The sequence below is a fragment of the Lacerta agilis genome, chromosome 5 (genome assembly GCF_009819535.1).
Source record: "Lacerta agilis isolate rLacAgi1 chromosome 5, rLacAgi1.pri, whole genome shotgun sequence".
Lineage (NCBI taxonomy): Eukaryota > Metazoa > Chordata > Lepidosauria > Squamata > Lacertidae > Lacerta > Lacerta agilis.
In genome coordinates this window covers 77,124,863-77,182,415 of record NC_046316.1, presented here as the reverse complement: position 1 = coordinate 77,182,415, position 57,553 = coordinate 77,124,863, and the positions used below count along the sequence as shown (strand labels likewise).

Below are 57,553 nucleotides of genomic sequence, written 5' to 3'. Positions count from 1 at the left end.
TTCACTTCAGTGCTTTCTCAGATGTTCCACAGCTGTTGTCGCTTAATACTTTGGTTCTTAAACATGGTGGTATTTTCTGTCAGTTACACACCCCTTAGACAACCCTACTCCTGAGGTACTCAAAGTAACAGACCCAAGGTTCCACTGGTTTGGGAGTCTTCTCTTTTTGTAGCAGAATCTCTCCCCTCCTGACTGGAATGAGACCTTAGTAGACTGTCTCTTTACAGCTTCTACTTCTCCTGGCTCAGCCTCAGCCTCCTAGTTAATTCCTGGCCTAATTACTCTTACAGGACACCAAATACTGTCCTTCACACAAACTCAGAGACTCCTTTCTGTAGCTTGTGATATTTTCCTCAGAGTGGATGTTTCTACCCAGAACCAACACTCTCTCCTTCCACTCCCTATCTCCTATTCTCCCAACCTCAGTCCCAACCTTCTCCAAAACTTACCCCCCAAACCGCCTCTCCAAATCCTCTCCTTTTCAACCCCCCTCCTCTGGAACCTCAGCCAGGCTGCTGTACATTAACCATTTGCTGGCAGGGAAAAAGAAAACACTTGGGGACTCAACCTGCCCAGCAAAACCAAACTTATTCGTCACACCCCATGTGTAGAACACATTGCAATAATCCAATCTGTAAGTTACCAGTGAATGGAATACAGCAGCCAAGTTATCTCTGCCCAAAAGAGAGAATTTTTGGTCTCTGGGCCTGAGGTTCATCATCCCTGGTTTAAGTGGCATGAGCCAAGCCTAAGGTTACATTGTTAGTGGTTGAGTAAGAGCATGCACTACAAAACTACACCCACCTAAACAGTAAGAGAGACGAATACCTCAGAACACAAGAACATGGTCATTATGTGCACCTGAGTTGTGACACTGGTCAACCTTTGGCTTATGTGACTGTTCAATTAAACTCCACCCTCCAGCTAGGCAGTTAAGGTTATATTTTAATCACATTCTGTTTGCACAGTGCAACAGCGATAAAGTCAGAGAACAAATGCACAAATGCTCTTATTCTTTTCACATAGCACAAGCCTGGCCTTCTGTTTCTTCTTCCTTTGCTCACTGGAGAAACAAGGAGAGGCAGACGTGGCAAAAATGATAATCGTCAACTGAACGAAACAACTTTCGAGAAAGAAGAAGTGGCAAAATATTGTAGAGAGAATGGGCCTTGCAAACTCTAAGCAGTTTAAACAAGCCCAGATTCTAATGCTTGGCCTTGATTCAGCAGGGAAATCCACCCTCTTGTATAAGCTGAAATTTAATGATGTCTTCCAAACTTTGCCAACCATCGGTTTCAACGTGGAGATGCTTGAAACAGGGAAAGATATTGCCTTAACCATCTGGGATGTTGGGGGCCAACACCAAATGAGGACTGCTTGGAGCAACTACTTGGAGAACGTGGATAGCCTGGTCTATGTTGTGGACAGCACAGACAACCAGCGGTTGGAAGAGTCAAAGAAAGAATTGGAGCTTCTTTTGAGGAATGACAGGATTAAGAACGTGCCTGTGGTTGTGCTAGCAAACAAACAGGATCTTCCTGGAGCTCTAAGCGCCGAGGAAATAACCAGGAGGCTGAACATGAAAAAGCACTGCCATGACCGAAACTGGTATGTGCAACCCTGTTGTGCAATTACAGGTGAGGGTTTATCAGAAGGGTTTCGGAAAGTGACGTCCTTTGCAAAATCCTGCATGAAATCTAAACAAGAAGCTTTTGCACTTTTCAAGCAAGATTAACATACTCTATTCAGATGCAAGGGAGAACAGCCATGCAAAGCTGACTGGGACAGAAAGTCATTCATTTAATGGAATATCTGATGCTGCTTTTTGGACTTTTCTAAGACAGAACATATTTATCCCAAGCCAGTTTACTGTTTTCAGAGATACTATTTTGCTGCATTTTAATGAATTAATGCAATTGTAGCTGTCTTAAATTCACAACTTCATTGCTTATGAAACTGCATAAAACTGGACTGGAATGTTCTTGAAATTTTAAATATTTGGTACCCATAATAAGAGTGGTATAACTGCCAAAGAAAACTATGCAACAGTTGACTGGAGAAAGTTTGAATGCAATCCGAGTTCTCCGGAAAATATTCTCCACCAACTGTAAATTCTAATGTAAGAACCACATTTTAAAAAATCTAGTAAATAATAAGTCAAGCTGTGATATTGCCAGTGTAAGTAATGAATAATGATTTTTTTAAAAAAATCCAGTTACATTACTGGGCATTGCGTCATTCACCATTGGCAGTTCTGAAATGTGAGCTACAGAAAACATTTTAATTTTTTAGTTTTAAAAACGCCATTCATTTAATTTGATGAACATTTGAATTTGTATCTATTTTAACTATATGTAATAGCTTTTTTTCTATTTTAGTGTGACCTTATTCTTAGCAATTTTATACCCTTGGCCATACAGTGTGATTTTGTTATACAGAAAGTAGCTTTAAAGCTTTATACACTTAAAGTACCTAGGCCTATACAATTATGTGTAACAGCATGTGAGGTGGCCTTGATTTAAACCGTTGACGTTTCTATATTTTTATTTAGTGCCAGTAACTGTTTTTTTGCAGTGCCATTAAATGGTACAAGGGGCCATTTTCCAGAGATTGACAGATGATCAGTGTGGAACAGATAGCTCTGTTACCAATGGAGAGGAAGATGGTGACTTATCTTCTTAAGATGTTTGAGGAGTCAATATAAATTATAATTTAAATATGTTGTGTGTTGCCTTACTTGTCTAAGCAGATAGTGATTTTCATTTCTGATGTTATGTAACTTGTCATTACTGATTATTTGTGTTTTATTTTCTGGAAATAGCATTTGTTTTAAACTTTATATTGATTTTATTAGTGTTGCACTGAAAATACTGTACCATGTAGATATGCTTATTAAAGAGCGTACTCATGTAGCAGGCCTAAGGCTTTTTTATATTCCTTTTACTTTAAAAGCTACATTTCATACATGCACAACATCATTAGACTTCAAAGTTGATGGTAAATATACGGTTAGTGGCAGGCTTAGTGATTAACGTGAGTCATTCACGTTGAATTTTCAATTTCAAGTTTGGTGTAAAAAATCAAAGATTGTGAATTCACTGCATATCCCCATTGAATAAAAGTATCTGTACAGTTTTTGGTTGCCATCTGAACAGGTTTACCCATGAATAAACATGTATATTAACTAATTATATAATTTTCAATGCATTAAAATTATATCATTTTCAATGCATTAAAATGAATATTCTCCTATTTTAAATGAAAATTCTCTAATATTCTCATTATTCTCGAGAATTTAACATCAGTAATGAATAGTACTATACATTATTTGCCTACTAGACCTATCACTCCCAGTCACGGTGAACTGGGAGTGAAGGACAACAGATTTGGGTCTCTAGCAGCCTCCTCCTTGCCCATCCCACCTCATATATGAATCTAGATAATGTTCAAAAAGGCAGGCTTTCAAAAATGTTGCCTCATTGACAGTTGTAAGAATGCCCCATTCACCTGTTATTAGAGATGGAGAGAAATATTGAAGTATATTACGGTAATCACTCATACTCCTTGATATGTATCGCTGGAAAAGAGCCTGCTCTGTCATGAAATTATATTTATGAAACATATGTATGGCTTCAGTGCATCTTATTAACAATCTGCATTTCAAGTTTCCCACTGATGTAAATGGTTCTAGGCTGTGCTTTTAAGGTTGAAATCTTAACTCGCTGCTTCATATTTCCCCCTCTAAGATTATGGAATACAGCCACGCTTAAGGCATTATGGATGATTATAACAAAAGCAAGGATGCTGGGTGGGTGAAGGTAAATCACAACAGATTTTTTTTAATGTTAGAGGCAGGTTGAGAAAGCAATACGCACTTGCCTAGAACTATAGAATCCCCCCATTTATTTAATTTTAAATTGGATTCTAGATTACCTACATATTTATAGACATATTCTGTACATGTAAGCCTATTGATATCATCATTTGTTGATTGCCATCCTTTGAGACAACATGCACATAATAAACATTTAAAAAAAAAAAACCCACTGAGGCCTAAATCCCCAAATGAACAAAGCAATTAAGCAAGACTTAACTTTAGTCATTTTCTGATTTGAAGCACAATTAAGAGTAATTGAAGCCTTCCTGAAGCTATAAAATAAACGGCTTCTGATGAAAACAATTTAATTCATTTTATAGCTTGCTCTTCGAAAACATACAAACGTGCATGGGCTTTTTATCACGAGCACATAAAAACTATTATTGCTGTGAATTTGGCTGTGGGTAGGTCTTTCACTATGAGTTTACCTTTTCTGGCATCCGATTGGAAACAAAAGATTTGACAAGGGAAGTGGGCAAAAGGCTGGATTATATTTCTAGCTGAATTATATTTATATAACGGTTTGGGTTTAGACTAAATTATTTGAGGGAGTGGGTCCCCTTCAACCCTGTGATTTTATAATTGTACGACAATATTCTGCAGAAAAAGGGGGCAGCAGGCAGCTAACATGGTCAAACCAGTTTATTACGGTAGGTAAATAGACAGGCCTGAAACAGTAACATCTAACAGCTTGTTCCACTTTCAGTTTGATGCATGCAACATGCCGGTAATACCGGTAAGTGGCTCTTTAAAGAGCTCATTTTTCTCCTCGGGCACTTCCAGACTGTTGCAAGCAGGGCTGTCTTAAGTATATGAGGCGCCCTGGCGCAGCCGGCGAACTCGCGCTCCGCCGGGCAGCCGGAGGACGCGGCGCGGCCGGCCAGCTTGTGCTCCGCCAGGCAGCCGGAGGGCGCAGCTGGCCAACTCGCACTCCCGCGCTCCGCCGGGCAGCCGGAGAGCGCATCACGGCCAGCCAACTCGCGCTCCGCTCAATGGTTAAGACGGCCCTGGTTGCAAGCTTGTGGGTGGGATTCAGGAGTGCACAATTAAAGCAATTTTAGCACCGTTGTGAAACAAACCCATTTCCCTGCCCTCTTGCCCCCAAATTAGACTTGTGTTAAGAAACCAATCTGAAATGATGCCGAGTAAAAAGCCAACATCTTATAATCTCCACACAAACTTTGTGCAAACAAATGAGGGTGAATAAACAGGTCATTTCACGGATTATCAGTTCCCTTGGCTGCGATAAATCCTGCTTGTTTGCAACAGAACCCTCTTCCAAACTGGCGAATCTGCTGCATCCATATTTAGAAGAAAGGATCCATTCCAAGTAGCAGACTTTCGAAGACTGGGGGGGAAACAACACTTCTTGCTTAAGAAAGCAGTCCATAGAAACTAGATTTTTGAAAGAGTCGATTTTCGAACTCTTGTGTAATTTGTATCATGTATATATACTCCCAATTTGTTCTCTTAAATGGATTGGGAATATTTGCACATCCTGTTAGAACAGTTTTATTACTTGGAGAATCATGAAATAGTTTGTTGGAAGCTTTTGTTTCAGGTCCTTGAGTTAATCACATTGGGCTCAATCCAGCCCGCTGTAGATTTGGTATTCTTACACAGAAGGTTCCCCACAGGACATAAAGAGGCCCACGTTTCTCCCACTACAGTGCAGTTCAACCTGGCTGGCTGCCCCACACTCCCGCCAAGAGAATAAATCTGGGAAGTACACAGAAGGTCGGGCCCAGAGAGAGGCAGAGTTGGAATTCCTCATTCAAGGGGGCCAATCCCTCTCTTCTCATACTGGACAGGGAAGGCTGCCAGCAGATGCTAGGAGGAAAGAATTAACTGAGAGCTCAGGAATTTTAATTCTTGGTGGGAAGCCAAGGCAGAGGGGTGAAAGGAATGCTGATATGACACAGCACCTCCCCAACCCCTGTAAAAGAAAAATCCCAGGTGTGGAACTGCCCAGCCACCTGGCCCTTAGGGATAAGCCCACTGGTTTCTGCGGAGTTAAATAAAAGAAGTCCAGCCACTGGAGCAAGGACAAGACAGGGTTTATTGCGCAATAGGTTACAGTCAAAACTGCACACCCAGAGCAGCGTTGCAAGAACTTTTAAAAACTCCTATCATATCCCAGAATACAGTTTGGAAACATCATTACTACATCATCACTACATCACTAAAGGGAAGGGTTATACATGATTGACATACAGTATAGGAAAGACAAGATTAGCATATGGGGGAAACAGAGCAATATCAGGGAGATAGCCCTGGGCCAATGTGAATTGGTGTTAAGTATTGGCAAGGATACCTTGAGCACTTATCTGGGAGAGAACAATGGGATTCCAGCTGAGGGATATTAGCCCAGTGGCTTCCTGAAGCACCCAGAGATTACCTGCTGAGGCATTTCCCTGTGCACGTGGTCTCTCGCCTACTGGATCATGGCAAGAGAGATGGGTCCCCTTAAGGGCATCACTCCATACCCCAAATGAGTGTACTCAGGAGGAGACTTTGCTTAGGTGACCCCCCCCCATAATTTCCGTAACACCCCGAAACAAAAACCCTGCCCAGAGAGAGGGCAATGGCAGAGTTACGTTGGAGCAAGGAGGGCCTCGCATTTCAGCATAAAACTTCATTTTGTTTCATCGAAACAGAACAAAACCAACTTCCTTTGATGCATTCATTTTGCCCATAGCTTGTTAAAGACAACAACTCTATACTGTTGATGAGGTTGGAAGGCCATTGTTCCTTGATTCCTAGGTACCCCGCCCTGCCCCGTCGCTCCAACCAGTGCACAGTGACTCAGTGGCTCGCTTGGAAACATCTTTGTGGAATGAGTCACATCTGTCCTGTAGCAGCAAGCTCCTGAATACAATGTCAATGTTTGCTGAGCAGTTCCTGCACATCCTACTAAAAGGAGCACATAAAAGGGTACTGAACACTCCCATCTCCAGCGCCACTGCCTAGGGATGGTCAATATGGTGTCCTTCATTCGACATTAAGACTGCAGCTCCCATCATCCCCCAACCATAACCGATGGTAGAGCTTCATACGCAGGCAGGTCTCTGGGTGATACACAGTAAATCAGCAAAAGTTTCTAACTCTTCGTTGTTTAATCGTGACAGCTAAAATACTTTTTACACCCTACATTGTTGTTGTTCAGTCGTTCAGTCGTGTCCGACTCTTCGTGACCCCATGGACCAGAGCACGCCAGGCACGCCTATCCTTCACTGCCTCTCGCAGTTTGGCCAAACTCATGTTAGTAGCTTCGAGAACACTGTCCAACCATCTCATCCTCTGTCGTCCCCTTCTCCTTGTGCCCTCCATCTTTCCCAACATCAGGGTCTTTTCTAGGGATTCTTCTCTTCTCATGAGGTGGCCAAAGTACTGGAGCCTCAACTTCAGGATCTGTCCTTCTAGTGAGTACTCAGGGCTGATTTCTTTGAGAATGGATAGGTTTGATCTTCTTGCAGTCCACGGGACTCTCAAGAGTCTCCTCCAGCACCATAATTCAAAAGCATCAATTCTACGGCGATCAGCCTTCTTTATGGTCCAGCTCTCACTTCCGTACATTACTACTGGGAAAACCATAGCTTTAACTATACGGACTTTTGTCGGCAAGGTGATGTCTTTGCTTTTTAAGATGCTGTCTAGGTTTGTCATTGCTTTTCTCCCAAGAAGCAGGCGTCTTCTGATTTCGTGACTGCTGTCACCATCTGCAGTGATCATGGAACCCAAGAAAGTGAAATCTCTCACTGCCTCCATTTCTTCCCCTTCTATTTGCCAGGAGGTGATGGGACCAGTGGCCATGATCTTAGTTTTTTTGATGTTGAGCTTCAGACCATATTTTGCGCTCTCTTCTTTCACCCTCATTAAAAGGTTCTTCAATTCTTCCTCACTTTCTGCCATCAAGGTAGTATCATCAGCATATCTGAGGTTGTTGATATTTTTTCCGGCAATCTTAATTCCGGTTGGGGATTCATCCAGTCCAGCCTTTCGCATGATGTATTCTGCATATAAGTTAAATAAGCAGGGAGACAATATACAGCCTTGTCGTACTCCTTTCCCAATTTTGAACCAATCAGTTGTTCCATATCCAGTTCTAACTGTAGCTTCTTGTCCCACATAGAGATTTCTCAGGAGGCAAATGAGGTGATCCGGCACTCCCATTTCTTTAAGAACTTGCCATAGTTTGCTGTGGTCGACACAGTCAAATGCTTTTGCATAATCAATGAAGCAGAAGTAGATGTTTTTCTGGAACTCTCTGGCTTTCTCCATAATCCAGCGCATGTTTGCAATTTGGTCTCTGGTTCCTCTGCCCCTTCGAAATCCAGCTTGCACTTCTGGGAGTTCTCGGTCCACATACTGCTTAAGCCTGCCTTGTAGAATTTTAAGCATAACCTTGCTAGCGTGTGAAATGAGTGCAATTGTGCGGTAGTTGGAGCATTCTTTGGCACTGCCCTTCTTTGGGATTGGGATGTAGAGTGATCTTCTCCAATCCTCTGGCCACTGCTGAGTTTTCCAAACTTGCTGGCATATTGAGTGCAGCACCTTAACAGCATCCTCTTTTAAAATTTTAAATAGTTCAGCTGGAATATCATCACTTCCACTGGCCTTGTTGTTAGCAAGGCTTTCTAAGGCCCATTTGACTTCACTCTCCAGGATGTCTGGCTCAAGGTCAGCAACCACATTTCCTGGGGTGTATGAGACCTCCATATCTTTCTGGTATAATTCCTCTGTGTATTCTTGCCACCTCTTCTTGATGTCTTCTGCTTCTGTTAGGTCCTTTCCACTTTTGTCCTTAATTGTGGTAATCTTTGTACGAAATGTTCCTTTCATATCTCCAATTTTCTTGAATAAATCTCTGGTTTTTCCCATTCTGTTGTTTTCCTCTATTTCTTTGCATTGCTCGTTTAGAAAGGCCCTCTTGTCTCTCCTTGCTATTCTTTGGAAATCTGCATTCAATTTCCTGTATCTTTCACGATCTCCTTCGCATTTTGCTTGTCTTCTCTCCCCCGCTATTTGTAAGGCCTCATTGGTCAGCCACTTTGCTTTCTTGCATTTCTTTTTCATTGGGATGGTTTTCGTTGCTGTCTCCTGTATAATGTTACGAGCCTCCATCCACAGTTCTTCAGGTACTCTATCCACCAAATCTAAATCCTTGAACCTGTTCTTCACTTCAACTGTGTATTCATAAGGAATTTGATTTAGATTGAATCTTACTGGCCCAGTGGTTTTTCCTACTTTCTTCAGTTTAAGCTGGAATTTTGCTATAAGAAGCTGATGATCTGAGCCACAGTCAGCTCCAGGTCTTGTTTTTGCTGAGTGTATAGAGCTTCTCCATCTTTGGCTGCAGAGAATATAATCAATCTGATTTCGATGTTGCCCATCTGGTGATGTCCATGTGTAGAGTCGTCTCTTGTGTTGTTGGAAAAGAGTGTTTGTGATGACCAGCTTGTTCTCTTGACAAAACTCTATTAGCCTTTGCCCTGCTTCATTTTGATCTCCAAGGCCAAACTTGCCAGTTGTTCCTTTTATCTCTTGACTTCCTACTTTAGCATTCCAATCCCCTATAATGAGAAGAACATCCTTCTTTGGTGTCATTTCTATAAGGTGTTGTAAGTCTTCATAGAATTGATCAATTTCGGTTTCTTCAGCACTGGTAGTTGGTGCATAAACTTGGATTACTGTGATGTTAAAAGGACTGCCTTGGATTCGTATCGAGATCATTCTATCATTTTTGAAGTTGCATCCCAGTACAGCTTTCGCCACTCTTTTGTTGACTATGAGGGCCACTCCATTTCTTTTACGGGATTCCTGCCCACAGTAGTAGATATGATAGTCATCCGAACTGAATTCGCCCATTCCTGTCCATTTTAGTTCACTGATGCCTAGGATGTCAATGTTTATTCTTGCCATCTCATTTTTGACCACATCCAGCTTACCAAGGTTCATGGTTCTTACATTCCAGGTTCCTATGCAATACTTTTCTTTACAGCATTGGACTTTCCTTTTGCTTCCAGGCATATCCGCAACTGAGCGTCCTTTCGGCTTTGGCCCAGCCGCTTCATCAGCTCTGGATCTACTTGTACTTGTCCTCCGCTCTTCCCCAGTAGCAAGTTGGACGCCTTCCGACCTGAGGGGCTCATCTTCCAGCGTCATATCTTTTATATGCCTGTTGTCTTTGTCCATGGAGTTTTCTTGGCAGGGATACTGGAGCGGCTTGCCAGTTCCTTCTCCAGGTGGATCACGTTTGGTCCAAACTCTCCGCTATGACCTGTCCATCTTGACCTGTCCATAGCTTGCCTGAGTAATTCAAGCCCCTTCGCCACGACAAGGCAGTGATCCATGAAGGGGACACCCTACATTACACTGCTGAAACAAAGGTAGTTGTGAGGAAAACCTGGAGTAGACCTTCCTGTGAAAGGGAATACGAGCAAAAGTCCAGTACTAAAAAGTACTGAAATGAAAATCAAGGGCTGCACATGCCTCATAGATACCTGGTTCCTTAATCCTACATATGTTATCTCCTTTAAAAAAAAAAAAAAAAGCCTGGGCATTTTTGTATTTTAAGAGAATTGCCTATCATCTAGCTTCCGGATATTTTTTTATTAAAAAATGTCTGAAAATGTACAGTAAAAGTTTAAGATACCCACATAGGGTTCAAGGGTTTCCTGCATGTAGCAGGCACCGTGTAATTGTCTCTGGGAGCACACAGAGCTATTATCACCAGCCTCACAACCTGGCCAGGACTTCATGGAAGCAGGTTGTATGAATCGGCACCTCTGCGGGGGCAATCTTTATGCAGGACCTTTAAAAAAACGTCATGGCCAAAATGGGAACTGGGGCAGTTGCTGATAAAACTCTGTGTGGAAGCGCCTGATCAGATGAATGACGCCTTCAGGTAATGTCAGTCTGTTATCCTTGTGAATAGGAATAAGCGCTCCTGAGACTTAGACAGAAGTAGCACAGTCAGGAATTGGAACACATGTACTTTAGAACCTCCCTCTCTTGCTATTATCAATGCTCCTACATCTCTAGATCCTATCGTTAAAGGTAAAGGGAACCCTGTCCATCAGGTCCAGTCGTGTCCGACTCTGGGGTTGCGGCGCTCATCTCGCTCTATAGGCCGAGGGAGCCGGCGTTTGTCCACAGACAGCTTCTGGGTCATGTGGCCAGCATGACAAAGCCTCTTCTGGCGAACCAGAGCACCGCACGGAAATGCTGTTTACCTTCCCGCTGGAGCAGTACCTATTTATCTACTTGCACTTTGACGTGCTTTGTAACTGCTAGGTGGGCAGCAGCTGGGACCGAGTAACGGGAGCTCACCCCGTGGCAAGGATTTGAACCACCGACCTTCTGATCAGCAAGCCCTAGACTCTGTGGTTTAACCCACAGCGCCACCTGGGTCCTATCGTTAACATGTCTCTAATTGTCCTTGCTTTCTAATCAGCCTAATGTATCAGATCAAATTATTCAAATGAGCTATGTTTTCACAAGGTCAGCCCCAGGCCAGTTAAGGTTAAGGTATACAACCAGAGAATAAATTTTAAAAATGGTATTTATCCTTAGACAGTGCAATTTGCACTGGAAATGGAAGTGGAAGAGAGTTAAGATACTGTAACTGAAAGTCAATTCAAAAGGTCCATCCTTTTTAAAAAAATAAAAAAAAACAGTGGAGGAAGGCGGCCTTCTCTCGTTAAGTAAGACCTTTGGGTCTTCATCTGACCCCAAAGAAACAGGCATTGCAAAGTTGTATTAGAAAAAAGCTGACACAAGTGGGACTTGCAACAAAATGTTCCAGTAGTGTTCCAACCAGTCTTGCCCTTTTCCAGGAACTCCATTCCACTTCCTCCCCACCCACCCAGCAGTCAGAATTCCCTGGCCAACTGATCATGCATAACCCTCACTAGGTTCTTTTGGGTCTGTCCCCACTCCACACCTCCAGCACCCTTTAGTATTTTTGTTCCTGAAGATTTTTTATGTACTCCTGCAAACCTTGGGGTTTCCCCAAACCTGCTAACACCTTCCTCTTGGGCATGGATAGTGTCATTTTGGCTACACAAGGATCCACATTCAAGGAATGAGTTCCTAATTAGCATAGAATACCTCAAGGAGGCACTCTTTTGTAGTTAGAGCTTTTCAAAAGTGAGCCATCTGTTGGGTTGGTTACTCATTGCAATCAGATATACAGAAGGAGCCAGTGTGAAATGCTGTAACTTCAGGTAAAATTACGATGTAGCTAGGATCTTGCAAAACAGACACTGAGAAATTGTCTCTTATTAATCCAGACAGGCTTGATTCTTTCAAAACAAACAGCAAATTTCTTTGTTTAGGAAAGCGCAAGCCTTTTTGAGGTCCTAGTTTGAACATTTTGCATTTTCTTATTATGTAGCATTGATACATACCACTTACACCTTCAGTTTTAAATATATGTAAATAATCATAGATTCCAATTCTGATTCGATTATTTGAGGGCTGCCGTGTATTTATTTACAGCATTTTATACCCCGCTCTTTAGCCAGAAAGACTCTCAGAACAGCTTGTAGTTTGACCTACGATGTTTTGTCCCCTCAGGGGATTGTTCTGAACTGGACCCTCCTCAGCTGCAGTCTTTGCCACTGAAATCAGTTTAAAAGCTGCTAAGACACCTTTCTTCTTCTTCTAAATTTAAGCACCATCTGTCTGGTTCCATCCCAGTTTAAGTGGAGCCTATTCCCTTTGTACCGTCCTGGCTTGTTTCAGAATGTTTCCCAATGCTTAACTAATCCAAAGCCATCCTCACAACGGCCTCATCGGCTCATTGAGACTACAGATCTGCGCCTGTCTAGCTGGCCCTTTTGCGTTAAACCACTAGCATTTCAGGGAACGCTACCTTGGAGGTCCTGGCTTTCAGTATTCTACCTGGCAACCTAAATTTTGCTCCCATAGCCTCACATCTGCCATTGGTGCCAGCATGCACCATGACAACTGACTCCTCCCCAGCACTATCTACCAAGCTATTTAGGTGACATCTGCAACCTTCATGCCACACAGACAATTCACCATGTGATCTGCAGAGTGAATTTGGAATGATCCATGTGTTGTTGTTGTTCAGTCGTTTAGTCGTGTCCGACTCTTCGTGACCCCATGGACCAGAGCATGCCAGGCACCCCTATCCTCCACTGCCTCTCGCAGTTTGGTCAGACTCATGTTGGTAGCTTCGAGAACACTGTCCAACCATCTCATCCTCTGTCGTCCCCTTCTCCTTGTGCCCTCCATCTTTCCCAACATCAGGGTCTTTTCCAGGGAGTCTTCTCTTCTCATGAGGTGGCCAAAGTATTGGAGCCTCAACTTCAGTCCCAACTGTTATGAACACAAATGCTAAAGGAAGGCTGTTTTTAGTGGCATCTCAGACACTGGCTAAGTTTACCAGGTCCTCAATCCCAGATATGTGGAGTGTGCAGCCAGGCAACTGATTATCTGCCAACCATGGGTGTAGTCAAATCAGTATAAATACATAGCTGAGGTTTTGTCCCCCCCCAACAAAAGGCCTGCGCTCCCCCCAAAAAAGTCCTGTCTACGCCCATGCTGCCAACTTTTCTCTCTTTCTGCCTTTTGACAGTGAAAAGACCTGCAGTTCCATGGGGAAGAAAGGAGCATGTAGCCTGGCAGCAGACCACACAGCTGCCAGTAGCTGAAATGCCTCCTTTTACAGGAAGGTGAAATGCAATTGTTCTACCAGGCTGTTGATCAAGCTCCTGCAATTTGTTAATTTGTTAATAGCTGGATTTTCTTTCATGCTGTTTTATATTGTTTACAACATGCATATTATATTTATGGAGATTTTACACTGTTTTTATTGGGATAGATTTTTACGGCGACCGTGAGCTGCTCCAGCGGCTCCATCCCTGATTATTATTATTATTATTATTATTATTATTATTATTATTATTATTATTTTACATAAGTAAGTAAACCTTACATAAATAAGCAAACTGCTTAGAGGTTTCTTACTATCAAGCAGTATATAGTTTTTGTTAAATAAATAAAGCAAGCTCACTTGGAAATCTTTACAGATTGAAAGATAGGGTGGCGGCAATAAAAAACAACAAATTGAATCAATTTGTGGCTCCTCGGTGGTGAAGAAGAGGCTCTCTTCCTGCAGAGCTGTTGTGAAAATACACTCCCCCCCCACCCCAAGAAAAATATGCCCACACAATCTGTTGTAGGATGGAACAAGATGTGGACAGGAGAGTATAAAGGAAAGAAGCAGCAGTAGGTTGAGCCCGGCTTAGAAACAGTGCCCCATGAAACTCCCCCAGCCAGCCAGGGCTGCGGTTTGTGCCCCACAGAGCTTGCAGTAAGAATGAAAGGAGGCAGCAGGGGATATAAGAAGCAATAAGCAGGCACAGTGCACAAGCAAATTATTATGAAGTTCGGGGGGGGGGGGGAACGGGACATTAATCACTAAGCTGAACATTGCTGTAACATTGGAGGAGTTCCAGAAAAAAACATGAATAGTTAATCACTGAAAAGATACTGGTTATTTCTTTGCGAGATAAAAGAACTCCCATAAATCCTCAGTAATTGTTCCTAACTTTGAAAGAGACTTCCTTAACTAGGGCACACTTGAAAAGAACAGTATTTACGCAAACCATTAGTTTTTGCCTACTCTGGTTACTATTGCTGAAATTACATGTGCACAGCAAACAGGCTGTCTCCTTACCAATTCTTCTCTGTCTCAGCTTGCATTGGCAGCAAAATTCTAATCTTATCTGTGCCATGGCAGCCTGTAGCCAAAGTAATGACTTATTGTTGCATATCAAGTTCATTTTTTAATAAGAATTTATTAAATTTCAATAATACAACAAACACAAAATATAACACAACATTACAAAACACTATAAAAAAAGAAAAAACTACAAAAATTAACAAAAATACAAATACAAAAATAAAAAAATCTTAACAAACACTTATTTAACTATCTTTATAATATTCCTAACATTATTTAGGGACCTCCTCACATCCTCTCTGCGTTCATTACTAATCTTTAGTAATTTCATAACATTATAAAATCATAGTTCTCATCTAATCTTAATCCTTATAAACATTGTATAAACATCATTCTCATCTAATCTTAATCCTTATAGAAATAAACATAAAATACTAGTATCTACTTCTTATATTGTAATAAAAATTAGGTTCAGCCCCAGAAGGGAGTCCACGAACCCGGGGAAGAGCCTTAGTAGGGCTCCCCTCCTCTCAAGAGCACTTATGAATAAATAGAGAAGATACAGAATCTCCCAAAGCAAGGCGGTAGCCCTTTATTAGAACTGCTGCAGCAGGGTGTCTTTGCAACAAAAAGACCCCGAACAAAGGTGCACAAGCTCCTATATAGACTTTTGAAATTCCCCCCCCCCAGCTCAAGACCACCCCTCCATACATTAGAATTACATCACAAATTGGGAGGGTCTGGTAGCATCTTGGACCCTGCACCCATGTCTCCTCTCGCCCTCCACAAAAAACCCATCAGGTGAAACAAAAGATATTTACATTTCCCTATCTCCCAGCCAAGTTAATCACACCCTTTTGTCTGACACAGGTATCAGGATGCCAGAGATTATCACTCAGGCAGAGGTCTGCTGAGTAGCTGGAGGGGCAACCCCCCCCTTTGTTCCTGAGACAAAGAAATACTTGGTCAGTTGGGAGTGAGGCCTGTCTTCCTGTGCTGGTTTTCAGACATGTGGCCTTATTTGTTTTGGTACATTAATAACAATTATTATATATAAATACCTTAAAATTCTTACAACAATATCCTATCTTAAACTAACTAATTCCATAACTGTGGCCTTACATATCCTCTGATTCCATTCTCAAATATCAATCTTTTCATGTCGTTTCAAATAGTCTTTAAACTTCTTCCAATCCTCCTGCACCGCTTCTTCCCTCTGGTCTCGGAGTTTCCCGGTCAGTTCTGCGAGTTCCATATATTCAATCATCTTCATCTGCCAATCTTCCATTGTTGGTAATTCTTCAGTTTTCCAGTTTTTAGCTATTAAAATCCTAGCAGCTGTTGTGGCATACATAAAAAAGTTCTGTCCTTGTTGGGAATTTCATAGTTGGTCATGCCCAGCAGAAAGGCCTCTGGTTTCTCACTAAATGTGTTTTTCAACACCTTTTTAATTTCATTATAAATCTTCTCCCAGAAGTCTTTTACGTTTGGGCACGTCCACCACATATGAAAGAAGGTACCTTCCACTTGCTTACATTTCCAACATTTATTACATAAACCATGATACATTTTTGCTAACTTAACTGGGGTTAAATACCATCTGTAAATCTGTGGGAATATGCTCCGATGCGTCCCGCGCGTGCAGCCGCTATCTTGCCGATCTTGTGCTGCCGCGTGCGGGGGAAAGAAGATCCGGCCGGGATCACGGAGCTGGAGTTGAGTTCCCTCCGCTCCAGGAAAAGCGCGCCAGGAAGCCCCCAGATTAACAGTCCCTGAAGCTGTTTCCCGCCCGGAAGGGCTCTTTCGGCAGTGGAATTTGCTACCAAGGAGTCTCCTTCTTTGGAGGTCTTTAAGCAGAGGCTTGACAGCCATCTGTCAGGAATGCTTTGATGGTGTTTCCTGCTTGGCAGGGGGTTGGACTGGATGGCCCTTGTGGTCTCTTCCAACTCTATGATTCTATGCTTGGTTGTTATTCGTTGTTATTATGCTGACGTTATTGTACAAATTCCTAATAAATAGCCCCTGCCTCTGTTCAAGGAGGGGAGAGCTCACTCACAGCCATTGAGTGCACTACAAGTTTGACTGCAGTCTCTTTATTTTCGGCCACCTTCTGCTGCTTCGGCCACCTTTGCTTCTTCAGCCCTGAACCTCCTATCTTCCTCTCTAAACCTCACGATCTTCTGGAATTGTTGGAGCAGGTTACTCCAACATAAATCATTTTCATAATATTCTCCCTTAACGTATTACATGCCGTAAACTTGGTACCTTCCTTCCACAATTTCTCCCAATCTTCCAACATTATATTATGTCCAACATCTTTCGCCCAATCAATCATGACCGATTTAACCATTTCATCTTTCGTATGCCACTCTAGCAACAAATTGTACATTCTGGAAATATTTTTAGTATTAGGTTCTATCAACTCCGTTTCCAACTTGGATTTCTCTGACAGAAAGCCTTGTTTCTTATCCAACTTAAAAACTTCATTTGTTGCATATCAAGTTCAAAACAAGCTGCACAATATAGAAAAGTGGAAATGTTTATTGGAAAGAGCATTGTAGAATTTCTATTATTTTATTCTGTCAATCAGGTACTGCATAGTTGTGCCACTTGGGGACTGCACTGAGTAACAAGCCTTTAAGAGTCAATTAAAATCAAAACAAACACAACCAAGCGTAAGAAGGTATTTGAAAAAAAAAAAAATCCCAAGCACAGGTCCATTACTGACCTTGGCTGCCAAGTTTTTAAGCCTGTTTCTCAACTCTGAACTGGATGTGCATGTTAATCTGAGAGATGTCTGGCAGTGATTAAGACTGGGTGTCACCAGCAGCTCTGGTCAAAGGAAAGTCAACAGATAGGCTTCTTTTTCACCTTTTACCAGAGCAGGCCTTGTCTTCCATGAAAGTTTCTGGAGCTAGCTATTCACTGGTATAAGCAATTAGAAAAACTTCTGCTGAGCGATTCACAGGCAAGCAACTGACTGGAAAACTTCCTGGGATGTGTCTGGGGGGCACATAGTAAATTATGAATACTGTAATTTTTTCTGCATGTTAAATGACAAGAATATGTTCAAACTAATTGGCTTCCATTTCCCATTTTCCCATGTGAAGATTCTAAGCTTGTCTTCAAACTGCAGGGACTCTGTACATCCATGTTTATACAGAAGTGAGTGTGGTTGGATGGGTGTTTTGAATGGAGCTTATTCCAAAGCAGGTATGCACAGTATTGCCGGTACAACCTAAATGTTTCTCCTAAATTATTTCTTAATTTAGCAATGGCTTCAACAATCATTTCTATGGAACACAGGTACCCGGTAGGTGATAGAAGCTTCTGATCGTTACAGAACTGGGAAATATGAGACCTTGGATCCAGCACAAAGTGCTTAGCAATATTCCCATTATGGTCTGCACTGATATTCCCAGGTAACAGGCAAGCAACAGGAACATATTTTAACAAACTTTACTGAACGTTGTAAGTGACTATACATAATATATTATCAGTACAAAATTTAAAAAAATCCTTCCAGTAGCACCTTAGAAACCAACTAAGTTTGTTATTGGTATGAGCTTTCGTGTGCATGCACACTTCTTCAGATACGTATCTGAAGAAGTGTGCATGCACACGAAAGCTCATACTAAAAACTTAGTTGGTCTCTAAGGTGCTACTGAAAGGAATGTTTTTATTTTGTTTCGACTACGGCAGACCAACACGGCTACATACCTATAACTAATATTATCAGTAAATAACAATACAAATATAAAATAATATGGGGACATAGGGTGGTATTCAACTAAGTTTTACTCAGTGTTTTACTCAGAATAAACTACCAAGATTGTTTCGGGGTATTTAGCAGAGATCTTTAAATCTAAAGTTGCCTGATTTATTCAATGGTGGCTATCTAGTCTTTTATATATTGTATGTGTTTGGATTATCAATGTATTTGGATGACTTTGTATGATTTCATTGTTTAAACATATGTGAATAAAGGCCAATAATAATAATACTAATACTCAAGAGTAGTTGCATTGAAATTAATGGACTTAGTCATGTTCATTAATTTTTGTGGGTCTACTCTGAGTAAAACATCAGTGAATTCCATGCATAAAGATCAGCTTTTATAAGCTTTTCTTAAGAAAAAGATGTGAAGGTCCAGAAGAAGAAAAATGCAGAAAAAAGTTATCTTTGTTTTTTTAAGGAATAACCCCCCCCCCCCAAATTAATGCAATAGAAAACTTGGAAATTTGGTGAAACGTTGAAAAAATGCCTATTCAAACTGTGTAATATGTGGAATTTTATATAAGAAAGGCTAAAACATATGGGGATGATAATTCCTGCATATGATGTATGTACACAATATATAACACTCAGATCCAAGAAGCATTTTTTGACCTTGCTAAAATGTGCTGTGGTCTTCATTAAGTAACGCAGAAGCTTTGCTGGTTGCAAATTATTCTTTTCCTTCTTCTAGCAATTGTTTCTGTGATGTTTCGTTTTGCTGTCATCCAGGATGCGCCCTGGCTCTTTGAGTTTTCTGCTACAAGTGACAGTGCAAGCAAGGCATAGTGTTTTTTTTGTAATCATGATAGAGGAAGTATACAATGGTGTATACCAGTTACCTTCCCTAACAAGAAGGAAATTTGTTCTCTCTGCCATGAGGACCAAAAGCTCTGGTTGGATATAAACTAACCTTATTTAGCACCAGATGCCTTTTGTACATGACCAACACAGACACACACTTCTGGCAGTTCATTAGCTCTGACAATAACAAAAGCACCTTTCTTTTCAACAAACATTATCTCTACCAGTAAAGTGATGAGTCATTAGCATTTTTTAAGGTTAGGATATTTTATCCAAGGCTACATACAGAATATTTTTTGCATTCAGTATTTTTACACTATATGCTTATGGTAAAGATCTGACTTAGAATCAGTATTCAATTTTGCACATAAAATTAAACTTTGTCCTGTAAGCCAGACCCTAAATGCCCCACAGCTCAAAACATCCACTCTAGTATACAAACCCCTCATCTAGCCAGGTTCACAATTTCATTCCGTCGTTTTACGTAACCCTTCCCCTCAGAAAACAAAACCTTTCAAGTCCCTGTTCCCACAATCTACCTAGTCTGCTTGGTCTCTGTGGGATTCTCGAGCCCTTGCCTTCTCCACAGGTTTATTATTCCACTGGAACTACTCAGGACCCAAAAAAGAACATCAAAGCCTTGTGTTCTCTCTTTAAGGTACAGTCAATGGCCAATTTACATGTGTTTGATATGTGTGTGATGGTGACTGCTCATGTACACATCACAGCAATCCAGAAGTGGCCAGAAAAGGGGGCAGAACAGGCTTATGCGCGCTCCACCATCATGCGTGATAACCTGGAAAACAACCAGAATCAGAGGATGCCTGTATTTGTTCTGCTTAAAAGGCTCAGGCACTGCACCATGCAGGGATCAGAGTGACCTATTAACCCTTGCTTCCCTTCACTCTCCCATCATAAGCTGTTTCCTGTCTTATGCCAATGGGAACTGGAGTCCAGACATTCTCCTACAGGTACTGTTGCTTTTGGTTGTTGTTGTTTTTTTAATAAACAAGCAGAGCTACCTGTTATTTTTTTTTGGGGGGGGGGAAATAAACTAGTTTTGTAAGTTAGCAGAAGCTAATTCTGACTGGCATCAACTGGCTAGCATCCATTCCATCACCAAGATGTATTCTCTCTTCCCAATGCTCATTTCCCATTTTGTTCCAAAAGCAGAGCATTGAACGGAACGGAACACATACTATGGTTTTACATGCAGTTAACAATTATGCAAGAGCAGCAGGTGGGGAGACAGTATGAATGTCACACTAGATACTTAAGAATTTTAAGCAGGAGAGTTCCTACCAATACAGTGGTGCCCCGCTAGACGAAAATAATTCACCCCGTGAAAATTTTCGTCTAGCAGGGTTTTCGTCTTGCGGAGCGGCAATGGGAGCCGCGCTCCGCAAAACGAAAAAAAAAAAAGACGACATTTTTTCGTCTTGCGAGGCAGCCCCATAGACTTTTTCGTCTTGCGGGGCAGCCTCCCGCTAGACGAATGCTTTCGTCTAGCGAGTTTTTCGTCTAGCGAGGCATTCGTCTAGCGGGGTACCACTGTATTCAAAAAACCAAAGTAGATAAGGTTTGCACCTCCTGTTTCACCTTTAAATTTTTTTTTATTATTATTAAAGTTCTTGCCTTAGATGAGTGGTTCCCAATTAGCTAATTACTGATAACCCCCTATTTTTTAAAAAGCCAAGCCACAGCCCCCCTTACTCAATGGTAGTTACCTCTGCAAAGCAATTTTTTGAACAAAATATGGGGTAGCCCCTAATCAGTAAAGGATTTTAGGTATATTAAGAAAACAGACTAGGGCTGAGCAATATAGATTTTCAACATCATGATATATCAGCAGCTAAACATTGCAATATTCTGATATATCACAATGTAGGCATGAGGGAAGGAGCAGTCACCGATATCGGATGGGGGGGGGAGAGAGGAAGCGGAGTCACCTCCCCTGCATGATTTGAGTAGGAGGGGATGGGGGGTGCAGTCAGCGAAGAAACACTCCCACTGTGGCTGCTGCTGCTTTCCTGTTGACTGAGAAAAGCTGCTCAGTCTTGGTGTCAGGGGTAAGGTAGTGCCACAGTGCCTTGAAGTGAGGTCCGGCTGCCGTGGTCTCCCTCAGCTCAGAAACGTTGTGTGCTATCCATGGTGCCTTGAAATCAGCTGCCATGCTCTTCCTCATGCAAGGAGCGATACATGTTGCTGCATATTGCCGGTCAAAACCGTTATTGCAGTATGACTTCAAAACCAATTTTGGCCAACATGTTGAAAAAGTTGTTGTTGTTCAGTCGTTCAGTCGTGTCCGACTCTTCGTGACCCCATGGACCAGAGCACGCCAGGCACGCCTATCCTTCACTGCCTCCCGCAGTTTGGCCAAACTCATGTTAGTGTTGAAAAAGTACACAGCACTAAAACAGACCATAGCACCTGTGATATTACCATGCAAAAATGACAAAAAAATAAGTTGGGGGGGGGGGAGGAAAGAGATGGAGCTGTGGACCCCCTGGTGCATTCCGCAGACCCCCAGTAATTGGGAACCATAGTTATAAGATTATTTTATCACGTGCACAATTTCTGCATAGGAAGGCCACGTGTCCTTAAAAAAACCAAAGTCGAGAATACAATTATCACAACTGTAACAAGAGTTCAGAAGTTTATTACAACCCTGGCAACTGCCAATGAAACCGCACAGAGGAGGACTGCAAAACGGGGACGGCAATCGTGTCATTTCTGCGCAGGTATTTGGTTCTCCTAGCAGGCGCAATAAAACCGCGCGTTGTCGTCTTTTCCTGTTTGCAAACGTTCAGATTAGGACGCGCACTTCCTTGATCAGCGCTCTTCTTTATCGGAGGTGTGCGAGGCAGAGTCCGCCTCCGCTCCGCAAGGGACTTCTGGCAGGAGCCGCCGGAGACGGGAAGCAGCATTATCGTGACTTCCCCCGGGACATGCCTGCCTGACTCCCGCGGCTTACCTGCTGACTTTGGCAACTCAGTTTCCCCAAAAAGATACACACACATCGGCTGCGATCCTACGGCCCGTTTTCCTGAGAATTAACCTCACACCACTGAGCTCAACGCGACTTAGTGCGCAACTACTGAACCAAGGCTTTCCGCGAGCTTCTCCGGCTCTTCTCCGATACGATGGTGGGCGGGGGAGGAAAGAAACGAAGGAAGGAAGGAAGGGAGAAATCTGCCGAAGAAAACACCGCCGTGCCTTTTATTTCCCCTGCCAAAAGTGGCCAGCCTAAAGAGCTCCTCCTGCCCTACTCCGGGGACGGCGCTGGCGAAGCGGCCTCACAGTCCCCAAAATGGCTGCCAGGGCCTCGAGCCTGGGCGCGTGAGGGGGCGGGGAAAGAGCAGCTTCCCCCCTGGCGGTTGGGGAAGGAAATGCGCCGCGAAACACGAGCTCGCGCCGTTCGCTCCCCTCACGGCCCCGCCTTCTTCTCCTCTTCTCCTCCTCCTCCTCTTCCTCCCCACCCTCGAATGCGTATTTTCCTCCCACCCACCTCCACTCTTTCCAGCGTGCCTGCGAGCCTCCCCTTTGCCCACCACGGAGAGCCAGCCAATCAGACCGGCGCTTGTCGGAGGGGGATGGTGCCGGGAGGAGGGGTAGAGAGCGCGCGCGAGGGGAGGGAGAGGTGGGCGTGGTCGTTGCCGTCCGTCTGAGAGCGAGGCTGTTGCCTCCTCCCCTGCCCCATGCCCGTCCCCTCCCCTCCCTCCCCCCCATCTTTCTCTCTCTCTCTCTCTTCCCTTCGCTACCGGCACATTCCGCCGCCCTGGGAAGGCCTAAGCCAGCGGGGAGCGACTTGAGCAGGCGAGAGGAGGAGGAGAAGGCCGCCCGGTTTGGCCCGCCAGCCCGCCACTAGGCCAGACCAGCCAGGGAGACCCGCCGCGGCGCCGAAGGGAAGGCGAGCGGGCGAGGCGAAGGGGCGGAAGCGGCGCCGGGAAGAAGGGGCCCGGCTGGGTCCGGCCTGGGTGTCGACGGAGAAAGAGGAGGGAGGAGAGGCAAGAGGAGAGGCCGCTCTCCCTACCTCCCGCCATGGCCGACAACGAGAAGCTGGACAACCAACGGCTGAAGAACTTTAAGAACAAAGGCCGAGACCTGGAGGTAGCCCTTCTCCCTCCTTAGCCCGGGCAGCGGCCTAGCAGCCCGCTTCGCGCGAAGGGAGGGGCCGGGTGGGCCGGCAAGCAGAGGCGGTTGGCTGTGGCGTCTCTGCTAATCTCCTGTGGCGGGGCCTACCTACCTCGAGGCGAGGCCTGAGCTGGAGTCGGCCGCTCCGTCAGCGGAGAGACGGAGGGAAGGCCGGCCGGCGGGTGGGTGGGGTTGGCTGGCTTTTCCTCACGAGGGGACGCGTCGCCACACCGTACCCGCGGGGGTTGGGAGGGCCTAGGCCTAGCCGCTTCTGCTCGCCGTGGCAGGGATGCTTCGCGGAGGGGGGGGGCTTCTCCTTTTCCGTCCTGGGCCTCTGACTTTACCGGCAGGCGTGTGTGAAGGGGCAGTAGTTGGGGCCAGGGTTAGCAGAGCGGGAAAAGGGAGGGGGGGCAGCAGCCCTGCTGGAGCGGATGGAGGCGCCCCTCTCTCCCCACCCACTCAGCTGCCAGACATGGAAACTGCCTGTCAGATGACATGTTTTCTCTTCTGTTTTTTCCTCTCTCTCTGCTTCCCGTGACACGCGTTTTCTCCGTAGGAACCAGACTTTGTGAGCTACACACCACGGCAAAAATAGCTGTTAGGGCGCTACATGTTTATATATATATATATATATATATATATATATATATATATATACACACACACACACACACACATATATATATACACACACACACACACACAAACAAACTACCGTGTTACCTAGCAGAACTCGATGTAATTAGCCTCCTTAGCCACACTGTCAGGGTGCAAAGGGGCAGAATCAGCATGCAGCGTTTTAAAATATGTAAAACCCAGCCCCAAGTTGACCATATTAAAACCAGATTTTAATCAGCGTTTCTTCAAAGGTAGCTACTGCTCCCAGAACCATTCACCTGTGTTCAGCAGAAACATGTTCACATGCATTTTATTTAAATGCTAGTTTAAACTTAAAGCAGTTAAATGGGAAATATTTCCAAGTATTTCTCACCAAGTTGACTGTGTCTTCTCTGTGTTTAAAAATAAAATAAGAGTATGACTTCAAGTGTCTCCTCAAAGATCTGGCTTTGGATATAGTCAGCTGTGGAGAGCAAAAGCATGTAAACATAATTACCCCTCTTTTCAGCAGTGTAGCATATCAATGCAGGTTGGAGCAGTCCAGAATTCTGTCCCAAGTTATACACCACAGTGTATCACAATGGTGGTCAGTCTTCTTGGCTAGCTGATGCCACAAGGCATGTCTGAGCATGTGCCAATCAAGAGCCAAATGAATACATAGGTAACCCCACCCCCTGGCGTGCCATGAGATAGTTTGTGCCCCTAGATGCTGAGCTATGGAACATGCAGTCACACAGTTCTGGTGAGCAGATACACACCAATTATGTTGTCTGTGTCACAGATTGGCCACCCATGGCACTTAACATGCATTTGTTAAGTGCATGAAAGCAATATGTCCCAGTTTATATCTCTCTTGCCCCCAGAATTGCTGGCAGGTAAACAGTCCTTTAGCCTTGACCTTATCTTTAAATTGAGAACATAGTCACAATATAGCTATTATTCTAATTTAAGACTACAATCCTATATATACACTTGTCTGGAGTAAATCCCATTGAATTCAGTGGGACTTCTCAGTAAATGTATATAAGATGGCACTTCATGTTTCATTTAGATAGGCCTAAAAATCACAATTTTTCCTTAAGTGAAAGTGGTTAATTGTGTGAGGTTGAGTTTCAAGAGTTCCCAGAAGAATCCATGACTTGTATACTGCTGCCCTCTGCTTTTCATTTTTCCATAAAAATAGTGTGCATTTCTGAATAATCAGTTGGGAAAATATTCTGAATTTTTGCCCTTCCCTAATTTACGTGCATACTTGCCAGCAACTAGTATAACTTTTGAATTCATAAATGTCATGTATTCTAGGCAGCAACTGCTGAACATTTTGCATCTGTTCTGTGATATACTTATTTAAAGCTTTCATTCAAAACATGAAAAATACTGGAATTAGTCTGTCAGCTGTTGACATGGTAACTATACAGCTTTTTAAAAGAGGGCTTTCCCACTTGGCTTTTCTGTAGAGCAGGATTTTACAGCACTCTGTGGGGGTGTGGAACTGAATATTTTATGGTAGCCCTAGGTTCCGCTTCCCTGCTCTCTTGAAAAACAGACCTTCTGCCTGAGTCCTGTGCTCCCAGGACAAAGGAATCCCCAGTATTGAATCAAATTCCTTAGTCATCCAAAATTCATCTGTCTTTGTGACCATGATCTGGATTTACTTACTGTTCTGCTGTTTCTGAATAGGCATATTTAACCTAAGCCTTTATAACACTGCATTTTACACTGGATCACTTTTAATTCTAATAAGCTTTACTGTTCAATCCCACGTGTGTTTATTACTTAGAATAAATTCTCATTGTATTATGCAGGGCTTGATCTCCAATAAATATGTTTAGAATTGCAATCCTAGCTTCCAATGTGCAGTTGGAAAATCTAACATATGATTTAATTTTCAGGAGTTTGTAAAGCACCCATTTTTTCAGAGATAAAATTTGAAGCAGTATTTTTACAGATAACTTTTGATCATTGAGAGATAAAGTAATGAAAAGGACAGGGGGAAACATGATTTATGCCAGTGTACGAGGTACCTTCTGTCATTCTGAAATTAGTGTCTCTGAGGCTCTGATTGCCAAAGTATTCATGCACTCTGATCCAATTATTTGCTGTGGGTGCAGGATATTTGATGTACATTTAGAGTCCCCCTCCAACAAACTGCATATCTTGAAAAAGCCTAGGATGTTCAGATCTACATTCTCTGGATTTCTTGGGGTAATTGAGCACACATAAAGTTATGTCACAGTAATAAGACCATTAGATTATACAAGATAACATATATCAGGGGAGCAAATCAATAACACAGTTCCACACTACTTAATGGTTAGTGGACTATGAATAAACCTATTTTGTAAAGTCAAAACACAGGCTTTTAAACTAGCTTTGTGTTTTAAACAATTCTATGTTTTGTGGAGTTGAACAACCAGATTTGCTGTCTTTTTTTTAACTATTGGAGTAGTTGGGTTTGGGATTAATGGAGGCAGGTACAATTAAGTTAGCTGATGGTACCAAACTGGAATGGGTAGCTAATGTGGCAGAAGACAGAATGTGGATTCAAGATTACCATAACAGATTGGAGAACTGGGCCCAAACTAACAAAATGAATTTCATTTGGGATGAATGTAAGGTTCTACACTTAAGCAGGAAGAACCAGCTGCATAAATATAAGATGGAGGACATCTGGCCTACCGGTAGTACATGTGAAAAAGATTGGTCTTGCTAGACCACATGCTTAGCTAATACTATTCTAGACTGCATCAACAGAAGTATAATCTGGTCAAGGAAAGTACTGCTTTAATCTGTCTTGATCAGACCACACCTGGAGTACTGTGTCCCGTTCTGGGCACCACAATTTAAGGATATTGACAAGCTGGAAGGTGATGTGCAGAGGAGGACAACCAAGATGATTAAGGGTCTGGAAACCATGCTTTATGAGGAATGGTTTGAAGGAGTTGGGTATATTTAGCCTGGAAAAGAAGAGACTGAGAGGAGATATGATAGCCATCTTAAGATAACTAAAGGCTGTCACATGGATGATGGAGCAACCTTGTTTTCTCTTGCTCTGGAGGGTAGGACCCGCCAATGGCTTCAAGTTACAAGAAAGGAAATTCTAACTAAACATTAGGAAGAACACTGACAAGAGCACAGTGGAACTCCCTCAGGAGCTTGTGAACTCTTCTTCCTTGGAGGTTTTTAAGCAGAGGTTGGATGGCCATATGTCATTGGTGCTTTAGTTGAGATTCCTGCATTGCAAGGGGTTGGGCTAGATGATCCTTGGGGTACAACACTACAAATTGCTGTTTCTCTGACATTGACCTATAGCAACCTTTGCTATAGTTCTCTCCTAATGCTTGTCATAGATCCGGGGTCCCCAAACTAAGGCCCAGGGGCCGGATGTGGCCCAATCGCCTTCTAAATGCGGCCTGCGGACGGTCTGGGATTCAGCGTGTTTTTACATGAGTAGAATGTGTGCTTTTATTTAAAAGGCATCTCTGGGTTATTTGTGGGGCATAGGAATTCGTTCATTTTTTTTTTTTCAAAATATAGTCCGGCCCCCCACAAGGTCTGGGGGACAATGGGCCAGCCCTCTGCTGAAAAAGTTTGCTGACCCCTATCATAGATGCTTTATGTAGTGTGATTTGAATTTTTTTAAGTGTCATTATGCCTTCAGAAGTTGTTCTTCCCTGCTGTCATCAGCAAATCCTACTTGTATAATGTTGCAATTCTGTATTGATTCTGAAGCTTGGGGACATTACATTCTGAATGTTACACCTCTGAAATCTCTGCTGGTTTGTAGTTTTGGAGTGTGGGAAGATTTAGGACCTTCCTGAAATATTTTGCTACATAGTTTGAGTGCATATTGAGTGAGATGCATCACAGGATCCTCTACAATATTTCAGAGGATGCTGACCCACATTTCTGATTACGTGCAGTCATTGCAAGAGATCCTGGGACATAATCTCAGATCATGCACTGTTCTTACAGTGTTCTTCCAGTAGCACCTTAGAGACCAACTAAGTTTGTTCTTGGTATGAGCTTTTGTGTGCATGCACACTTCTTCAGATACCATGAAATGCAAAAAGATATTGTTGTCCAGTGGAGCCCTGGCTGTCTAGATAAAACACTATAGCCCCATAAACCCTTACCTGGGAGTAAGGCTCACTGAACTCAGTGTGGCTTTCTTCTGTGTAGACACTTAGTTACAGTATTTACTAGATGCAAGTCAGCAGCACCAGACAACCCCGCTCAGCTAGGTGCTGGAGTGGATTGCACCCTGCCCCGTGCAGAGCCAGACCCAGGCTGCCACTGGGTTCAGCACTGGCAGCAACAACAAGCAGCTCTGACTTGCACTGGCCTACTCATTGCCACCCCACCCTCACACTTACCTGACCAGGGGGTTCTGGATCACGGGCTCTACTGATCAAAACGAGAGCCTCAGCAATTGCTCTCTCCCACAGGAAACAAACCAGGACTGCTCTAAGAAAATACACATGGCAAAAACACCGTCCCTCAGAGCATGTGGTGGGCCGGATTGTTTTTTTTGGGGGGGGGGGCGGGAATGAACGAATTCCTATGCCCTATAAATAACCCAGAGATGCATTTTAAATAAAAGGACACATTCTACTCATGTAAAAACACGTTGATTCCCGGACCATCCACGGGCTGGATTAAGAAGGCAATTGGGCCGCATCTGGCCAACGGGCCTTAGGTTGCCTACCCCTGCGTTAGCCCATCCACTTGCAATTGGCCAAGCGGATAGCCAACCAATCAGGAATACACACACACACACACACACACACTGATTTCTTTTCTTCACTTCTCAATTCTCTCTGTGGCCCCCTAGCCTTGTGCTGTGGCGCCCCATTTATGCGATTTTCACCTGTGCCCCCCTTGGAATATCCTGGCGTTCCCATATGGCCCCCAGTTGGGAAACACTGATCTAAAGCAATCTCTTGGTTTACTTGTGTGGTTGGTAAGACCTAATCAGAGGGTTCCTAGATCTGTGCAGATAGCAGAAATTTGTTCTTGATCCTGAAAGTGGAGTCACTTCTGCATTAAAATCAGATTTTGTACTAGAGGATACATATTGACTTCGTGATATTAAGATTGCCTTTGGACCAGCAGCTCCAGTTTTTTTAACTGGATTTTCAAAAATATAAATACAAACTGGAGAAGGTGGCAGGAGCAACTCAAAGCCATATTGCCAATCTTTATGGATGTGAGGCACTGAGGCAAGATGTGAGATGAGCAGTGTTGGCCAGAGTCTCTAGCAATTCAGTGGACCATGGTATTGTTTTAAGTGATCCCAGAGACCATGATAATACAGGAGAAAATTGAAGGGCTGTGATATCTTTAAGATTCATGCCACCTGCTGAAGAGGCAATTCACTTCGTTTTAAATTTAAACAAAGAACTAACTTGTCTCTGCTGCAGTGGAAATGTCAAAGAACACAGGGCCAAGGCCGTTTAGGGCCTTAAAGTTCAGCACCAACACATCAAATAGTGCTTGGAAACGTACTTGGAGCCAATGTTGGTTTTTCAGTACCAGTGTTATATGGTCTCCACTCCCAGTCACCAGTCTAGCTGTGGCATTCTGGATTAGTTGTAGTTTCCAAGTACGTATAATGAGCACAACAAACCTTAAGAACCAGTGCTACAGGGGATGCTTTAGTGATTTTCTGGTGTCCCTATTTTGCTTGTGCAGTGGCTCTCAACATATTCTCAGATTTTATAAGCCACATTTTCATTCATGCTTGAACTATTGACCCTGTCTGAGTTTAATCAGATATTTTGTTGCCTGTATGTATGCAGATGGGTGTGTATTAGAAACGCCTTCCTATAGGAAATCCTTGGTGTGAAACATCTGGCTGTCAATGCCAGTTTTGGACAATAGAACGTGAATGGACATGCCTGAAATACTTACTTTAAATATTGAGCAACTACTGTTGGTTAGGTGTTGGATATGGTTGTATTTTTAGATGTTTTCCTTCTCTATAATCTTTCTATATATTGCTTATTTTTGTCACTGCTTTTAAAGTACTTTTTAATTTGGCACAGATCTATGCTAATTTTTGAAAGCCATAGTATTGGTATGAAAATACGCTTCTTTAAAGTAGCTGTCATTCTTATATTTAGATCAATTGAAATAAGTTTTCTTTAAAATACTGGGATGGGGTGATACAGCTTCCTTAGCTGTTTCTCCCCATTCTTAAAAGTACCACAGTGATGGTAGACAAGAAACAGTGTAGGCAAGTTCCCTGAGCTAAGTAGCACCAGCAGAACACACCCCACAATTCTCTAACTTTGAGGATTATGGGATGCATGTTTACTCAGTCTGTTCAGGGAACTGGCTCAGTTTGGCTTTCCTAGTGCAGGCATGTCCAACAGGTAGATCGTGATCTACCAGTAGATCACTGGACATCTGTGGTAGATCACTGGTAGATCAGTGGCTCCCCCAAAGAAGCTAAATAACTTTGTCTCCCCTAAAAAAAAACTTAACATCTTTGCCCTGCACCCCTAAAATGACCCGAACCACCAAAAACAGGGCTTTCCTTCCTAGAAAAAGCTCACTGTCGCTTTCCTCCTCCCTAAAGAAACTCAAGAACTGTGATCTGAACCCCCCAAAAGGGGGTAGATCACTGCCAGTTTTTAACTGTGTTAGTAGATTGCGGACTCTTAGAAGTTGGCCATATAGATGTAGATGCTAGCTGTGTGTGTGTGATTAGGGTTGAGAGGATATGTCTCCTAATGTTTTAGAAATCACACCCCCCCCCCCCGGTAATGTACAGCGATGATTAAGGAAGGAAAGGAAAAGAACAGTTTCCCTGTCTTGTTCTGGCCCCCCAAATGGCTCAGGTCTGACAGCCAGCACTAGAACTGATCCTTCTGGTGTTTTTATGTAGCACAGCAGAAGAAGGTCCAGGAGGCTTAGAAAACAAAAAATACTGATTTTTTCTTCCCTCCTGCTGCTCACACCTATGACCTGATCGTGCTATCCTTTTTTCAGGCCAGGTGGGCTACTGTCACTCATTTTGTTGCAGGTTTCACTGGTCTGTATACAATTAGTAAACATGTCAGCTGCCTAACAGTTAGTGTTTCTTTTCTGCAAGAACTCAAGGGTACGTAGTACCGGCACCTTTTTTCCCCTAGAAGAAAAACACTGCTAACATTTGGTGGTAGTCAGATGGAGAGACTAAATCTGTATCTTCTGTATCAGACTCACTTTCATGAGAGAATGAGATTCGGCAATAGCTAGGTTACTTCATTTTGCCATAGTGGATGAGGGTATGATCTAAAAGCATCACCCATCTCCTTGGCTGAAGCTAAGCAGGTCTGGGTCTGGTCAGTGTCTAGATGGGTGATCCCTGCTTTGGGTTCTATGATGGAAGAAAAGTAAGATATACCGGTAAATATGTAATATAAACATGACAGCTATAAAAGAAACACCATGTATTAACAATTAAACAATTAATTAACTAAAAAAATTAACTAGTTACATTGGTTTCAGTAGTTGAATATCTACTTTTCTTTCATCAAATTTCTGATGCTAAATATTCATTTTTAAGGCTTGAGGCAGCCAATTCAGACAGCCACAACAAAGGGTATGCAGTTTTCATGCTTCAAATAGTTAACCTAGAATTTCATGTGGGGAATTGTTTGAACCCAACATTCATTGACATTTAGGTCTCGAGACACTGTAGTTTGTGCCTTAATAAACAGTGGAAGCTAGATGTAACTTTCTTGTGTAACTTTACAGACTATGAGAAGACAACGAAATGAAGTCGTTGTGGAATTAAGAAAGGTAAGATTTAATGCTATTTATCACCTAATTTAGTGTGGGCTTGATCCAATCCACTGCAGGTGCAGCAGTCCCCATAAAGCAGTGGTTCCCAAACTCTTTTCTCAGGGCCAGACTTTTAGAATAAAAATTGGTTCGTGACACACCAAAAAAAATTATTGATAATAAATACATTGGAAAACAGAAAGAAATTACTCTACTATTTAAATGTTCCTTTGACTGTCCTTGAATCTTTCCACCACACTTGCCATCCTTATCTGCCACACCAGTGTGGTGCGCCATACCCTTTGTGAACCACTGCCATAAAGAATAAGAGATGTACTCAGTTCCCTTTCCCTTTCCCCGTGTTAAAGAATTCTCTGCCACCTCTGATCAGTCAAGGAACATAACCTACAGAAGCTCTGCCCATTTTAGACTGGCTCAAGCCCATAATTTCTAGCTATTATCTCCTGAATTGCATTGTTCTAAATTAATGTAACAACCATACCTTTTTATTGACAGCATTAAGAAATTGCTTAATTTCTCTTTTCACTTATTATGTTAGCATGATTTGACTCTCTCTCTCCCCCCCACCATGAATTCTGAAGTTCCTTTTTTACCTTAAAGTGAATATATGGCAAATAGCTTTAAGTTACAGGTGAGATTTTGACATTTACAGTAAAATCATTACATTGATTAAGTCTGGCTTTCTGTTGTGCCCTCCATTTTGTGAGCCACTCAATTTTTAAGCAAGAAAAATGTTGCTGGAAGCTTGTAGGGATGCTAACCAGGAGACTGGTTTCTGTCCCAAAGCAGGATGCTACATGTATGGTTAGTAGCTTGGTAATGAACCTGATAAGTCTTATGTGTGATGTATTTGCTTCTGCTCTTCCTACTGTTGGCTGGAAGTGTGAAATAGGCAAACATCCTGACATTTCTGCTATAATCATTGAAGAAATGCTAATCTGTAGACTGGATGGGAAAGCTCCCTTATATTTTAGAAAGCATGGGAGAGCTCTCATATATTAGAAGATCCTATATATGCCTATCCATAGAGGAGAACATGAAACTTTCTAGTCTTTCTAAAAGCTGCCTAAACTAATGGCCATTACTGCATCTTTTAGTGAATTCCATTGGCTAATTATGAATTGTGTGAAGTACTATTTTTTAATTGCCCTAAATCTAATGCCAGTCAATTTTGTTTGGTGACTTCAGTTTCTTGTACAAAAGCATCTTGCATGAAGATTATGTTCCGGGGATGGCACATTTGTGAAAAAGCTCATATACCCAAATCACCCCAGCATAACCACTCCTGCTTACCATGCTCTGGGTTGCTCTCACGCTATCTTGCAGGGCTATCTGATTTCCTGCAAGATTTTGTGATAGCATTTCAGAGCCCCAGTAAGCACGTCTGAGAGATAAAAAGCTATTTCCATATCACATGCAAAAGGAAATTTTAAGCTCTCTATCGTGCACACAATTTGCAGGATTTCAACTGGCCAGCTTTCAGCCATGCAATATTGAAATGGCACAAGTTAATATGCGTGCAAGATGCAGTTGTACTGTGCAAGCACGAGAAACCTCCAGGCCTTGCTTTCCAGCCCTTGAAACTCTCCTGGTCCATATCCCTTGACCTGCTTTGTGTCCTTTTTGAATGCTTTTGTGTGACTGCATTGTGTCCATGAGCTTAGGTTATACCTCTTGCTTGAGGGTGGCTGTAGAAACCTCTGGTTTCTGCACACATGGAATGTAGCCTACTGTTGATTTCCCCTCTTTTGACTCTGCCTGGACTCAACACTGACATGCCACCCTCGGAAAGTTTGTAGAGTGAAATAGGTTGTCTGTGCTCTGGGTAAAAACTAGTGTTAGCCACACTTGCAGATTGCCATTGAAATCAATTGACTTAAGTTTTAATGGTTCTTCACTGAGTATGGCTAACATACAAAGTTCATAAATTTACAAACTTATGTTCCTCATTTGTTGATGGAAAGCTCCAGATGCTTCAGTCATAAGCGTATAAGAGTAGCACTGCTGGATCAGACCAAAGCTGCATCTAGTCCAGCATCCTGTTTCCCAAGCTGTGAATCACTTGCCTGTAAGTCGTCAACAACAACAATTTATTTATGCCCCGCCCATCTGGGTGGCTCTCAACAGAAAATTAAAAGCACAATAAAACGTCAAACATTAAAAACTTCCCTAAACAGGGCTGCCTTCAGATATCTTCTAAAAGTCAGATAGTTGTTTATTTTAGTATGTGTTGCTCCAAACCAGGAAATCAAAGGTCCATTGGCATGCACACAGGTATTTGTTTACACTTTAAAAATGTTTTTTATTTTTAAAATATGAAGTAAGCAGGACATGAGCACAACAACCGTCTGCTACTGTTTCCCAATAACTGGTATTCAGTGGTGTACTGCCTCTGATACTTGAGGTCATGTAGTCATCATGGCTAATAACCTTTGATAATTTTACCCTCCATGAATTTGTCTAATATTCTTTTAAAACTTTCCAAGTTGGTGGCCATCACTGCATCTTGTGATAGTGAACTCTGTGCTATGTGAAGAAGTACTTCTTTTTATCTGTGTTGAATCAAGAGGAGGTCTTGTTCAGGTACAGAGAGCCCCAGCCACTGCTGTCATCTGACTCCTCTCAAAGCCCATCGCCAGAGCTCTCTCCCATGGAAGAGGAGGGCGGCAGCCAGAGGCTATTAGAGGGAGAGTTGCAGCTTCCGGCGCCAGCACAGCATCGGGGGGGGGGGGTCAGGGGACACAGAAGACATCGTTTCAGGGTGCCAAGGCTTTGGTGCTGGGCGGGAAACAGGAGAGGGGCACTTCCAGATTCTGCAAGTGACTGAGCGGTCATGTTTTTAGCTAGCTCTGCACTGTAAATAGTTATGCACAATAAAGTAATCTTTAGTGTAAGAGGACTCTGTTGTTACTCATGAGCAACACTGGTGTACCCTGACACATATAAAGTAAATGCATATATACATATTAATGTAAGATCCATAATCCAATAGTAGAATGCCAGTTTCCTTGCCATACCTGTAAGAATTTTGTTTGAGAGTAATTAGGTTTGCATCTATCTGTATAATTGACCCCCAAAAATTGATTGGTATTAGGCATTTTATTTATTTAGGTTGGTACCCAACAAAGTGCTTGCATTAGTGTCAGGGTTTCCTTTTACACAATAAAACTACCCACCACCCTGTGCCCTCTCCAGATCTTCTTAAAAGATTTAGTTATGTGATAGGAGATGAGAGGAAGCAGAAGTTCCTTTCACTAATGGAACTACATTGTTGGGTACTGTTCTAAGTTAGCTTTTATGCTGCTTTTCAGAATTCTAGATATTTCTAAAGTGACTTACAGTAACCTTTCAGCTGCATAGTTCTTTTTCATTCATGGCTGCCATTCCTCAACTGCTCCATGTAAAACTCCATGAATAGACCACTCTTTAGTTCCACTACTCTTCCTCCCCAAAAAGTTTATGTTCTTGATCATTTAAAACTTTGGAATATGCAAGCTTTAGAATTATACAAAACTGTTACCTATATGAACATAAAATTTGGGTGGCAAATTATCAAGAGTGAATATAAATGTGTACTGTGTCAGGTTATGTAAATCATGTAACACATTTACTTTTTCTATACTGTAATATGAATTAAAAGCCTCTTATGATATTTTCTACTCTTAATATTTTTTATTGCTTTGTACACTGCATTTTTCTTACATTACATATTTGCATTTTTAAATTTTATGAATGTTTATAATATACCTTTAAGGCATTGGGGAAAGCAGATACTGCTTGTCTGAATGTAATTTGTATTTTGTATTTAAAAGAACAAAAGAGATGAGCATCTGTTAAAGAGACGAAACGTACCTCATGAAGATATCTGTGAAGATTCTGATATAGATGGTGACTTCAGAGTGGTAAGAACTAATTGGTGATTAAATATTATATACGTATGTCTTTTTGAATGCATTTCTAATGCTTTGATATTTGTTTCAGCAAAACACGTCTCTAGAGGCAATAGTGCAGGTAAGTATCTTACCCACTTCTGTTTTTAAAATTCACTTATATTGTGAAAGTCCTGATTTTTAAATATATTTATTTCTTAGAATGCTTCAAGTGACAACCAAGGTATCCAGTTAAGTGCAGTGCAGGCTGCGAGGTAAGAGAATAATTTACTCAGATACGCTTTTTTCTATGGTAGTACAGTTCGTTAATGGAATCAGTAGCTGTACTGTCTTATGACTGGAAATGTTGGTTCTTCAGCTGCTCTTAATGTGAACACTGATAATCTGTATTTGACATATTCTAAAATGGTTTGGAGCACAAGTTGATCAACAATTGAATTCCATTTTTCACATGCAAATATTGATGAAATCAATATTTCACAAAATATTTCACAAAATACAAATTATCTAATGTATCATGGATATGAACCTGACTGCTTCAATATTAGGGGGAAAGCAGTTCTCACTCCTGCTCTTGCTAACACATGGCATAATAATAAAATAAACAGCAGTAGGCTGTCACATGTGTAGTGTCATTCTTGGGCCTCATGAAATACTTGACCAGCCAGTTGTCCAGTTCTAAACTCAATTCTCTCCAAGGTATACAAGAAACCTTTTTTCTGTTAAGGCAGGGGTGGTGCTTCAGGACTAGAGCCACCCTATACCTTTTTGCTAAAGATGCTTGGCACCTCACACTTTCACTCACACATGTACCTTTTTATTTTATTTATAAAATTTATATACCATCCTTCATACACAGGGTGGTTTACAATATAAAAACACAATAATGCATAATGCAATAACAAATGAAAATAGTAACCCACACCCCTACCCCAGTTTAAAGGCCATAGATCGTTTAATTACCCAAAGGCCTTAGAAAAGAGGAATGATTTTGCCTGGCGCCTAAAGATTTGTAACAAAGGTACCAGGAAAACCTCCCTGGAGGAGAGCATTCCACATTTCTCCCACCATCCATTCTCTCCATCCTGACAAGAACTTTACCCACTAAAAAGGGAGAGAACCAGTCTTATTCAATGCTTTCAATCACCAGCAATATCTGTATGTGATGTTCTGTAGCAGGATAATGAGCATCTTTTTGTACTGTCTAGCACTTTGGCCCAGGTAGCTATCTTGTATCTTCTCTTTTAAAAAGAGGCAAATGGCAACATTTGTTTGCCTTTGATCTCCTTTTAGTTCAATTTTGATTTCAGACATTTTGGACTTCAAAATATATTTCACAAATGTCATGAAGGGGGAAAAATAAGATAATGCATTCAGAATTACTGGTTTAAATTTAAATTGTATTTGATTGTTACTTATGAAATGTCCATTTTTTTTTAATTTTTATGTTAAGATAGGAAATGGAGTATGCTGTGAAATCCCTGTTAGCTGCTCTTCATGTTTTTAGCTATAATAATCAATTGGAGCCATTTGAACTTTGCCTGAAAGTTTGATATTCTGCTTTCCAAATATTTCTGAATAGAAAACTACTCTCCAGTGATCGCAACCCACCTATTGATGACTTAATAAAATCTGGAATATTACCCATATTAGTGCACTGTCTTGAAAGAGATGACAAGTGAGTATGTGCCTTTAAAGGGACAGTTGTTTTCTCAAGCAGTTGATCAAAAGTATTGTAATAAACTATTGTTTGTTTCTTATTATATTCTTAGTCCATCTTTACAGTTTGAAGCAGCATGGGCACTGACAAATATTGCATCCGGAACTTCTGAACAAACGCAAGCTGTCGTTCAATCCAGTAAGTTAATCAGTACTTAACTCCTGCAAAAATGCCTTGCTGATCGAGTAGAACTATGCATACGTTATATTTCTTCTTTGGGTATTCATTCAGATGTACCAATGAGTTGGTTCTTTGATGCTATAGCCAGGATGATTGAAATCTTAATGCTGATCAATGAATCATACGCTGAAAAGGAAGAGGTGTACATAATCTCTCATTAAATTGAAATTAAATTTGGATAGCTCTGAAGATGTTCCCGCTTTGTGATCAGAAATATGGAATTTAGTAAGTAACGAATTGATTTGGAGCTTGTGGCCAAATTTGCATGTAACACTAAATCATAGTTTAGCATTACAATAACAAGCCTAGTTCCCACCTTCCTTCTGGCACCACTGTGAAGACGCATCCATAAACTTTCTCTTCCTTTTAAGAACAACTTCAGCTTGTGACATCTGAACCTAGACAAACTGTGATTAATGGGAAACAAGGCAACCAAGCTTTTGAAGCTGACTTATTTTCACTAATTGTGGCTAAGATTAACTGCTGTTTAGGATTTGGACATTATTTTGAAATGTGGAATCGGCTTTAAAATATATATAATCTGAAGAATATCTCTGGAACTATCCACTGCTGATATATGACTGTTTTCAGTGTTTCTTGATCGGTATAAAAGACTTTTTATATTTTATAAAAAGAAGTTACTTCTCTAGTTTTCTTTTATAATGGGTTGGGTCCAGACTTGCCCTTACCAGAGTGGAAGGACTTCTTCAGTTCTCAGAGGGGACCAAGATCCAATGCGGGTTTCCTGCTAAAAAGGTGGTTTTCACCAATTTCCCTGCCACCTCTGCAAATCCCAGTGACACCTCTCATGCTATTTCACGAGGTCTCCCAACCCTTCATAGCTGTTCAAGAGGATGCAGGAAGTAGGAGAGATCGTCAGCAGTGTTCACAGGAGGTTTGGATCCAACCCAATGGCTGCTTAAAGACAAAAAATATATAGAAAATTGAAAATTTGCTGTCAGTGGGATTTAGTGCCTTACATGCTTAGAAGTATTCTACAGAAGGATACTGTTTGCAGAGCTTTGCAAAACTGAAGTGGCAATGATGGAGGCTTTATGCTATCTTCATCCATAATGCAAAAGGAACATAAATAAGTGTGTGGTAATTCCAGTTTTACACATCATTGGTCTGTCTGCAAACTGAGTGTGCTACATCTCATTGGGGAGGTGTGTTAAGTTCCAGACACAGTTGTGCATCTTGCCTGTTGGACAAAATTTGAAAGATTTATTTTGAACATCATAGAGCTGTGGAGGAAGTTAAGAAAGGTTCAGAAAGGCGCTTCTTTCTTTTTTTCCCTTCCAAGAGGTTCAGTTCCATGCTCTAAGCCTCTGAAATTCTGTATCGGTTGAGTGATAACTAGACAAATTGCAACTATGCCTGATTTGCAACCTGAATATCTTTGAATGAGGAATGGCTGTTTATATATTGCATGATTTAAAGTTTAATTCTTAGATTTTAGCCAAGGGGCTATGGAAACTAAAAAAAAAAAAAGGTCATAATGATATTTTTCTTTATTTTGCAGATGCTGTCCCACTTTTTTTGAGGTTGCTGCATTCGCCTCATCAAAATGTTTGTGAGCAGGCAGTATGGGCTTTAGGCAATATCATAGGTTTGTTGCATTTCTATGTAGAAACTCCACTACTATGACAATGAGAACTGCTTAGAATTTTACTACTGAATGAAAGCTATTTTTCTCCAGCGATGCCTTGTACACAATTCTGTGTGTTTGTGCAGGGGAGCCTTTTCCCAAAGGTTCAGACAAGTAAATCACATGGAAGAATATTACATGAGTTATTCAGGTCATGGGGCACTTATTGTCGGTATTCATCACACAACAAGCAAAGCTCCCAAGTTGGTGGAATACCTGATACCTATGCGTAGCATATGCATTTCTAGTTCTCTGTATCGAGCTACATTCTTTAAACTACTGCAGTTAAGAATCAGAAATCTATAGCTTTTCTGCTGCAAAGCAGCAGCAATTCCCCCCCCCCCCACAACAAAACCCACAAAAATCCAGCAGCCTCTGTTGTTTTTGGCTGGAGTCAGTCAGCCCCTCCCCCAGGCCAGGTGGGAAAAGGCCTTCAAGACAGGGGGCAGGTCTTCTAGGACACTCAGCCAAGAAGGCTATGACTTTGTACTTGACTTTATGCATGTCCAAAAATGGGCAGGACAGGTTGAAGAAGCTATTATACCAGCTTAATATATCTAGTCATGGTAGTGTATCCTGTGCATAGGTGCCAACATGATTTTCTAGACTTAGTGCATTATATATGGATTGGGCCTTCCACAGCCACATGCAAAAGAGGGCATATATTTGCATACCTTTTATGTCATACACCAATTTGTATTCTATTTTGGAGAACTCACAAATAAATCGGGCCTCACTGGTGAAACATTTTCCACAATTGTATTTCCATATTTGAAAAGGCTTAACCTGTTGAATGTCTACTTACAACATAGCTGTTAGTGACAAAAAATAGTCCTGCTCCCCTCCCCACCTCCCCAAACGATGCAAAGTATTCAAGTTTCCTGAATTTACTGTTGGTTTTTCATAGATTGGAAATACTACATTTCAGTGGACAACCTAGCATGGTATTTGGAGTATGTGGAGGGGAGAGTTCAGATGAGGCATAAGATTTATGGCAGCCAAGGTTCAGATGCCCATACTTGGAGAAATTCAAGATTAAATTGTTAAAAAGCAAGCAGTGTATTCTAAGAGCATTTGTTGCAGTTATTTCTGTCTCATAATAAATAGCTACTGCCGTGTTAACAGAACATTGATAAACACCCTTTTCTCTTTTTTGTAACAAAAAGGGATTTATAATGTTCATGCTTAGGGGTGGAATGCGGAATCTCCCCTCCCCCTGCAGAAAATTAAATCTGATTTACAGCTACATTAAAGTACTGGTTTTCTTAGTTATTTTCTCAGCAGCAACTGTTCTGCTTCTACTAGGGAAGAAGAAGAAGAAAGTTTCAAAATGAACAATCAGTTTCTTTTACAATTTCTGGAGAAAGGGCTTCTTGGGTTATTTAGGGGTCTTCTCTAAAATATGTATTACTCTAAATTTCTCCGTAGCACTTGTCAGTCATAACTCTGACTTTACACATTGGCTAAAAATACTGAAATGTAGAAGCATTCTCATTTCTCATTATTTCAAATGCTGCCCCAACAACACTACAGTGGTGCCCCGCTAGACGAAAATAATTCGTTCTGCGAAAATTTTCGTTTAGCGGTTTTTTCGTCTAGCGAAGCGGCAATGTAAACCGCGGTTTTCGCTAGACGGAAAACCCCCCGAAAAAAATCGTCTTGCGAGGCAGCCCCATAGACTTTTTCGTCTTGCGGGGCAGCCTTCCGCTAGACAAATGCCTTCGTCTAGCGAGTTTTACGTCTAGCGAGGCATTCGTCTAGCGGGGCACCACTGTATTCAAATGCCTGAAGGGCTGTTACAGAAAAAGGCAAGGGCTTGTTTTCTGCTTTCTCCAAAGGGGCAGGTTATAGAAGGCAGATTTTGGCTGAACGTTGGAAAAGAATTTCAAGAGCAGTTTAAAAATGGATTCAGTTTTTGGGAGTGGCGTCTCTCTGTCCAGAGGTCTTCAAACAGATCCTGGACAGCCATCCTTTGTAGATTTTCTGCATCAAGGAGGAGGTTGGACTTAGATGACTTGCAAGCACCCTTTCCAACTCTTAATACTACAAATCAACCATTCTAACAAATGGGGTCTATACCTGGAAGTTGCTTATTTCAAACTGTTCACATACAGAGAGAGCTATCCTAATGGGAAAAGCAATTTTGATAGATCAGTGTTGATATTTCTTCTACCCACAAGCTCCTCCATGTTTATACAGGTGATGGACCCCAGTGTAGAGATTATGTCATTAGTCTTGGAGTGGTGAAGCCTCTGCTGTCATTCATCAGCCCATCTATTCCCATAACTTTCTTAAGAAATGTTACTTGGGTAATGGTCAACTTGTGTCGCCACAAAGACCCGCCTCCACCAATGGAAACGATCCAGGAGGTAAAACTACTTCTTTGTTGAAATTTTATCACTTTGAGCTTTCCTGCAGAATTTTGAATAACACTTTCTCTTTCTCCTAGATCCTCCCAGCACTCTGTGTTTTAATTCACCACACAGATGTAAATGTGAGTATCTCAATATTGCACGGCCTGTTTACTGATTAATTATAAACACTTATTGAAAAAACAAATCACAGCCTTGCCAGGTTACCCCTGAAAGCAATTTGTGCCTCCTTGGCTATATTGGTGGATACCTGTCAGTCTTATTAACAAACCAAAAGTCTCTCAAAGGAGTAAAACATATTTCAGAAGTCAGTGCTCCCACAAAACTGAGGGGACAGTTCACAAATAGAGACAACTTGCAGCTTACATGGCGGCTATGTTCCCGGCAACTGTTTGCAGAACAGTTATGTGCACTGGCACAAATCTCATCTCCCACAGGGGTTGGTGAGACTTGCATGGACTTCCCACTGGTTATCTTAACATATATCCATAGGCAAGCACTGAGTTGGTGGTGGATTGGATCATTCCCTTAAAATAAGAATACCTAAAGACTGAATAGAACTGTCATTCTGGATCAGCTGAGTGGTACAATTCTAGCCTTTTTGGAAGGGCTTAGCATTTGAGGCAGTATCTGTTGGACAGCCGTGCTCTGTATGCAGCACCCATTCAGTTCAGAAACAAATCTGCAGAACCTGCTTCTCTGTACATTCTGTTCTTAGTTGGGTTGGGACTTAACCTGCAACAAAATCAGAAGCCACTCTGCCAATACATTTGAGAGGCCAGAGGCCTTTTGATATAATGTATATACTTGCTGGTGGAAATTAGACAAGTGTCATAGCTGAGGAGTTGTCAGCATAACATGTTTTAAGATTCAGCAGGAAATGTTTTTGAAAGCAAGTATGAAACTAAAATTTGCAAGGGGTGTTGTCAGATACCCTCTGTGTTTTATTTTGTGGTATGTTGCAGAAACTTAAGATACTAAGTAGGCTGAGAACATCACTGCTTTCAATGGAAAATGCTTCTGTTTATATATGACTCATTGTGTCTTTTGCAGAACCTTCTTTGTATGACTATAATGTGTCTTGTTGATTTTTGAACAGATATTGGTAGATACAGTTTGGGCCCTCTCCTACTTAACAGATTCAGGCAATGAACAGATTCAGATGGTGATAGACTCTGGGATAGTTCCTCATTTGGTTCCTCTTCTCAGCCATCAGGAAGTTAAAGTGCAAGTGAGTCTTGTACCATTTCTCCTTTATTTGAAGAATTTTTACTGACAGCATTGCATTAGATATTTACAGTATGAAGCACATTATATTCTTACTGTGTTCAGTCACTGTGTTTGTCAAGCTCAGAAATGTAAAAAAAAAATATCTTGAGTTTTGAATGTTTCTAATATTTTGTGGAATGTGGAATCGTGTTTTTGCCTTGAATAAACATTTTTAAAGCTGCTGTCCCCAAAGGACAAAATAGATTCAAAAAATAAAAGGACAGTAGCTTTCTTTAGTTTCTGTTGAGTGCAAGCTTTTATTAACTAGCAAGTTTAATGCTCCTTGTAAAAGAGAGGTATTCTTTAATACTTCATTTTATCAGATTTAGGAATATGGGATGTGCTATCAAATTAGAGTCAAAATGGTTGAAAATGGGTGCTAGGTCCTTCCACTTAAATTTTCCAGCTCTGGATACAAACTGCAAGTTGTTGTAGATTGGTTCAGATATAATTGCTTATCATTCAATCTGACAAAACAAATCAGGCTTTGCACAAACCATTGTTTCTCAATTCAGATGCAATGGCCAACTGATTCGCTGAAAGCCAGGAAGTTACTAAGTGTGTGACCCTAATGTTTATTTGTGTAATACCAGCTCAACCCATTACCATTTTCACCATCAAATTTGGTTCAGGAAAAAGACGAATCTGCTACTCACCACAGTAGCTGTTTCAGAAATCCTAATTTCTCAAATCTTTCATTGTCAGATTTGTAAAGTTACAAGTTTTTATTTTTTGTGGGGGGTGGGGCAGAGAACCATGTATTCTACCTGATTTAAGTGGTACAGTTGATCTATTAAAGCTGTGTAGTGCAATCCTATGCATGCTTACTCAGAAGTAAATGTGCATAGGATTTCAACCCCAGTCAAATCATGTAGTCTTAATACTGTAATGCTTGTTGTTTTTTTTAAAACATGCTGCTCAAGCCATCAGGTTTTAACTTTTGAAATGTTTTGTTTCAGACTGCCGCACTCAGAGCTGTAGGAAATATTGTTACTGGTACTGATGAACAGACCCAAGTAGTTCTGAATTGTGAAGCTCTTTCACACTTCCCTGCCCTATTGACTCACCCCAAAGAAAAAATTAATAAGGTATGAAAATGGGCATGACGCTGAATGCATGAAAAATGATACCAGGGGACTGTGTGACATATCTATCAAACAAAAGTACAGGATAATTGTCAATCTCTTTACTTGAAAGTTGTTCTGACTTTTGTAGAATTTGTAATGTAGCAATTCCTTTGCAAGGAGCATATTTGTTTGCTTGTTTCACAAAAAATACACTGCTTGATTATAGTAAAATCTCTTAAGCAATTTACAGGTAATAAAAAATTATAAATAAAAGCGGTTTAAATTTTTTTAAGATAATTAAAATCTACAGAAAAGAGAATGAAACACATCAACATCTACAAGTCTGGATAGGTTTGCCTAAAGAAAAAAAAGCTTTAAATGGTCATTGGAAAGAGTACAACGGAAATGTCTGCCTGAGGAGTATAGACAGGGAGTTCCAAAGTGTAAGTGCTGCAACACTGAAAGATTGATGTATTACAGCTGTGTAGCAAGTATTATGTAACAGTGTCAGTTTCACAGATCAAAGCATTCAAGTGGGCACTTAAAGGGTAAGGCAATCCCACAAGTAGTTTTATAAACTTCAAGAAAACTTTCTGAATAATGTAGCAACCTCCTATAACTTGACAGTTTGAGGTGGTCATTCAGTCCATTATTTTTGCTTTGCCATCTCACAGTGGCACTGAATAATGGTTGTTTTTTTTCCTGTTTAACATGCAAAATCCTGCTTTCATATGAAAGCATAAAACATAAAATGTATTGTGATGCATCAGATATAACTCTTTCTAGTCCAGCATTGTTCTTGGTTATGGTTATTTTTTTAATTGGGATATTTATTGTACCCTGCCCTAAGATGAGTTATAATGAAGAGCAGGACCTAAAATAAATATTACAAATAATATCCTAGTAATTGGTGGCCTTTAAATATAAGGTGGCTCATCAAAAATTGGTCTGTCTTTTGCCTACACCTAAATTACTGTATAAACTGACTCTTGGAAATGATGAAATGGAGGTAATAGGGAATAGTAAGGGGTGTGTACAATAGGGAAGGGGGGCAAATTTTAGTCTGAAGTAGAAGGGGTAGGTTGTGTAAAAGCTATATAGTGATGTAAACTGTGGGCACTGATAAAGAAGCTGTTGATTTCGCAGTGCATCTGAGGCCTTGTTGCTAAATCATCTGGGTTTACTGCAACATTGCCAGTGATTAGAGCCCAAAGTAAGCTCGCAGTTTGCATCTAGACATTTTAAACCTCTAACAGGTTCCTTTTGTTTGGCAAAAGGAATGTGATCTGATCTAAGAGTTCAGTTTAATGACACCTAAAACATATGATTTGGATTAGGGAATCATCATTTTTCTCATATTCAAGAACAAGCAAGATTTAAATGAGAAACAAAAATTACACATTCTTTGGGTTCTACATTTATCAAAAAATATTTGCACTAGTAGCAACTTCATAGGTAGTTTTTTATAAAAAAAATAATAAGTTTTATAGACCACTTTACCACAGAACTCTCTAATATACTTATATAAAATACATAATAAAATTCTGAATAAAATACAGGTAAAATCCACCAAACTGTTAAACAAGTACAGTATAGATAAAATTGTCAACATATAGATAAACATAGTGCTACAGCTGGCACCTGTTATACTACAAACTGTTCCATCTAATACTGATCTTTCTTCTAAACTGCAGTAGTGTTAAAGCCAATTTTTTAAAAATGCATGCTATCCTTGGGTATTATTACTTGAAACTGAATCCCAGTAAGAGACAATCCCTCTGTAGGAGCAGGTTCATAGTTTGAGAGGTCTCTTCAATTCCAAGCTGTCACTGTTGGGCCAGGTAGCTTCAGTGTCAAGAAGCCACTATGCCCCACTCCAACTAGTTTTCTAGCTACAGCTATTCCTGGAGTGAAACAACTTGTCCTCCATTATCTGTGCTCTAATAAACTTCTGTATAAACTATTGCAATGCAGGCTGCATCATGCTGCTTTTGAAGACAGTCCAGTAGCTGTAGCTGATGCAGAATTCCACTGCCTGGGTGTTGTTAATCAAATTCAAATAGTTCTCAGTTGTGCTTGTATTGCACCTTTTTAAAAAGTCTAGCTCTGCAGAGATGGATTAATACATTCGTTATTCAAAGTATTTCTTGTCGATATTTTTAAAATCACGGTTTTGTTGTTGCAGGAAGCTGTTTGGTTCCTATCTAACATCACTGCAGGAAATCAGCAGCAAGTCCAGGCGGTGATAGATGCTAACCTTGTGCCAATGATAATACACCTTTTAGATAAGGTTAGACAAAACCAATCTTTTGCTAAGCTTTTGTATTGTTCTCTGTGTGTGTTGTATTGAAACAGCTGTGGAACATGGTAAGATAAAATGTGCTGATTGGGTACATATGTTTGATGGAGGGTTCTAGGCCACTCTTCCCAGTAAGCTGGTCTTTCCAACTTGACAGGTGCCTGTCCCCAAGAGACCCACAGTCTGAGTAATTCAAAATAATTAAAGCAGCAGAGGCTTCCAGGTTGGATAGGAGGTGCTCAACTTTCTTCCTATGCCGACCAATTCCCCTCTGAAAATCCCCACCCACCCATCACTTTTTCCTCTGCTGGGCTTTTTCTAGTCAGAGAGATTTTCTTCAGTACTTTCCTGTTTTCCCTGCACTGCCATTTGATAGGCAGCAGATAAGCAGTGCCTAGGTCCTTGTTTCAGATGAAAGGTCAGGTATTGTAGCATCTCTTCAGTCCTTGGTGTATACACCCAACTTCCATCAGCAACAGCCAGCATGGCCAACCATCAAGGATTATGGAAGCTGCAGTCCAAAAATATCTGAAGGGTCCCAGCTCTTCCTGCTGTGGCTGACTTACACCTCAGATACTGGTGTCCTGAAGCCAGTTGTATGTCTTAGCTTTGGGATATGGAGGCTCTGCTCATCCACTGTTTTTCTTCTGTGGTCACAAGACAGGCGCCTGAATCAGGTCATGTTACTTGCCTGAGTGTACCCCCTGTGTAGACAATAAAGATATTCTTCCAACTGTCTTCTCTTTAGGGTGACTTTGGTACACAGAAAGAAGCTGCTTGGGCTATAAGCAACCTGACAATCAGTGGAAGAAAAGATCAAGTAAGTAACCTAGTTTGACTGACTGGCTGGCTGTTTTAAAACAGTAAAGGAACGTACAAAACAGGAAGCACAATTCAACCAAATAATGGCATTTAGAAGTGTTACTGATTTCAGTGGGAGAGTTTTTAAGCAAACATTTAATTCTTCCCTTGACATAAGTGGGACTTGAAAGCATATAACTTTCACTGGATTATAGTAGATCAAAGCCGCAGATGGGTCCTCTTGCAAGAACCTCCTTATACCACATTTTGCTGATTATTTGATAGGTAAAGGGAACCCCTGACTATCAGGTCCAGTTGCGGACAACTCTGGGGTTGCGGTGCTAATCTCGCTTTATTGGCCGAGGGAGCCAGTGTACAGTTTCCGGGTCATGTGGTCAGCATGACTAAGCCGCTTCTGGCGAACCAGAGCAGCGCACGGAAACGCCGTTTACCTTCCTGCCAGAGTGGTACCTATTTATCTAATTGCACTTTGATGTGCTTTCAAACTGCTAGGTTGGCAGGAGCAGGGAGCGAGCAACGAGAGCTCACCCTATCATGGGGATTTGAACCGCTGACCTTCTGATCGGCAAGCCCTAGGCTCTGTGGTTTAACCCACAGCGCCACCCGCCTTTAAAGTATCAGTTCATCCACTTTGAACCAATTCTGATCAATTTCATGCAGACCATTGTAGAACTTTTATGTTTGCAGCCTCTACTTAAAAACCTCCAGTTATGGAGAGTCCACCACCTTCCAAAAGAGTCCATTCCGCTGTCGAACAACTCTTCCCATGCGAAAGTTATTCCTGATGTTTAGTTGGAATCTCCTTTCTTGTAACCTGAAGCCTTTGGTATGGGTGCTATCCTTTGGATTTCTCTTGAGCGCACACATGCATATAAAATGCCACAGACGGGAAGCTGGGTTGTAAGCCTTGAAAGTAGGGCTAGCAATGCCGTTCTTTCTCAACTGGTGGAGGGTGGGGAGAGGAAGAAATCAATATTTTATAAGCATTTCTATGCTCAAGAGAAGCTTGTTTCATGGTAGATGCTCCTGCAATAGGGTTTTCCTGCCCTTCTCACTAAAGTCCTGTGCACCCCTCTGAAATATGTTTTTGAGGGACAGAGACCTTCCAGAATAGTATGGTATGTGGTGATGTGGAATCCGGAGAAAAAGGGGAGAGTGCAGCAAAAATGAAGCGAAGTCGAGTTTTGCTTCTGTAATGCACCTTTGAATCCAAGGTTTGGTTTGGTTTATTTTGCTATCACTTGGTGTTCCTTGCAGATTTAAAACTTAAATCAGTAGGCTCACAGGTGAGTCTTGCATGATACTCTATACTCTATTCTAAAAGCCAAGCCCCCTCGATATCTGGAGCCAGAATCCACCAACTAATCATGTCCAAATTTATCAAATACATATTTAATATGAGTTAACAAAAATCTATTTGTTTGGTTTTAAAGTCAAAACCAATTATGAGCTATTAGATGACATAATACTTACTGAGTACTTGAATTTCTGTAGGTTTGAAAATGTTTTAATTAACTCTCCTTTTCCTCCATACTCTTAACTTAGTATATTTTTTATTATTTCATAATTTGTTTATGGCTTAATCATATAAATCTTCAAGCAGTTCATGTAAATTGTATTAATCCTAATTGGCTTAATGTCTGTTTCTATCCTTTTTTAAAGGTGGCGTACCTAATTCAACAAAATGTAATTCCTCCCTTTTGCAACTTGTTAACAGTAAAAGATGCTCAGGTTGTACAAGTAGTGCTGGATGGGCTAAGTAATATATTAAAAATGGCTGAAGAGGAGGCAGAAACCATAGCCAACCTTATTGAAGAATGTGGAGGTACGATTAAAAAATTGTCTTTGTATACCAAGGTCTTAGATTTGAAAAAGTGATCTTTCAGTTTTTTGTTTTTGTATTTTTGTCACAGATCTGGAAATATTTTCATAGTTTCTATGGAGAAATATGATTTGTGGAAATACTGGTTACCAGTGTGTTCTGAAAAAACTTGGTTTTCATTTTTACAGCTAGTCTCGGGTTCCTTCAACTTTTTGTGTTAAACCTTACAGGGCTGGAGAAAATTGAACAGCTACAAAATCATGAAAATGAAGACATCTACAAACTGGCATATGAGATCATTGATCAGTTCTTCTCTTCAGATGATGTAAGTACATAATTCTGAAACTATTTTGAAGTAAAGTACTGAATGTTAAAAACCTGTTAGTGGACTTTGGTTGGATTAGAAGATTCTTATATCTATATCTATATATATATATCTATATATATATATCTATATATATATATATAGATATATCTATATATATATATCTATATATATATATATATATATATATATATATATAATATTTTTGTTAGTTTTCCAGTATACCCCCAATAATATCCAAATTAGAACAATAACAATTAATTCCCAAATTTATACAATTATGAAAATGCCAATCAACTTCCAATTAATACATTTTAGTTAAAGTGACTCCCCACATGGTGGTTTGGGTGCATTTCCAATCTTATATCACTGCATTCCATAATCTTAATCAATGTCAGATACATTTCAGTTATAATAATAATCCCTCAGCTTCAAGTGAGGAACTCAAACTATTATCTTTATTCTGCCCTGCATGTGAAAACTATTATATCCATGGAGATTCCTTCTGTCCGTATATGGTGTTGTCTCTTCCCAGCCATTGTTTTTTCCCATTGTGGCTTGGGGCGGAACTGAATCTCAAAGTTTCTCAGAGGTCTTACCTCTCCATCACTTGCTTCAATGTCTCAGAACAGGCGACAGTCTGCTGGAAATCATTCTGTCTCACTAGTAAACATGCTGCAGATCTTCGCCATTTTCCCCTCAGCCTAGGAAAAGGTGGGCAGCTTTCAAATGTGCTGAAGATTTAATACTCCTTTCCAACTCCCAGAATCTCTGCAGCGTTCTTATCACAGCCCCCAAATTCTTTTCCTTCCAGCAAGAGATTTATGGCCCAATTAAACTTTATCTTAGATTACATTCCGTCAGTAGCACATAAAAATCTCAGTCTTTTCCTTGTCTGTTGTTTTTAAACAGTTGAGGGGAATTAATCTGTCTTAATCATGGGTAGGCAAACTAAGGCCCATCGGCCAGATCTGGCCCAATTGCCTTCTAAATCTGGCCTGCGGATGGTCCGGGAATCAGCATGTTTTTACATGAGTAGAATGTTTCCTTTATTTAAAATGCATCTCTGGGTTATTTGTGTGGCATAGGAATTCCTTCATTATTTTTTTTCAAAATATAGTCCAGCCCTCCACAAGGTCTGAGGGACAGTGCACCATCCCCCTGCTGAAAAAGTTTGCTGACCCCTGGTCTTAATATTTCCAACATAGTCATACTTCAGCTTCCCCCTGCCCCTCCTTTCTTCATTTCAGATCAGTCCGTTTCCATTTTTACTTGTTAATATCAATATTACTCCAACGTCCCTTCCTCACTTGTAAATATCTTTTTATCTTATATTCTGGAGAGGGTTGCTGAATCATAAATATATAAAAGCTTAGAATAAACAAACTGGGGTTCTCTCTCCTCAACTGGCTCTCACGCCGAAGAAAATCCTATCTCAATTCAAACCTTTGATCCATGTAGCTGGTATATTCCACAGTATGTTGTTGCAACCCTTTTCCATCACATGCCAGCACTTTAAAGGATCCAATTCAATGGAGAACCTCCTCTTCTTAATGCCGGCATAGGAGGGTTTTCGCCAGGCAAAGTGCTTTTGCACTCAGCGCCTCCCTGCCTCCCACATTCCATGCCAGAGCAAGAGCCAAGTACCAAGACAAACTGCAAGTGAAGCCCGTTCCCCCCGTCCCTGGAGTGAATTTGCAATGATGATTTACCCTCTGTCATTGTTTTTCGTTCGTCAATGATGCCCTGCTATCATGGGGGCTGCCTCCATTAAGGCCAGTGGGACTGGAAGCCCGGAAGATTCTTATTTCTGGTCTTTGTGGTTCATTTACAGATAGATGAAGATCCAAGCCTTGTTCCAGAGGCAATACAAGGTGGAACATTTGGTTTCAATTCATCTGCCAATGTACCTGCAGAAGGGTTCCAGTTCTAGAGTGGTATTTTGGAAGTTAGGTACAATGCAGCACTGAATAAAATAAGGTTTGATCCATCAAGCTTGGCTCATGGGATCCGCTGCTGCATTAAATCGGGGAAGAAAATGGTGAAGATTTCATTTGGAATCACAGAAAAGCCCGAATGAAGTCAAGATGGCGAGTGGGTGCGAGTGAGAGTGAGTGGCAAAATGTAATGAAAAACTTCACTGAATGCTTATATAGGTTGTTCAAAGGAAAAGGGCTACAGGTCAAAGATCTTCAGTGCCTGAGGAGGAACATTGACTTAATTAGCGCAATTGTGGGGGGGAAATGCAGTACTATTCCATCATCAAGCCATGTAAGCATAAAGGAGAATAGGATGCCCATATAAGTCCAAGAAGAATGAGCCCAGGTCTTGCTAATGAAGCACCGTGTGAATGGACAACATTGAGTGAATGTCTGGACTCAGTGCTGTGGGGCCACGTGTGTGTTTCAAATCTGGGGCTCTTTGCTCATGAAGCAGACTCCTAGTCTTGGAGTGGGGTGTGTACGAGAGTATGGTTGTGATGCTGTATGTGAACGCATGCAAGCTTGATTTGCCTTCAGGGGGCTGATAATAACCCTAGTCAATCATCAAAAGGAGTGTATAAGTGTTAACACTGGACACAAAAACAGAGACCGGTTTAGCAGCAGACTATGGTTTTACTCCTGCAGCCTGTGTTTTGTTTTATTCCCCACCCCTTTTATTTTAGTTATTTTCTTTCCTGTATGGCTTATTACTAGTTGCTTGTAAAGTCAGAAAAAAATTGAGGAAGGCTTCCCTGTGCATTTGCACCAGATGACTGTTCATTGTTTACAAAAAAAAAGCTTTCCATATCATCAAAACTAATTTGTGTAGATTTTTTGCATGATACTCATACAAACGTTTCCCTCTTCCAACTATTGTGTTGCAGTACACAAATTGCCATATAATACTAGAAAACATTAAAAAAACAAGTTTAACATCATCCTTTTCATTTTCAGAGACGACATAAAGCTATTTTTGCATGTGGTAATTTACAGCATAGCTCATTTTTAGATTTTATTGGGTCCTGTAACCAGCTGTTTCTGTTGTGGTAGGATACCGTGCTGTGTTTCAATGTTATTTGTTTTCAAACTTTGTTTTCTATGAAAATGATATGGAAACCTCAAAATAAAATTTGGTGCATATGTACTGCTGAAAAGATTGGAGATGTGAATAGATGTACAAATCAAGTCATGGTTTGAACACCGTTAATAATACCACCTAATCTGTCCAATTGTTCTAGACTTTTTATCTTTAGATGTAGGCAGCCATGAACAATCTATTTTGAGCCACTTTAGAGAGAACTTTGTATTCTTAACTTGCATACAAAATGCAAGTGGTTTTTATAATTGGAATAATACCTCAGTTTTGAGGTTCTGCACACTAAATTAAAAGTGACATTGCAAATATGTACAAAAGGAGAACTCTTTATAAGGTGGCTCATTGTAGGAAATGCTGTGCCTTCCCCTTTGAGCACAAGTGTTGCATGAACAACAGTTTGCTATAAGAAAACATACCAGGTTAGCAACCATTAGCATCTATATCTACCTTGTGTTTGTTTTTTTTTAAAAATCAGCTGGTAATTCTGAAACGCAGTAGAATGGATAAAGATTATTTTGTGATCATAACTCTTTGTTGGACTAGAGTATTTTTGCAGCATTCCTTGTCATCAGAAACATGGTTAAAAGTTTAAAACTAGATGCAGCAGAAAACTAGCTTGTGAAATTTATCCAAGTAGAATGCAGGCTAGGCTGTCTTGGGGAAAATAAACATTAAAACTTACAACAATGTTACATTGGTGTATGCATTTTTGTCTATACAAATATTTACAGAAACTGATTTTGTGTGCCATTATTTGATTAAGCAAGTGGAACAAAATTATAATGCTTTTATTTGATAATCCCTTTCACCCTTTCTGAAATCATGCCTCTTAGCCTTCACCAACTGTAAGTTGCCACACACAAATTGACTACATTTGAATGTAGATCTTCCGTCCCATTTACTCAGCAGCGTAGTTTCAATATGTTCTTTTCCTCTTTAGGCCTGAGACCATGCCTTCCACAAATTATTGAAAACAAGGGAAAAACATCTGCAATGCAATACCTTCCTTTCTGCTCCTTTATTACTGAATCAGTTGTAAAAATGCATTGTCACATACATAGCCGTTGTCCTAGAACTTTCACAACTAACTATCCCTTCCCACAGAATTCAATATACTGTAATCTACTTTAGCAGTAAGAAACTACTGAAATTGTTTTGGTTTCAAAGTGTTATTTCTACCAGAAGATGCTCTACAACAAATAGCAATTCTCATTTAACATGTCTTTCTCCAAGCTTCAGTTTTTCTTAAAACTATTCTTTATGGAATGACTAGGTGTGAAATTGTATACGTTGCTGCTGCTGCTGCTGCTGCTGCTTGTAAGCATAGTAAGCAGGTTCCAGAAACAATTTATTGGTGTTGTTCAAACATAATGCCAACATGTGCCTGTGCATGGCAACACATGTGCCTCTCCTTTTTTCAGTTTTAGGTAAATCACAGTCACTTTGGGTGGCGAGCTATGGTTTTTCAAGCCAGGAAAAGAGGGAGGGGAATTGGGACAGGAGCAGAGGGGAGTGCTTGAGTCCTGCTAATCTTCATGTACTAACTCCTTGGGTACTGGGTAGCTTAAGAAAAGATGGGAAACACTGCTAAGTTAGTTTCAGGCACAAGCAAGAATTGAAAGCAGAGAAAAAAGGGTTGGGGAGGGGGAATACCGCCACCATTTTATAAATGTTTCTAGTGATACACAGATAAGCACAAATAACCTTGTTAATCAAAATACCCATTTCAAAAATCAGTATAGTTCTGAAGTTGGGTATGAGCAGTACCACCCTGAATGCATTAAAGCTACATGTCATGAGTTCTGGATTTTAAGACACTGAGTTGCAGAGAATTGTGTCCATTGCAAATTGTGGAGCATCCTGTTCATGTTAGTGGTGTTCTATTAAAGGAGCAATTATGGTAGAAAGTATGCAAGGAGGCTAAAATAGCCAGGAGCAAATGTTGTGAAGAAAGTAAAAGATAGCAACAAACTTCATTTGGGAATATTGGTTGAAGGCTTTAGCACATAAGCAACCATCATGGATAATGCATTGCAAGAAGTACAGAGGTTGAAAACAACTTCTTGGAAATGCTCGACACTAGTGAAGCTTTGGAATGTGTAGTTATCTAGAAGAATTTGTAGAACAGTCAATTGTTCCTGTTTTAAATTTTACATACAAGCTATAATATTTGGGAGGTAAGGATTTTTATTAAGGGTTTAGAAAGAACTAGCATTTTTTTGTTTTAAACTATACATTAAAATTGCTTAATCATAAAATTTACACATGGTTCTGTGGAAGTATGCACAGTAGCCACAATCTAATCTAAAAATGTAATTTGCATGTGCATATCTAGAGTTTGGCTGCCATTTTAAATGGCTACGTCTTTGCACATCTAGACTTGTTCAGCTGAAGCAACTGCACTAAACTTAATATAAACAAAATATTTTAAAATGTCCAACTTTTTCAGCATTTTATAAAACAGGCTTATTTGGGGAATTTTGTGTTTAGTTGTCCTTTGTAATTTTCACTATAGATTTTTCCCAACCACCACCACACTTGTTTTAAGGCATGGGTGAATGTGTGGTTTTCCACATGTCTGACTACAGCTATCATCCTTCACCAGTGGTTATGCTACCTGTGCTTTTTAAGACTAGGATTCCAACATCTAGTGGCCCATAGGTTCTTTATCCCCTGCTTTTGAAGATGGTTTCTAATATGGAGGTCCTGAATTTTGTTTTCCCCTTACATATATTGAGAACAGATTGTGCTGAAATATTAGGGCATCCGCAAGATGAAGGGGTGAATGAAATTCAGTGTACAGTAAGGGGCAAATAAAAGCAGGGTTGTTTCAGCATTCTTTTCCACGGTTACATTTTGATTCCTACATGGAAATAAATGGTTAGGTTAAACTAAGGATATTCCTTTAGTGAGAGGAAGGGGGATGACACTTTTCGAAAGAATTAAGGCAGTCACTCTCTTAACCAACCAACCCCGTTTTAGTATCGCTCGTCCTCTTTTAAGTGCTCCTTTATTCGCATCAGCTCCATCTTTCTCAAGGAAATCGACAGGTTGTTGTCTTGTTGCCCTTTCCGGCTGGCGTTCATTCTCCTGCTGTGGTGGTATTTAGCTTCCCTAATAAACTGGGCTTGGATGCTTGAGGCCGTTCACCCTAGAAACATAGGGTCTGCATGCGATTCGTCCTTCTTCACGTGCCCCTGATGTGTGGCGCCCCGCGCGCCGGACAAGGGCTCTCCCTCTTCCACGTTGCCCTTCTGCTCCCCTGAGCTGTGCCCATGCTCTGCTTGCTGCTGCTGCCGCCGCCTCAGCTCCTCCCGGAAGATGGGCGGCAGCTGGTTCACGTACTCGCGCCACTGCACTTTGCCCGTATGCCCGCGCTTCGGAACCGGAGGGAGGAATTCGTCGTGCAGGTGCGGCAGGGAAGTGGCGGACGTGCCATGGAAGGACTTTGCCCCCCCGACGTCCCACGACGAGTGCATCGGCTCCAGCCGGGCCGGCGACACGCAGCTGAATCCGGTGGCGGTGGAAGCCAAAGTGCACGACAAGAAAGCCAAGAAGAGGCTCTGCCCGGGGCTGGCCGACAAGCCTTGCAGCTCCGGCTCGGTGTGCAGCCGCTCGCGGATCAGCGCCAAGAGGCACGAGCCCAGCGCCGCCGTGCACGCGATCATCATGGCGGTGACGCAGTGCAAGAGAGGCGCCAGCGAGCGGCACAGGCGCGCCCCGATGAAGTCCAGCGCCAGAGCCAGTGAGCCTGTCAGCACACTGAAGAAGCAGCAGCTGGCGATAGCCAGCATGATTGGGCCCCCCGACGGGCCCAGAAGCGGCGTGCCCGGAGCTGGGTTGTCCTGCCGTATTGCCCAGGACGCCCCGAGCACAATCGCCCTTCGCTTCTTGTCTTCCACCAGCACCCAGATGGGGTAGGCGGCTGCCGTGCCCAGCACCGCCAGCGCCATGCTCTGAGCCAGCGCCGCAGCCAGGCTCCCTTTGCGTCGGAGCCGGCTTCGCCTCAACAGCATGAGCCGGACGATCCTCGACTCCCCGAGGCTGGCGGCCGCCGCCTTCTCCATGGCGACAAACTTAGGAAACCGAGCCGGGGCGACAAACTTCGGGAGCCGCACCTAGGGCGGCCCGTGTCCTCAGGGGCGGCTCCTGCCCTCGCTTGCCTCTGAGGGAACCGAGACCCGTTCGTCTCTTAAAGGGGGGGGGGGGTCGTTGGCGGTTGGGGAGGGGAGGGGAGCACGAGGCGCAAAAATGGCGCCCCGCTTTTCCCGCGTGATTCTTCTGAGGGCTCGAGCGTTTTGTTAAAAGGCAAAACGCACGCTATGGAAGTGTGTAAAATGAGGCACTGTGTGGCGAATGTGTATATAAGGGATAACTTTCTCCCTCAACGTTGTGTCGGAATCCGGAGTCATTCCGTTAGAAGAAATGAAGTAGTTCTTCACACAGCGCATAGTTAAAACTATAGGATTTGTTCTCAAAAGCTGTGGTGAAGGCCACCAACTTTCAAAGGGGATTGGCCAAATTAAAGATAAGGCTATCAATAGCTACTAGTCATCACGGCTATGTGTTGCCTCCAGTGCCAGAGGCAGTGTTTGGGGTTTTTCTTCTTAAAATCCAATTCTTCCGCCTAAAAAAGCTACCAGGGCAGTTTATTATTATTATTATTATTATTATTATTATTATTATTATTATTATTATTATTATTATATCACTCGTATTTTTCCATGTAACATTGTTGAGACATTAGGAAGAAAAGGGGGAGAGAGGTGGGTGGGATGGAGAGATGGGTGGGGTAGGGTGGGGATGTTTCTACTTTACTTAATACAGTGGTACCTCAGGTTACATACGCTTCAGGTTAAGAACTCCACTAACCCAGAAATAATGCTTCAGGTTAAGAACTTTGCTTCAAGATAAGAACAGAAATCATGCTATGGCGGTGCAGCGGGAGGTCCCATTAGCTAAAGTGGTGCTTCAGGTTAAGAACAGTTTCAGGTCAAGAATGGACCTCCGGAACGAATTAAGTACTTAACCAGAGGTACCACTTTATATGTAGGGTTTGGGGTCAGCGTCGTTTGTACCCAGGGCAGTTTATAACTAAAAACAAACAAACTCAGGCATGCCCTCGAACTTCAAATCTGAAAAGACACCATGCAAAACAAAAACGGATTGGGAGGGAGGAGAAAATGAGCAAACTTGGTTTTCCAGGGCTCTCTTTCATCCAGAACCTTTTTACACTGCCAGAGTTCAATCAGGAACATGTTGTGAACATGTGCCAACACATATGTGCAGATTGTCCTTCACCATCCTTGACTAATGGCAGCTCAAACATACAGGATGAAAAAC

At 41.6% G+C, this 57,553-nt stretch overlaps 2 protein-coding genes and 1 non-coding gene across 3 annotated transcripts; all 3 read left to right on the top strand.

Annotated features, from left to right (window-relative positions):
* The first annotated feature begins 777 nt into the window (after positions 1-777).
* Positions 778-2,138, top strand: ARL14 (ADP ribosylation factor like GTPase 14). The gene has a single exon (XM_033150573.1). It carries the CDS (start codon positions 1,163-1,165, stop codon positions 1,733-1,735), a length of 573 nt encoding a protein of 190 aa, XP_033006464.1. The 5' UTR covers positions 778-1,162; the 3' UTR covers positions 1,736-2,138.
* A 20,751-nt stretch (positions 2,139-22,889) lies between these two features.
* Positions 22,890-52,902, top strand: KPNA4 (karyopherin subunit alpha 4). The gene is made up of 17 exons (XM_033150572.1): positions 22,890-23,282; positions 31,671-31,715; positions 35,531-35,620; positions 35,700-35,729; positions 35,810-35,862; positions 37,191-37,286; positions 37,381-37,466; positions 39,031-39,117; positions 41,356-41,525; positions 41,606-41,650; positions 42,628-42,759; positions 43,757-43,885; positions 46,050-46,154; positions 46,912-46,983; positions 48,648-48,810; positions 49,038-49,132; positions 50,967-52,902. Exons 1-17 carry the CDS (start codon positions 23,214-23,216, stop codon positions 51,063-51,065), a joined length of 1,566 nt encoding a protein of 521 aa, XP_033006463.1. The 5' UTR covers positions 22,890-23,213; the 3' UTR covers positions 51,066-52,902.
* LOC117047665 lies at positions 44,855-45,159 on the top strand. Its single transcript, XR_004426731.1, has one exon.
* Positions 52,903-57,553: the final 4,651 nt, after the last annotated feature.

Coding starts and splice junctions, on each gene's coding strand:
- ARL14 (XM_033150573.1), top strand. CDS start 1,163: ATGGGCCTTGCAAACTCTAAGCAGTTTAAACAAGCCCAGATTCTAATG.
- KPNA4 (XM_033150572.1), top strand. CDS start 23,214: ATGGCCGACAACGAGAAGCTGGACAACCAACGGCTGAAGAACTTTAAG. Junction 41,651..42,627: donor TTCACCACACAGATGTAAAT/GTGAGTATCTCA, acceptor ATTTTTGAACAG/ATATTGGTAGATACAGTTTG. Junction 46,155..46,911: donor TAATACACCTTTTAGATAAG/GTTAGACAAAAC, acceptor TCTTCTCTTTAG/GGTGACTTTGGTACACAGAA.